At 34.5% G+C, this 71,646-nt stretch overlaps 6 protein-coding genes and 1 non-coding gene across 9 annotated transcripts in view; 5 read left to right on the top strand and 2 right to left on the bottom strand.

Moving 5' to 3' along the window:
- LOC130469537 (protein FAR1-RELATED SEQUENCE 5-like) overlaps positions 1-2,190 on the bottom strand; it is a 3,696-nt gene extending 1,506 nt beyond the window's left edge. The window contains exons 1-3 of the mRNA XM_056838886.1: positions 1,927-2,190; positions 433-716; positions 1-218 (exon numbers count right to left, since the gene is read on the bottom strand). The exon at positions 1-218 is cut by the window's left edge and continues 177 nt beyond it. Coding sequence (XP_056694864.1) covers positions 1-218; positions 433-716; positions 1,927-2,190 — 766 coding nt within the window. The remainder of the gene's footprint in view (positions 219-432; positions 717-1,926) is intronic.
- A 20,310-nt stretch (positions 2,191-22,500) lies between these two features.
- Positions 22,501-24,028, bottom strand: LOC130469536 (early nodule-specific protein 2-like). Its single transcript, XM_056838885.1, has 2 exons — positions 23,440-24,028; positions 22,501-22,682 (listed from the first exon to the last, which is right to left on the bottom strand). Exons 1-2 carry the CDS (start codon positions 24,026-24,028, stop codon positions 22,501-22,503), a joined length of 771 nt encoding a protein of 256 aa, XP_056694863.1.
- Positions 24,029-26,591: 2,563 nt separating this feature from the next.
- On the top strand, positions 26,592-27,458 carry LOC110785400 (uncharacterized). Its single transcript, XM_021989830.2, has one exon. It carries the CDS (start codon positions 26,711-26,713, stop codon positions 27,248-27,250), a length of 540 nt encoding a protein of 179 aa, XP_021845522.2. The 5' UTR covers positions 26,592-26,710; the 3' UTR covers positions 27,251-27,458.
- Positions 27,459-27,815: 357 nt separating this feature from the next.
- TRNAQ-CUG (transfer RNA glutamine (anticodon CUG)) lies at positions 27,816-27,887 on the top strand. Its single transcript has one exon. It is a non-coding gene; the product is annotated as a tRNA-Gln (tRNA).
- A 4,552-nt stretch (positions 27,888-32,439) lies between these two features.
- On the top strand, positions 32,440-38,088 carry LOC110785399 (stearoyl-[acyl-carrier-protein] 9-desaturase, chloroplastic-like). The gene is made up of 3 exons (NM_001426362.1): positions 32,440-32,753; positions 35,969-36,473; positions 37,086-38,088. Exons 1-3 carry the CDS (start codon positions 32,620-32,622, stop codon positions 37,644-37,646), a joined length of 1,200 nt encoding a protein of 399 aa, NP_001413291.1. The 5' UTR covers positions 32,440-32,619; the 3' UTR covers positions 37,647-38,088.
- A 3,604-nt stretch (positions 38,089-41,692) lies between these two features.
- LOC110785401 (stearoyl-[acyl-carrier-protein] 9-desaturase, chloroplastic-like) lies at positions 41,693-48,087 on the top strand. 3 transcript variants are annotated; one of them, XM_021989831.2, is made up of 4 exons: positions 41,693-41,900; positions 44,116-44,232; positions 45,521-46,025; positions 47,407-48,087. In XM_021989831.2, exons 2-4 carry the CDS (start codon positions 44,135-44,137, stop codon positions 47,959-47,961), a joined length of 1,158 nt encoding a protein of 385 aa, XP_021845523.2. In that variant the 5' UTR covers positions 41,693-41,900; positions 44,116-44,134; the 3' UTR covers positions 47,962-48,087. The 3 variants fall into 3 exon arrangements, with proteins under 3 accessions (XP_021845523.2, XP_056695425.1, XP_056695426.1); XM_056839447.1 differs by lacking the exon at positions 44,116-44,232 and having other exon boundaries at positions 41,695-41,900; XM_056839448.1 differs by lacking the exon at positions 41,693-41,900 and having other exon boundaries at positions 44,116-44,237.
- Positions 48,088-65,040: 16,953 nt separating this feature from the next.
- Positions 65,041-70,522, top strand: LOC110785402 (stearoyl-[acyl-carrier-protein] 9-desaturase, chloroplastic). Its single transcript, XM_021989832.2, has 3 exons — positions 65,041-65,198; positions 68,093-68,600; positions 69,700-70,522. The coding sequence occupies exons 1-3, from the start codon at positions 65,143-65,145 to the stop codon at positions 70,258-70,260; spliced, it is 1,125 nt and encodes a 374-aa protein (XP_021845524.1). The 5' UTR covers positions 65,041-65,142; the 3' UTR covers positions 70,261-70,522.
- Positions 70,523-71,646: the final 1,124 nt, after the last annotated feature.

Here is a 71,646-nt window from a genome sequence, read left to right as displayed (position 1 = left end):
AGTCTCTAAACAATGTAAGTGTGTAAACATTTGCTGCATGTTTTATCATTCCGACCATCGGAAAATCAGATTTAGGCAAAGCATTTCCACAATCATATTCATTTTGATCTTCTTGATATCTCCAACGATCCACTGTTGCTCCAAAAATGTGAAAGAATTCTGTTAGTGAAGTTGATTTGTTCCCTTTAAATCCAATTGCATTGTTAGTACTCTCACTCCTGTGTAACAAGATTATTATTCAATTAGTTAAACATTCTATAGAATTAGTTAAGGTAAAGGAATTAGTTAAGTAGATGAAACAATTAGTTAAACACTGTAAAGTATTTAAAGCAATTAGTGAAGTATTCATAGCAATTAGTGAAGTATTCATAGCAATTAGTGAACTATTCTGAGCAATTAGTTTAGCATTAAAAAAATTAGTTTAGCATTTACCTTTGTGAAGACAATATTCCAGCTGAGAAAAAATCTTTGTTCAAAGCCGTACACCATTTTTCTTTTATTGTATAGAGATTTGTAAACCAATCATGATTTTGAAGGTTATACTTAGTAATCATGTCAAACCAAGTGGTTTCAAATTCTTCTTCATTGTAACAACGATATAAGCACTTCTTGAATGTGTCTTTGAAGGTATTATCAGCTTTTAAGTCTCCAAATCTTGACACAGCATTCTTTTGTAAGTGCCATAAGCATAATCTATGTCTGGTATTAGGAAACACCTGCAATTTTTTTGATGAATGTATTAGTTAAGAATTTAAACTATTTGTTAAGTCAGAACAGAATTCTGTATTAGTTAGGTGATCTGAAAATGATGCAAAAAGTTAACTAATTGTTGTAAAAAGTTAACTAATTCATGCAAAAAGTTAACTAATTCATGCAAAAAGTTAACTAATTGTTGTAAAAAGGTAAGTAACTAATATATTATTAAAACAAAAGTTAACTAGTTCATGGAAAAACTTATCTAATTCATTGCAAAAGTTAACTAATTGATTCAAAAAGTTAACTAATTGTTTTAGAAAGTAAGTAATTGAGGCAAAAAGTACACTAATTGATGCAGAAAGTTAACTAATTATTTTATAACTAATGTATGTAATAGGATAACTAATTGATGGAAAAAGTAACTGATCAATGGTTATCAATTTAGTTAAACTTTTCAACTGATTAGTTAAAGACCAGTAGCAAATAGTTAACAATTTTTAGCAATTAGTTAATTATAAAACCCAAATAGTTAATACACTCTTACTTGTTCAATAGCATTTGCCATTGCTTGATCTTGATCTGTAAAGATAGTTATAGGTGCTTTTCCTCCCATAGACTCCAGAAATGTTTCCAATAGCCACACAAAAGTGTGTGTCTTCTCATCGGCAATAAAAGCACAACCAAACATCACATTACTCCAATGGTTGTTGACACCTACAAATGGCGCACAAACTAAATTGTATTTGTTTGTTCTAAAAGTCGTGTCAAAGACTGTAATCCCCCGTAAATTTATAAATTTTATTAATATATTTTAACGTACATTATTTATATTTAAATAGAATTTATGAATTTTAAGTAATAAATATATAATTAACGTATATTTATTTTATTTTAAGTACGTTCTAAATATTTAACGATTTTAGAACTTTATTATATATTTAATGTATATTTAATTTTATTTAAGTATATTCTAAATATTTTAACGGTTTGTGCAATAAAGATTAATTTTAGAATTCTAAGTTAAAAAGAATTTGAATTACGAAAATCGATTGAATTTAGAAAACGATCATATTTCGGTTTTGGATTCGAATCCTAAAATTAAACTCCTAACTCTAGCCCAATTGGTGAAGCCCAAAGTAATAAAACCCAAACTACATACTCCCTTTCTCTTTTCCTAATTCACGTGAAACCAAAGAAGAAAAAAAAAAAAAAAAAACAAGAAAAGCAAACCCTCATTCTCTCATATATGCTATCACGTGAAACCTCCTTCACGTTCCTTACTCTCAGCCGTTTCTCTCTCCTGTCGTTTTTCTCTCCTCCCTTCAGCCGCCGTCGCGCCACCGCCGGACCACCGTCGTCCCTCGCCATCCTCCGGTAATCCTCCCTCTCCCTCTCTCTCTTTCGTTCTCCTAAACTCCTTGGTTTCGGTTGCACGTTAATAGTTGCTCTGTTTCTGTTGTTGCGCAGCCACGCACAACCACCGAGCACCGCCATCCACTCGTCGTTCCCTTCGCTGCGCCGCCCACCTGCAGCGTCGCTGCCGCGCCTGTCCAGCCGGAAATCCTCCTTCCTCGTTGGTTTCGATTTTGCCCTCTCCTTGCGGTTTTTGGTTCGACCAACAACCACCACTGCCTCCCACGGCAGCAACCCATCCCAGCCGCAACCGCTGTCGCGCCGCCGTGGTTCTGACCGTCGCCACCCCCCTCTCTCTCCTCCCTATTTGGTTAACTTTCTTAAACCCTAAGTTATTGAAATGTTTTGATTTAAGTTTATTGATTTTAATTTATGTTTCTTGAATTAAATTATCAATCTTTATAGTTAAATTATAATTTTCAGATTTGATATTGATATTGTAAATCAATTAATTTCAGTTTTGGTTGATTAATATGTGAGTTAGGGTTTTAAATTAGTTTAGTGATTTAATTCATGTTTATTGAATTTAAATTATAATTTATTATGATTAAATTATATTTTCAGATTATATATTATGTTTAAATAATAAATTCAATTTTCAGATTATGCGATTACATTGAAATAATGATTTTTAATTATTAAAGCATGAATTTTTAAGGTTTTAATAGTTTTAAAATCATGGTATGATGTTTATAAGTTATTAAGGTTATTGTTTTTATGATTTTAAGCATATTAATTATGGTTTGGCAAAGTTTTAAACTATTTTATATTGCTGGAATTTTGAAAAGGGATGCTTTATTGGAGTTCATGATAATTGGTGATCATTAGTGTAGTAATCAATATTCTAGGAAGTTAATTAATTAAGTTTCGATATTGGGGAATGTTCTAATTATGTTTAGGATGTGTTTAGAGTACGTTAATGTTGCTGTAAATTATTAGGAATTGATTTGGGTACGTTTCTTGATTTTCTTAGGCGGAGAATTCTTTGAGGGTGACTTTTGAATTCGTTAAAGTGGTCTATCAGTTTGTTTACACAAGGTACGTACATACCTGTGTGCTTGGAATGTGTGTGATTCGTTGAAACCATATTGAAATGATTCATAAACTTCGTTATGTTGAAATGATTAAGGAACTTGGTTATGTTGGAATTGTTGATGAACTAGGTTATGTTGAAAGTGCAAGTTTAATATTGTTGGATGGACATGTTAAGCATATATATATATATATATATATATATATATATATATATATTTCGTTATGAGAATTATAGCATGTTGGTATGGATGATTGATGCGAACATGTTGGTTGGGAACATTAGATTATTATATATGTTGATTCAGATCGATTGTTCATTGTTCCCTTTTTGCTTTTCACTACTTTATAAGGGCCGAGGACCTTGTTTAGTAAGTTGAAACCTTATACCCATATAGAGGGGTTTATCAGTATTAAAGGAAAGGTTGAATTAATTGGAATAAGTCTTGTGTGACGTCTCTGTGATCACTTGTTTAATTCAAAGATAAAAGAAGTTGCGTTTACTTGTTGAATATAATATTTATGTTTGATGAGTCATAACCAAGTATTAAAAGTTAAGTCATGTAAAGTGAAACTGAGTAGCAATAGCTTTAGACAGTGCACGTCTAAAGTGACGGACAATCAGGAGTTGGGGTCATGGGTCGCCTATGGCTTTTTCTGGGGCCGGATTGATCACCGGTTCTATTTTATTCAAAAGTCCCTCGATATCGCAGGTCATTGGGGTTTAAGGAGTCGCGCCCGTACCTCGTCTTCCTTAGTGAAGAAGAAGAAGTTTCTAGTAGACAACTCAGTCCATTGACTATTTCAATTAAAATAATGTTAATGATACAAAGGTCTAGTTCAGTCAAATATAGTCTTCAAGTCAATATAATTTGATTATCCTTGCTTATGTTTTAGTTAGTACCATGTTAGGATTGTTCGTTTAATAGAATCATGTTAGAATTATTATTGATTTAGTATGTAGTACTCAGCTTTGCTGATTACGTGCTTTTGCTTGTGCATGTTGATCATGGCTATGCCTTATTGATCCTGTGATGACCCAATCTTTGGTGAGCAGTCTCTAAGGATCAATAAGCATTGTCCATCTGCAGGTTTGAAGATGTTGCATCATTGGGATCGGGAATAGAGAGCTTGTATTTAGTTTTAATTTGCTAAGTTGACTTGAGTTTGTTTAATTTGACTATAAACTTGCCGTACTATTTATATTTCCTCATTTTCTTTTATTGGTTTTTGGGATTAAACCTGTAATCGATTATTTATAAACTTAAAGTTCGTTTTATGTTTTCCGCTGCAAAATTCTGAATAAGCCGTTACGTTTTCACACGGGCGATAATGCCTTGATAATTCTCTATGTTTTATATTAAAATGTTGTTTTAGAAAAGAGAGAATTGTCGGGGTGTTACAAAGTGGTATCCAGAAGCTAAGGTTTTATTTTAATAAATTTTTAGGCGCCTAACTACCTAGTTATTTAAAATAGATTTCTTAAAAATCGAGCTTCTACGGATTATAGTGTTCAAAAATTGGTACTTTTTTTTGGGGGGCCGATTTCCTTTTATCCTGTTTGAAAGTATATAATATTTCTTATTTAAGTTCGAAATCAAATTATTATTAAAGTTAAAGTGATACTTTCGACATTTTTATTTTTCTTATTATTTATTATTCAAAAAAAAAACAAAAAAAAAATGAGTACATTTTTTTTTAGTTGTTTCAAGAGTTAGAATTCGTTATTAGAAAATATAAAATCTTTTTCGAATTATTAACTTTATTTTCGAATTTATTCGCTACGCATTTCCTTAATTCATTTTACTTTATTTATTTTATATTTTTATTTATGTTATTATATTAGCGTCATCTTACCTTGTTATTTAAATTATTTCAATGCTTTAGCTTATGAGAGATGGGTAGTATAAGAAGGGCATATAAGATAGAATTATATGTGCATTAGTGGCTAGTCAACGCTAGCATTAGAAATTGATTGTTATGTACGTGCGTGTGCTAATTGTTTAAGTGTTACATTTACATGTGCATAAAGAATTGTTTGATTCCACCAAACTTATTGCGTTATTGAACTTTGTTTATGATTTGGTTGGAAAATCGTTAGTGAGACATGGAATTGTTTATTTCAGGAATAAAATGTTTCTTTCCAAGTATACCAACATAGGATCCTTCGAGAAACTTGATATAGAAACCCCTGATATTTACGTGAAGAAAATTGTGTTTGGATGTGAATATTATGCTAAAGTTCAAGGGCAACCTATCTTAATGAGAAAGGATATCATAGCAGCCACTATCATTAATTGCTTACCTAACAAATTTCCATACCTAGAACTCAAGGAAAAGTTTAAAGACATGCATTCTGATAATGGAACTCCAAACTTGACTAAGTATGGGACTTGGGATGGTAGATGAAAATATGATTCAGAAATTCTGACCACCATTATTGAAGCGGCAGAAAGTGGGTTTAGAGACGGTAAAATCGTAGGGAGTCATGTTGGGGATTCAGTTACAGAAGAACCTATGGGAATAAGTGTAAATAATGACCTAGAGGAAAATAATGTAGTTGTGGAGAATGAGAATGTAGGTGTTGAGGCAGAGAATCCTAACCTAGTGGCCCATGAGCCAACCATTGAAATTTCTAGTGATTCAGATGCAGAGCTCGAAAGTGAACAGCAGGCGGCAAATGAGCCTAATCAAGATGAAGACCCTGAGGAAGAATTTGATGATCTTGAGATCTAAATTTCACTCCGCAAGTTTCAGGAGCAATGGATAGGCAAGAGGCCACAAATATTTTGAAGTCATAAATAGTTAATTAGCTCTTTTATGTTTTAAAGAATAAGTAGCAAAGCTACAACTGTTTAAGGTTTAAGTTTACTGAAGTTTGAAATGTTCTTTATTATTTTCAAGGATGTAATAAACCTCTATGGAGTTAGCAATAAAAGTTAAAGTTTCCAAGGAATTTTTCTTTATTCTATTTTGAGGATTCCATAATACTCCAACCTCTAGGTAGTACGTCATGGATTAATTGTTTGCATACTCAATGTGAATTGTGGATCAATTTAATTGCCACAATAATGTTAAATGATTTGAGTACATAAAGGAAGTGAGGGCCAATCTAGACCCTCATGACCAATATAATTCAAAACGTTATGCCTTACGTGCAGTGTGAATGTTGTGAACTATTGAGGATGATTATTTTTTTTTAATGATTATTGCATCTTGTAGACGATCGTTGCACATTTGTAAACGATTGTCGTGCCTTCGTAAATGATGTGTATTAATGTGAACATTGTTGGTTGAGGCGATCTTTATGGCCAATTCAAGTATTAAATTGCATGGGATAACGTATAGGTGATGTTTCAAACCTAAAATAGAGTATACTAATTGCAGGTCGCGTTCTAGAATGGCCAACAACAATGATCTAGCTGCTGCGATTCGCCTCTTAGCGGAAAAACTAACCCAAGAGAGAACTGAGCGCCCCGATTCTGCAGGGGAAATGTTTGAAAGACTTTCTAAGGTTAAGCCACCGTATTTCAAGGGACAAGCAGACCCTACCTTCCTGGAAAACTGGATTAGGGAATTTGAGAAACTATTTGAGGCTGTGAGTTGCCCTGGGAGTATGAGAGTAAGTCAAGCTGTTCTATATCTAAAAGATGAAGCCGACCTTTGGTGGAAGGAAAATGGAACTAGACTAAGTGCTGCTGAGGGATTCAATTGGGATTCATTCATAGTTGCCTTGAGGGGGAAGTTTTATCCTCCTTTTATGAGAAAGCAGAAAGCGCAGGAGTTTATCAACCTTAGGATGGGGAATATGACTATTGCTGAATACTATAGCAAGTTTATAACTTTATCGAGGTTTGCACCTGAGGTGGTAGCTACTGAGGAGCTAAAAGCTCAAAGGTTTGAGCAGGGGCTGACTGATGAAATTCAACTGGGATTAGGTGGAGAAACATTTACATCCTTAGACATAGTGTACGGGAGAGCTGCTCATATTTATGGTCTACAGTCTAGAAGGGAAAAGAAAACTGTGGTAATTGGGGAAAAGAGAAAAGATTTTAATGCTGGGGGAAACCAAGAGAACTTTAAAAGGAATAGAAACGGAAATGGGAATGGAAATGGAAATTTCCAAGGAGGAAACAATCAGGGGCACCACAACAACTCGAACCCGTCTGAGAGAGTGCATCATTGCAAGATGTGTAGTAACAACCACCCTGGTAAGAACTGCAAAGGAGAATTAGTGACCTGCAACAATTGTCAGAAAAGGGGACATAGGGAGTATGAGTGCTTCACTAAACACAGAAAGGAACAAAATTGTAATGGAGGTGGAAACCAAGTGAGGTTTAACCAGTCTGGAGCTCAAAATTCAAAGCCTGGAGGGGCACAAAACAATCAAGAGAACTATAATAAGCCTGCAAATGATAACAACAACCCGAATAAGGCTCCAGGAAAGTTGTACATGATGAATCAGAATGAGGATGAACGGTCTGCCGATATAGATTCTGGTACTTTTTCTATTTACTCCGCGCAAGTTAAGCATTATTTAGTTCGTGGGTGACTTGTTCTATTGTTTCGTCATCTGTTGTGAAAAGTCTAAAGTTAGTAGTTTTAATGAAATAGGAATTTTGAGAATAGAATTCGTCGAAAGAGAATTTTGGTTAGCTATTCCTGAGGTGAGTTACGAGGGCGTAACTCGTTTTCTTTAAGGGGGGTAGAATGCGATAGAAATTCGCGCTTTTCACCTATTTTATGGCATTTTTATGCATTTGTATGCTTATTTTAGCAAATTTTACAAGTTTAGGCAAGACAAATAGACTCTCCGCATAAGAAAAGGTGTTCATGAGTAACACAAACAGCTTTGAGTTGGCAAAAGAGTGCACATAGGTGGCACGAGTACTTCTCTATTAAGAATGAGTTAAAAGCTTTTGGGGGAAAATGTGGGAAATTTCGTGTCAAGTTTCGGGACGAAACTTCTTTTAAGAGGGGTAGATTGTAATCCCCCGTAAATTTATAAATTTTATTAATATATTTTAACGTACATTATTTATATTTAAATAGAATTTATGAATTTTAAGTAATAAATATATAATTAACGTATATTTATTTTATTTTAAGTACGTTCTAAATATTTAACGATGTTAGAACTTTATTATATATTTAATGTATATTTAATTTTATTTAAGTATATTCTAAATATTTTAACGGTTTGTGCAATAAAGAATAATTTTAGAATTCTAAGTTAAAAAGAATTTGAATTACGAAAATCGATTGAATTTAGAAAACGATCATATTTCGGTTTTGGATTCGAATCCTAAAATTAAACTCCTAACTCTAGCCCAATTGGTGAAGCCCAAAGTAATAAAACCCAAACTACATACTCCCTTTCTCTTTTCCTAATTCACGTGAAACCAAAGAAGAAAAAAAAAAAAAACAAGAAAAGCAAACCCTCATTCTCTCATATATGCTATCACGTGAAACCTCCTTCACGTTCCTTACTCTCAGCCGTTTCTCTCTCCTGTCGTTTTTCTCTCCTCCCTTCAGCCGCCGTCGCGCCACCGCCGGACCACCGTCGTCCCTCGCCATCCTCCGGTAATCCTCCCTCTCCCTCTCTCTCTTTCGTTCTCCTAAACTCCTTGGTTTCGGTTGCACGTTAATAGTTGCTCTGTTTCTGTTGTTGCGCAGCCACGCACAACCACCGAGCACCGCCATCCACTCGTCGTTCCCTTCGCTGCGCCGCCCACCTGCAGCGTCGCTGCCGCGCCTCTCCAGCCGGAAATCCTCCTTCCTCGTTGGTTTCGATTTTGCCCTCTCCTTGCGGTTTTTGGTTCGACCAACAACCACCACTGCCTCCCACGGCAGCAACCCATCCCAGCCGCAACCGCTGTCGCGCCGCCGTGGTTCTGACCGTCGCCACCCCCTCTCTCTCCTCCCTATTTGGTTAACTTTCTTAAACCCTAAGTTATTGAAATGTTTTGATTTAAGTTTATTGATTTTAATTTATGTTTCTTGAATTAAATTATCAATCTTTATAGTTAAATTATAATTTTCAGATTTGATATTGATATTGTAAATCAATTAATTTCAGTTTTGGTTGATTAATATGTGAGTTAGGGTTTTAAATTAGTTTAGTGATTTAATTCATGTTTATTGAATTTAAATTATAATTTATTATGATTAAATTATATTTTCAGATTATATATTATGTTTAAATAATAAATTCAATTTTCAGATTATGCGATTACATTGAAATAATGATTTTTAATTATTAAAGCATGAATTTTTAAGGTTTTAATAGTTTTAAAATCATGGTATGATGTTTATAAGTTATTAAGGTTATTGTTTTTATGATTTTAAGCATATTAATTATGGTTTGGCAAAGTTTTAAACTATTTTATATTGCTGGAATTTTGAAAAGGGATGCTTTATTGGAGTTCATGATAATTGGTGATCATTAGTGTAGTAATCAATATTCTAGGAAGTTAATTAATTAAGTTTCGATATTGGGGAATGTTCTAATTATGTTTAGGATGTGTTTAGAGTACGTTAATGTTGCTGTAAATTATTAGGAATTGATTTGGGTACGTTTCTTGATTTTCTTAGGCGGAGAATTCTTTGAGGGTGACTTTTGAATTCGTTAAAGTGGTCTATCAGTTTGTTTACACAAGGTACGTACATACCTGTGTGCTTGGAATGTGTGTGATTCGTTGAAACCATATTGAAATGATTCATAAACTTCGTTATGTTGAAATGATTAAGGAACTTGGTTATGTTGGAATTGTTGATGAACTAGGTTATGTTGTGTTATTCCAGTAGGAACACGCACAAGAGGGAGGGGGGGGTGAATTGTAATTAGAACTTTGATAAAGTTTCTTGCGGAACTTAAGAAACAATCAAGAAACTGAGAATAGAGAAGACAATAACAACAATTGTGAAAACTTCTTGATACTAATCAAGAAGAGAATTCTTTTATTATGGTAATGCCTCGATTACAATAATCTCTCCAACACAAGTTCCTCTCAAACTTGTGTTCCTCACAGTAATCTACTTCGATTACAACTCCTTAACTTCTCTCTCTCAGACTTAAACTCTAAGTCTAAACAGGATAACTCTATCCTTACTAATACAAAATATAATTCGTGTTTGGATAACTCTAGATATTAATAATGCTTTTGTGTGGATATAAGGAACTTAGGAACTTTGAATTAACTAGGACACAAACTGTTTTAGAAAATCTTAGACAAAACGTTTTTAGGAAAGCAAGAACTCTCAGAATGTTTGTGTACTTTAAACCAAAAACGATTTCCCTTTTATAGTGTTTATCCTTAGGGTTAGTTCCCTTCAAAACCTCAACTGCTAACTGCCAGCACTTTGGTCTCCACGTCCCTTGACTTGAGGAACAAGGGGAAGACCACTTCCCACGTTCAGCCATAAAGCAGTTAGTGATTTGACTCAATCAAACCCTAAAATATTTCTTTAAAACAAATTTTATTTATCTACAAAAACTTAGGAGAATTTTTAGGAAAATAAGTTTTGTTTAAATAAAATAAAACGTAAATCTATTTTATATTAAATATGCAAAACTTGTTTTTATTTATGAAAATGTTTTCCATAAAAATCGCTTCCAATAAAATAAATGGCCTAATTAAATCATAAGTTCCTTGAGTACTCTATATACCATTAGCATAATTAATATTTACATAAAATTCTAAGTACAGTGGACTACCTAGACTTCATGTCTTCCCTTTGTCTGGAACTTGCAACTCAGAAGCTTCAGACGTTCCAGCCAAGGAACATTGATGAGTTCCTCTCTAGCTAACACAGGAACTCTTGGCTATGAGTCTGTAATAGTTCTTGTGGATATTCGGAACTCTTGATATGTAACTGTGTTGCTCCTCTTGTGACTTCAAACTGGAACAGATACAACTTCCAGCTCTGAAACTCCATTGACTGTTCCAAGTGTACCTCAGGAACTTCACCAGTTTATTCAAGTTCCTATCCTAATAGAAACTTGGGCATATGCCTGTTCAAAGTCATTTAGCAACCATAATCAGGAAGTTTGCAATATGTGTGTGTCATCAACCAAAACTTAGGAACAACAATATTCCCCCTTTTTGGTGATGACAACACTTGCAAACTTTTTACAAAGAGAGTAAGTACAAACAAACAAGAACTTATACAGACTATTGTGAAACAGAACATAAAAATTGAAAAACAAAAGAGAAAGATTAGAGAGAAGAAAGAGGAGCACCCTTGGCTTACAGAGAGATTCAGAGAGATTGATTCAGGAACTGGATTGAGTGTGCCTTGGAAGTTTGCACCCATGACTTCCCCCTGTTGACATCAACAAAAAGCATAGCACGAAATATAGCCATTCCAAACACAGTGCCCCACGATCAACGTTTGGCAAGTTAAGCTAGCCTCAAAGTATTAAACTAACTCATACAATAAATTGAAAGCAAGCAGTAATGATCAAGACTAGAAAGCATAGATATGTGTAACCAAGCAAGTCAAAATAAGATGGAACAAATACCCAAGTTTAAAAATTATACAAACCGAAAGCAAATTAAAAAGATTGTTCCATGGCAAAAGATAAAAGAAACATGGGATAGGGTGATTTAGGCTTGGGATGGGGAACCAGAACCAGCAGTTTCTTCTATCACAGTCTCCTCAAAAGATTCCAGATTGTTGATCTTGGTGAGGATTGTGGCACGAGTTGCATTGGCTTGTTCTGAGTAGTGGTGAAGATCGTTTTGGAGAGTCTTGACACTTGTAACCAATGCACCTATGTGGGCCTGCATTGAGCTAATCCTGTGATCTGTTCCCTCCTGTAGTTCCACCAGACGAGCAACTGTTGCCTTTAGCTCCAATATCTGATCATCCTTTGTGTTCCAGGCACCCCCATGATCTTGAACATGTTCCTGTTCAGATGGAACACGACGAGCTTTGGACTTTTTGGAGGATCTGGGTGTCCTTTTTCTTGGCCTAACAGTTTCAGGCAGTTCCTCTTGATTCAGTGGAACAGCATCCTCCTCTATGGGCATCTCCTTGACATCCCCTTCCTCATTTATTTCCATGAAGACAGGCCCTCTTTTCTTGTTCTCCTTCATTGCTACCCTCATGCTCTTTCTTTTTCCTACACTCTTCCTGTTCCCTCGAGGTAAAGGGACCTCTATTTGTCCGAGTTCCTCCTCCTCCTCCACTTCTTCTTTAACTGCAATTCCTTCCTGATCTTCCTCATCTTGTTTCTCTTCCTTTCCAGCCCTAATGACTTTACCCTGAACCACTTTAAGATTTAATAGATGGAGCATTTCAAGTTGAAGGATTTGGGTGGATTTTAAGGGAATCACAAAGTATGGGCTAAGGTCAACTGAGAAGCTTTTGAAGATTTCTGTAAGAAGGGAGGAGTATGGAATTTTGAATTTGGGGATACAGGTGGATAAGTGTTTGATCATGATTGCAGGAAAGTTTATGGGAATTTTCCTTTCAAGACAATACATGAGACATGCATCAAACAGACTTGCTATGTTCCTTTTCTGAGTTCGAGGAACTACACCTCTCCACACAATATTAAACAGTAATTTTTGAAGAGGTGAAAAGCAGTTGTGTGAGGTGGAGGTGGATACTTTAGAATCTCCTCCAATGGAACCAACTATATCTTTCTCATCTACATTATCTATGGTCACTGTGATTTGACCTTTGAGCCACATATCAAAACCCCTATTGGGTGTACCAAACAGCTGTTCCAGATAAGAGGCATCAAATTCGATGCGAGTTCCATTCACTTTACTTGAACATACATTATCAACACATGCAAAGTTCTTGCAGAATTCTTTCATAGCTTCAGGAATTAAGGGGGATTTGGCATAGGTACTCAACAGACTTACCCACTTTTGTTGTTCAAGGATTTCCATCAACTCTTTAAATTTCGTGGCTTCACACCATGTTGAGTTGATTGCGAACCCCTCGACCAGATTGTTTTCCTTTGCAGTGAGTTTCTTGGACCCTTTTGCTTCCCCCTGAGTTTGAGCATTCTCCTCTGTTTCCTCGATGTTTTCACCAGAAGCTTCCACTCGTCGTTTTTTGGATTTTCTTGTGGAGGATCTAGGGTTTGAGATTGGGGATTTCATTTCGATGTCAGTGTTGGTTTGTTCCCCCTGAGTGATTGCGAGCATTGGATTGTGGGATCGAAGAGGAATTGGCGATTGAATGGGTGAGGTATCCATGGGAACAGGAGATGAAGGGTTTCTCTTTCGTTTGAGGGATGTGAGATCAGTGTTGTTGCTTGTGAGAACCATGGTTGAGGTTTTTTTATAGGTGGAAGGAGAGGTGATGTCAGTGGAGAAGGCGTGTGAGAGAGAGAAAGGGGGTTGCATGGATTGATTGTGGAAAGTGAAGAGTTTCTCCTATTTATTGCCAATGGAACCGTTCCAAACATTCTTTGAATATGGGTATTCGGTTTTTAATTAAAAAAAATAAATAGATAAAAATAAAAGGAAAATGAAAAAAAAATTGTGTTTGACTTTGACTTGCTTAATTTCGTATCTCTGACTTAACTAGTTTGAAAGGAACTGCTTACCTTGCTCATTTGAAGTGTGAGTGAATTTGCCACGATGGTAAGCTTCAACTATGTTTGCACACAAGATTTTGTGTTTGTAATAGTCTATATGTACCATGATTTTTGCTTTTGCCTTAGAGGAACTCCAATTTGGCAATTACCTTAGCTTGATCATTCCGAGTTCCATTCTCATTTTCTCATGTTTCTCTCTGTTCAAAGGCTTAGTTAAAATATCAGCAATTTGGTGATCAGTTTGGCAAAAATCTAATTTGATCAAACCTTTCTCAACATTATCTTTAAGGAAATGGTGTCTGATGTGGATGTGTTTGACTCGGGAATGATGAACCGGATCTTTTGAAATACAAATAGCACTAGTGTTATCACAATAGATAGGAACACAATCATAGATAATACCAAAATCTCTTAGCTGTTGTTTTATCCATAGAATTTGTGAGCAACAAGCTGCAGCAGCTACATACTCAGCTTCAGCTGTGGATAGAGCAACAGTATTCTGTTTCTTGGAACCCCAAGAAACCATGCATGGACCTAGGAACTGTACCATACCTGATGTGCTTTTTCTATTCACTAAGTCACCTGCATAATCAGCATCTGCATATCCTCTTAGCTCGAAGGATCCACTTCTTGGATAGTAAAGGCATAGGTCATCAGTTCCTTTGAGATATCTTAGTATTCTTTTCACCGCAGTTAGATGGGACTCCTTTGGATTTGATTGAAATCTTGCACATAGTCCTACACTAAAAGAAATGTCAGGTCTACTGGCTGTTAAATATAATAGAGATCCAATCATACCTCTGTATTTTGTTTGATTCACACTTTTCCCATTTGGATCAGTGTCTAATCTGGTAGCAGTTCCCATGGGAGTGTGATTTACTTTGGCTGATTCTAGCCCATATTTCTTTAGGAGTTCCTTCACATACTTTTGTTGGTGTATCATGATTCCCTCCTCGGTTTGCTTGATTTGTAAACCAAGGAAGAAGTTGAGTTCCCCCATCATACTCATTTCAAATTCACTGCTCATCAAGCTTGCAAAATCCTTGCACAAATTTTCATTAGTTGCTCCAAATAATATATCATCAACATAAATTTGAACTACTAACAAGTCAGTTCCTCTAGATTTTAAGAATAAGGTTTTGTCTATTCTACCTCTTTTAAAATCATTTTGAAGGAGGAACTTTGATAATCTCTCGTACCAAGATCTAGGGGCTTGTTTTAGTCCATAGAGAGCCTTATCTAATTTGTAAATGTGATTTGGAAATTCGGGATTTTCAAATCCAGGGGGCTGTTCCACATAAACATCTTCCTCTAAGAAACCGTTTAAGAAAGCACATTTAACATCCATTTGATAAAGTTTAAAACCCATGAAAGCAGCAAAAGCAATTAAGATTCTAATGGCTTCTAATCTAGCAACAGGTGCAAATGTTTCTTCAAAGTCAATGCCTTCCTGTTGATTATAACCTTTGACCACTAACCTTGCTTTGTTCCTTATGATTGTTGCATGTTCATCTTTCTTGTTCCGGAACACCCATTTTAGCCCTATCACCTTCTGGTGCTTTGGTTTGGGTTCCAAGTGCCATACCTTGTTTCTTTTGAATTCATTTAATTCTTCTTGCATGGCAATGATCCAGTCAGCATCTTCCAGAGCCTCAGTGTGATTTCTTGGCTCAAATATGGAGAGGAACGCGTGGAATGCGCAAAAGTTCCTTAGTTGTGACCTTGTCTGAGTTCCTTTTCTGATGTCACTCACAATGAGTTCCATTGGGTGGGACTTTAGATGCTTCCAAGGTTTAGGTTGAAATTGAGCTACTGGTGTTGTGGCATTTTCGTCAGTTCCTTCTATGACCTGAGTTCCCTGTTGGGGTTCCTCTGGTGTTGTTTCTGGATCTTCTTGGTTTTCTGCTTGTTCCTCTAGTACGGGAACTTCTTGATTTTGTTGAGCAGTTCCTCTTGCTGTGTGTTTGCTTATTTGGAACTCCTCATCATTTTCTGCAGCACGAGATAAACCAATCTCGAAAAATTCTTGTTCCTGTACTATGTCAGTTTTGTTAGATTCATCAAATATTATATGTACACTTTCCTCAACACACATAGATCTTTTGTTAAAAACTCTATAAGCCTTGCTATTTAAGGCATATCCTAGGAACACTGCCTCGTCGCTTCTTTCATCAAACTTCCCCAAGTTCCTTTTTCCATTGTTGTGGACAAAACATTTGCTCCCAAAGGCTCTAAAGTAAGAGATGTTGGGTTTTATACCTTTTAGTAGCTCATAGGGGGTTTTGTTTAGGATTGCTCGAATCATAACTCTATTTATAATGTAACAAGCAGTATTGACTGCTTCAGCCCAGAAGTTCCTAGGCAAGGAACTGGCTATTAGCATGGTTCTTGCCATGTCCTCTAGGGTTCTATTTTTCCTCTCAACAACTCCATTTTGTTGTGGAGTTCTGGGAGCTGAGAAATTGTGGTCCATACCTTGTTCCTTGCAGTATTCATCGAATTTGTAGTTTTCAAATTCTGTTCCATGATCTGATCTTATATGGATCAGTTGGTGACCTGTGGTTTTCTGGATTTTCTTTGAAAATGTAACAAACTCATCAAACGTTTCATCCTTGCTTGTTAGAAATATGACCCAAGTAAAGCGAGAGTAATCATCAACAATAACTAATACATATTTTTTCCCACTTCTGCTTTGAATTCTCATTGGTCCACATAAGTCCATATGGATGAGTTCCAATGGTTTTGTGGTGCTTACCAATTTCTTAGATTTAAAGGAACTTCGGACATGCTTGCCTTTTGCACATGCATCACACACTTTATCAGTTAGGAACTTGATTGAGGGGAGTCCTCGAACCAGTTCCTTTGATCTTAGTTTGTCAAGCAGCGAGAAACTAGCATGTCCAAACCTCCTGTGCCATAGTAGGGAATTTTCTTCAAGGGCACTGAGGCAGGTTAGATTGTTCCTGGGAACTGTATTGAGATCCACAGAATATGTGTTCCCTTTACGAGTTCCTTCCAAAATAACCTTCCCAGTGTTATTGTTTATGATTTGACAGTTTTCAGAAGTAAAACTTACAGAGTTTCCTTTGTCACAGAATTGAGAGATGCTTAGTAGACTGTGCATCAAACCCTCGACTAAAAATACATTTTCAATGGCGTAGGAACTTGACGTTCCAACTTTTCCAATTCCAATAATTTCTCCTTTCATGTTGTCTCCAAAGGTCACAGTTCCTCCATTGTAGGCTTCTAGTGAGAGGAATTTAGATTTGTCTCCTGTCATGTGTTTGGAACACCCGCTGTCGAGATACCACGAGCTGTTCCCCTTCACTAGAATCTGTAAAGAGATCAAAGGTTAGTTACAGGAACTCGGGTTTCCTCGAGTTCCTTTTCAACTATAACTTCAGACTTCTTAACCCATTTTTGCTTTACATAATTTATGTTTCTTTGATCCTGTTCCTTCATCTTGGAACACTCAGTACTTATGTGACTTCCACTTCCACATGAGAAGCAGACTTTTACACTAGGAAGATCCACATACTTCTTCTTATGACTATTTTTATGGTTAAAGCCCAATCCTTCTGTTCTCTTAGATTGAGCATTCTCAATCCATTTGGGAGGAACTTTAGGTGGTTGTCTCTGTGCCCTGGCCATGGATAGTTCCCTTTCCAGTTTCTCTTTTTGTTCCTTTGTGGTGATCAGATCTTTGTTTAAATTTTCTAAGTCGATGTTAAAAATTCCCATGTTGATTTCCAAGGATTTTGTAGGATCTAAACTTAAATTAAACATCTTATATTGACTGAGTTGAACTTGTAGAAGGATGTTTTCATTTCTAATTTTTTCGAATGACTCATTAATAGAGGTATTTCTATCTAGTAATTCAAAGAACCTGCCTTGGACATCAGATCTAATATTGTTCAGATAATTTATGTGGTCTTTACTGAGTTCCAAGGCTCTATCACTTTGTGCTTTTAATATACTTAGCTTTTTGTAATCATCTAGAGTTTCTAGCAACAGTTCAATTAGTTTTGACTTTGAGAGACACTGAAGAGTGGAGGAACTTACTTCTTCTGATGGAACTTGATCAGTTCCTTCTGTTCTAGCCATAAGGCAGAGATTTGCAGTTTCTTCATTTGGTTGTTCCTCATCGTCTTCTGAGTCTGTTGCTTCGCCCCATGCAGCTATCATGGCCTTCTTGAAGTTTGGTCTGTTGAAGGTAGACTTGTTAAAGCGATCTTTGACCTGTTCCTTCCCTTTTCCTCTGGTCTTGTCGTTCTCCCACAGAGGGCATTCACGAATTTGATGATCAGTTTCTCCACATTTGAAGCAACCTTGCTCAGTTTTGGAACTAGTGATTTTCTTGGCAAAGTTCCTTCCTTTCTGGTTTCCTGGTTTGAAGTTCCTATAGAGCTTTCTCATTCTTCTGACCAGCATGGCAGCCTCTTCTTCATCTGGTTCAGATTCATCGAGTTCCTCAGCCTTTAGAGCAAGTCCTCGACTTCTTGAGCTCTCGGGAACAGCAGCTCCAAGATGCAGTTCGTGTGTCATCAAGGAACCAGCAAGTTGTTCAATGTTGAACTTGGTGAAGTCCTTGGTCTCAAACAGTGCAGTGACCTTTGTTCTCCAGCGATCATCTTGTGGCATGCTTCTTAGTATTTTTCTTACCTGTTCATCTGTGGGAATGATTCTACCAAGAGAAACTAATTCATTGGTTATGTTAGTAAATCTAGTGAACATTTCTTGAATAGTTTCTTTTGGAAGCATCTCAAATCTTTCATATTTAGACATCAAAAGGTCAATTTTGGAACGCTTAACTTCATTAGTTCCTTCGTGGGTTACTTGAAGTAGTTCCCAAATCTGTTTTGCGTTCTTGCACCCCATGACTCTGTTGTGTTCATGAGGTCCAAGCCCGCAATGCAAGATTTTGACAGCCATGGCATTCATCTCATATTTATCAAAGTCTTCTTTAGAAAATTCAGACATTGGTTTAGGAACTACCTCGTTTTCAGCATTGGTCTTTGTTACCTCGAAGTCTCCAACTTCAATTACACGCCAAACTTGGTAATTTTCAGCTTTGATGAATATCTCCATTCTATTCTTCCAGTATGAGTAGAACTTGCCATTGAACATAGGTGGCCTTTGTGTCGAGTAACCTTCTTCCAGTTTCTCTTGTGAGTTCATACTTTCAGGAACTTGACTCAAACAGGGTTTCCTGTGTTTTGGTGAGTACTGGCTCTGATACCAACTGTTATTCCAGTAGGAACACGCACAAGAGGGGGGGGGGGGTGAATTGTAATTAGAACTTTGATAAAGTTTCTTGCGGAACTTAAGAAACAATCAAGAAACTGAGAATAGAGAAGACAATAACAACAATTGTGAAAACTTCTTGATACTAATCAAGAAGAGAATTCTTTTATTATGGTAATGCCTCGATTACAATAATCTCTCCAACACAAGTTCCTCTCAAACTTGTGTTCCTCACAGTAATCTACTTCGATTACAACTCCTTAACTTCTCTCTCTCAGACTTAAACTCTAAGTCTAAACAGGATAACTCTATCCTTACTAATACAAAATATAATTCGTGTTTGGATAACTCTAGATATTAATAATGCTTTTGTGTGGATATAAGGAACTTAGGAACTTTGAATTAACTAGGACACAAACTGTTTTAGAAAATCTTAGACAAAACGTTTTTAGGAAAGCAAGAACTCTCAGAATGTTTGTGTACTTTAAACCAAAAACGATTTCCCTTTTATAGTGTTTATCCTTAGGGTTAGTTCCCTTCAAAACCTCAACTGCTAACTGCCAGCACTTTGGTCTCCACGTCCCTTGACTTGAGGAACAAGGGGAAGACCACTTCCCACGTTCAGCCATAAAGCAGTTAGTGATTTGACTCAATCAAACCCTAAAATATTTCTTTAAAACAGATTTTATTTATCTACAAAAACTTAGGAGAATTTTTAGGAAAATAAGTTTTGTTTAAATAAAATAAAACGTAAATCTATTTTATATTAAATATGCAAAACTTGTTTTTATTTATGAAAATGTTTTCCATAAAAATCGCTTCCAATAAAATAAATGGCCTAATTAAATCATAAGTTCCTTGAGTACTCTATATACCATTAGCATAATTAATATTTACATAAAATTCTAAGTACAGTGGACTACCTAGACTTCATGTCTTCCCTTTGTCTGGAACTTGCAACTCAGAAGCTTCAGACGTTCCAGCCAAGGAACATTGATGAGTTCCTCTCTAGCTAACACAGGAACTCTTGGCTATGAGTCTGTAATAGTTCTTGTGGATATTCGGAACTCTTGATATGTAACTGTGTTGCTCCTCTTGTGACTTCAAACTGGAACAGATACAACTTCCAGCTCTGAAACTCCATTGACTGTTCCAAGTGTACCTCAGGAACTTCACCAGTTTATTCAAGTTCCTATCCTAATAGAAACTTGGGCATATGCCTGTTCAAAGTCATTTAGCAACCATAATCAGGAAGTTTGCAATATGTGTGTGTCATCAACCAAAACTTAGGAACAACATGTTGAAAGTGCATGTTTAATATTGTTGGATGGACATGTTAAGCATATATATATATATATATATATATATTTCGTTATGAGAATTATAGCATGTTGGTATGGATGATTGATGCGAACATGTTGGTTGGGAACATTAGATTATTATATATGTTGATTCAGATCGATTGTTCATTGTTCCCTTTTTGCTTTTCACTACTTTATAAGGGCCGAGGACCTTGTTTAGTAAGTTGAAACCTTATACCCATATAGAGGGGTTTATCAGTATTAAAGGAAAGGTTGAATTAATTGGAATAAGTCTTGTGTGACGTCTCTGTGATCACTTGTTTAATTCAAAGATAAAAGAAGTTGCGTTTACTTGTTGAATATAATATTTATGTTTGATGAGTCATAACCAAGTATTAAAAGTTAAGTCATGTAAAGTGAAACTGAGTAGCAATAGCTTTAGACAGTGCACGTCTAAAGTGACGGACAATCAGGAGTTGGGGTCATGGGTCGCCTATGGCTTTTTCTGGGGCCGGATTGATCACCGGTTCTATTTTATTCAAAAGTCCCTCGATATCGCAGGTCATTGGGGTTTACGGAGTCGCGCCCGTACCTCGTCTTCCTTAGTGAAGAAGAAGAAGTTTCTAGTAGACAACTCAGTCCATTGACTATTTCAATTAAAATAATGTTAATGATACAAAGGTCTAGTTCAGTCAAATATAGTCTTCAAGTCAATATAATTTGATTATCCTTGCTTATGTTTTAGTTAGTACCATGTTAGGATTGTTCGTTTAATAGAATCATGTTAGAATTATTATTGATTTAGTATGTAGTACTCATCTTTGCTGATTACGTGCTTTTGCTTGTGCATGTTGATCATGGCTATGCCTTATTGATCCTGTGATGACCCAATCTTTGGTGAGCAGTCTCTAAGGATCAATAAGCATTGTCCATCTGCAGGTTTGAAGATGTTGCATCATTGGGATCGGGAATAGAGAGCTTGTATTTAGTTTTAATTTGCTAAGTTGACTTGAGTTTGTTTAATTTGACTATAAACTTGTCGTACTATTTATATTTCCTCATTTTCTTTTATTGGTTTTTGGGATTAAACCTGTAATCGATTATTTATAAACTTAAAGTTCGTTTTATGTTTTCCGCTGCAAAATTCTGAATAAGCCGTTACGTTTTCACACGGGCGATAATGCCTTGATAATTCTCTATGTTTTATATTAAAATGTTGTTTTAGAAAAGAGAGAATTGTCGGGGTGTTACAAAGACACAGACATCACCGTATATGTCATAATCTTCTCTCATCATGCCATCTCTCCAAAACATGCTAATTACTTGGTTTTCTTCGTTAACCTTTACTCGGAAATAAAATGTTGGATCTTCTTCTCCTCTCTTAATTAACATGTTCACAACTGCTTGTGTATCTTTTCCTTCTAGTCTTTTCATTTTCAATCTACTTGTGAAATTCATGTGGTCAACTAATGTGTGTCCAACCACCCTTGCGTCGCCAGCTTCATTACACATATATCTATAGGAATCTGCTGGAGTTATTCCTGATAGTGTGAGTCCTTCAATTACTTTTCCCTTTTCTTCATCAATTTTTCTTTGTGATCTGGAAATGATGCAAAAAGTTAACTAATTGTTGTAAAAAGTTAACTAATATATGCCAAAAGTTAACTAATCTATGCAGTAAAAAGTTAACTAATTGATGGTAAAGTTAACTAATTGATGAATAAAGTTAACTAATTGTTGTAAAAAGTTAACTAATATATGCAAAAAGTTAACTAATATATGCAAAAAGTTAACTATTTGTTGTAAAAGTTACCTAATTCATGAAAAAACGTAACTAATTGATTGAAAAAGTTAACTAATTGATGAAAAAGTTAATTAATGGTTTTAGAAAGTAAGTAATTGAGGCAAAAAGTAAACTGATTGATGCAAAACGTTAACTAAATGTTTTAAAAAGTTAACTAATGCATGGAAAAGGTTAACTAATTTATGAAAAAAGTTAAGTTACCTTTCAAAGTTTTGCAGTGACTCTCTTGTTAAGGCATGATTGTGTTCTATAACATGATGAAAGACTATAAACTTTCCATCGTTTTGTAACTTCAATCGTATAGATGCGTTGCACCCTGTTCTAGTAAGATTTTGCTGCCTTGGGTTCTTTGACTGCCCTTTCTGTTTGCTGTCACTTGATACAGTTGCTTCTTCTTTTTTTGTGTTCTTTGTGTTTTCCTTTCTCTTTCCTTCCTTTGAACAACAAAATTATCTTTCCTTTATCTCTCCCGTTTTTTGATCTCTCCTTAATGTATTTTTTCTTATTGAAAATCCAAGAAGTATTGAATGTTTGTCATAAAGTTCATGTAGTTCATCCATTGTGCCAGTATATCCAGTCAAAGGTCCTCTAATATCATCCTCTGTTAAATCGTTCCAAATATCTTTTGAACCTGTAAAATGAACAAAAGTAATAGTTAACAAAAGAAACTAATTAGTTACATAATTGAGGAAGTTAGTTAACCAATTGAACTACAATGTTTTTTGATTAAAAGTTAACTAATTGATGGTACAAGTTAACTAATTGATGATAAAAGTTAACTAATTGATGATAAAAGTTAACTAATTGGTGGAAAAGGTTAACTAATTGATGGTAAAGGTTAACTTAGTGAAAAATGAAATTTGAAAAGTAGCATTAAAAAAAATTAGTTAACCTTTTTTCAGTTAGTTAACTTTTTACATTAATTAGTTTACCTTTTGCATCCATTAAGCTTTTTACAATAATTAGTTAACTTTTTCCATCTATTAGTTAACTTGTCCCATCAATTAGTTATCTTGTTTCATCAATTAGTTATCGTTTTATAGTTAACTTTTTAACAACTTTTTGCAACCTCAAGTTAATAAATTTTATTTAGTTAACTTTTTACAGCAATTAGTTAACTTTTTACAGAAATTAGTTAACTTTTTACAACAATTAGTTAACTTTTTTTACTAAAAAAAATTAGTTTTGTATTGATATTAATTATCCAATTAGTTAACTATTTTTACCAGTTAGTGATTCTTTCAAAGGAATTAGTTATACTTTGACATTCATTGCTTTATTTTAAACCAATTTGTTTAGTTTTTTAGCCACTTAGTTAATTGCACAATCCAATTAGTTACGATAAGTAATCAATTAGTTAACTATATTCATTAAATTAATTTTAAAACCTGAAAAATAAGCTGAGGTTGTTTCTCCTGTTGTTGCAGAACTTGTTTCAGATGTATTTTCCTTTGTTCCAGAACTTGTTTCAGTAGTTACTTGCTGCATTGTTGTAAAAGCCCTTTGATTAGGGTTATCAAATCGCGCAGGAAGTTGAAATCGAGAAGGAGGATGAAGGTCCCTTTGATTATGGTTATCAAATCGGGCAGTAGGTTGAAATCGAGGAGGAGGATGAAGGTCGCTTTGATTAGGGTTATCAAATCTCGCAGGAGGTTGAAAACGAGGAGGAGGATGACGGTCGCGAGGTTGAAAAATCGGTGGTGGTAGAAATCGAGGATGTTGAAGGTGGCGAGGTTGAAAATTCGGTGGTGTTAGAAATCGAGGAGAATGTTGAAGGTGGCGAGGTTGAAAACTCGGTGGTTGAAATTGTGGCGGAAATATCTGTGTTGGTTGTTGAAATTGTGGTGGAAATAATGGTGGTGGTGGTTGAAAGCCGCCGGCCATGTCTGAAAGTTGGTTGTTGAAAGTTGTCGGCGGCGATTGTGGTGGAAATAATGGTATTGGTGGTTGAAATTGCTCATAGCCGCCGTCTCCCATGTCGGATCTGAAAGTTGTTGGCGGTGATTGCGGCGGAGCAAGCTGAACAATTTCGCGAAATTAGATTAGGGTTTGAAGAATTTCGCTGTTGTCGAAGAAGGAAGGAGGAAGGAGGAAGGAGGAAGGAGAGAGAAAAGTATGGGAACCGCTTTTATATAGCGCGTGAAGCCCACGCGCGCGTGGGGAGTCAGCGGACTGACAGGCGCGTGGCCGTCAGGCCGCCTGACAGGAAACGTGCTGTATTAAAGTACGTAGTAAGTTGCTAACATATGGAGAATATATGTATGTGATTGTCTCATTTTATTCGTGTTTATATTCTATTTATAACACAATTAGATATTTTACACTTGGTAGGTTTCTATGTCTCTCATCATACAGCTAAGATATGTTGTGTACTTTGTTACATAATTCTATCTTATGTGATATTCTGATACTTAGAATAACTATGTTATCGTCGATTAACACCCTCCCGCAACCGTAACGATAGTTTCACGAATGTTGCAATTGGAAACGTATCTTTTATGTTAGCGCGCACCAGATCAATCGGATCAACTGAAACTTTTTCGTTTTTGTTGAAGTCGATATGCACAACTCATTGATGTCGCCTTCAATAAAACAATATCTTCTTGATGATGAGTATTTTAAAACATCGTCATTCGAGCAAGAACGCCATTCTTTTCAATCCTGCAATTTTTTCCTCTGCCAATGAAAATGTTTTTCTTCTCGAACTCACCAAATATCTCAACATAACGGGAACACCATTTCAAACTAGTCATGTGTCGTCTTCTCTTGAGAAAAATCATCTTCAATCCAACCGTTATTGGTTTTTCAGAAAAGAACCAAACTCAAGTCTACACTCGGATTCAACTTGATCCCAAGTACTCTGTATACCTGGAGTTGTCAAAATGGTTACTTGAGTCAGGTCTGGTTATCTCGGATCTCGGGTCATGATCCGTTCGGGTCGTGTGTGGTCACTTTATCACCCGGGTTCAGTCAAGTTCAGGGTCCGGTTCGGTCATGTTGAATTAAGGTCGGGTTATTTTTTCATTTCGAGTATAGGTCGTGTTCGAATCGGGTACAATTTCAGGTCCGGTTCTCATCGAGTCGGATTTGAGTTGGGCTTGTAATAATACAAATTCCCATTATATTAATATAATATATAGTTGATGAATCATGATCACTAATAAGAAATTAATGTAGAGCGTTGAAATTAATGTTCATTTAACCCGTGCTATTGATGGAACATGGTAAGCCTATCTTTCTCCTAGGATAGGGCAGGTTTGGAACCCTACCCTAGACCTGGTTGGTCATCTACGCTCATGATATTTAAAAGAGCCCCTGCCAAGAAATAAGGAAAGAAGTACGAGGTTCAGGTACAGGTTAAGTTCGGATCGGATAATTATCGGATCGGTTAAAATTCAGGTCGAGTTCACTCTGGGACACGGGTTAAGATCTGCTCTGATAACTATCAGGTCTAGTCAAGTTTTTAACCTTATAATTATTTTTTCTTATATTGTACAAATTAATATTTATTTATTTCAAATTTGAGTTTTATTTAAATCAAATCATCAAGTGTTTTTATCAAGTCAATACATATACTCCGTATAAAGTTAATATGGGATTACGAGTAAATAATCGATTTGGTCATCTCAACATTTTAAAGCGTAAATGTATAACTATACTACGGAGTATTAATTAAACATAAACGAAACATGTCTTGTACAATGCTCAAAATAAGGCATCTTGTTTTTACTAATATTAAGGTTATAACAAATTACAAAAAAATAACTCAAAAGCATTGTAGGAACAAAATACGTTGTACTTAGTGTTTGTTTATTTAAATAAATAATATTAAACTTAAGTTAAATTTGGATTAACACTTTTCTCTTGTTTTAGATTAGGTAATTATATAAATAAGTCATATAGCTAAGTTTTATAATGTAATGCAATTTTTAGAATTTACTTCTCAGTACTTTAATTTCTATATATTCCACATTTTCATCTAATTAAGTGGTTGTTTTGTATGGAGTATATTATTATTGCACTGGTATAAATTCCTGTTAGGATTTGATCCAAAACCAGCTGATTTTGACTAATATTAAGTTATTTGAACTTATGTTATATACTTTTTTAGTTTAATAAATTATTTTCTCCTAAACAAGTCAAATAATTCCTTTTTTTTAAAAAAAGTCAAATAATTTAAAATAAGTTGAACAAACAAACCCTTTAATATCACAAAATTTTATTCTACATCCATGATTTTCAGGTCTTTTTAAATCGAGTTTTAACTCAAACGAATTACTTTTTTTAAAAATTATTTTTAAGGAAGAGCTTTGGGTGGGTTGTGTCATGTCACGTGTGTGCGCTATTTTAAACGGGCCTTTTTCATAAAGCCCAGTAACAGAGAAGAAAAAAAGAGTCGGGAGAACTCAGAGAAGACAAGTAGGCCAAGTAGCCGTTACCTTTAAATGTACGTACCCCTTAAACAACGGTCATATTCCCCACAATGATCAATATTCAAATAAGACCGTTGTCACTCTCTTCCTATATACTTGGTATCTCACTCAATCTCAATTCCAACCAAATCACATTCATCTTCCTCTCTTTCTCTCTCCTAATTCACTACAAAATTTCAGTACAAAATCATCAGAAATTGTTAACAACCCAGAAAAATAAAACAAAATGGGTCTCCAATCTCACAACCACACCCACAAAATCTTCCTCCTATGCAATTACATCCTCTTAGGAGCAGCCTCTAGCTGTATCTTCCTCACACTCTCCCTCCGCCTCTTCCCCTCGATCGTCGGCTTCCTCTTCATCCTCCTCCATGTAATAACAATCGGCGGGGCGGTGTCAGGTTGCGCTGCCTCTTCCGCCGGTTCACACAAGTGGTACGCCTTCCACATGGTCGCCACCGTGCTAACCGCCATCTTCCAGGGCTCAGTCGCGGTGTTGATTTTTACAACCACCGGGAATTTCTTACAAGCAATGAAATCTTATGTTAGAGAAGAGGATGCGGGTGTTATACTGAAATTGGCTGGTGGGCTTTGTATTTTGATGTTTTGTTTAGAGTGGGTTGTTATGAGTTTGGCCTTTGTGTTGAGGTATCATGCCTTTGTTGATGGAAGCAGCCGCGGCGGCAATGGGAATGCGAATGCGAATGCGAATGGGAGTGGGAAAGAGGACGATTTGAAGAACTGGCCATGGCCATTCCAAGTTTGAATCGAAGAGGGAATTTGATTCAAAATGTTTAATCTTTTGAGATTTTGGTGGTTCAATTATTGTGTTTGTTCTTTTTGTTGTTTGTCATGTTTACATGTTACATATAGTAGTAATGTAATATGATTATATTAAACTATTTGTTCATTCTTTTGTTAATCCTTGTTTGGATTATTATTATTAATGAAATGAAATTCCATCGTTCTACAAACTATACAAATTATGAAATTAATTCAATGGGGTAATAAATCTATTCGTTTTGTTATAAATAACTTATAAGTTTCAGCCCGGTACAAATGTTACTCACCGTTTCTTAACAAAATTTCTTCTAAATCCTATTTCGTATCTTCCAACACATTGTCCACCTAGCCATTTTCGCCTCTCTGCATTCCCGACTTTTCCATTTAGAGAATATGGAGATAATCGTAATAAGGAATGTGATACTACTAGATTGCACAAGGAATCCAATAACAAACAAGGTGTCAGTCAAGGTCCAGAGGAAGATTAATTTATTTTTCCGACGAATCTTTTAAATATATATTTTATAAAACAAAATATAACAGCAAATGGTCCTATGGTCTAGCGGTTAGGACATTGGACTCTGAATCCAGTAACCCGAGTTCAATTCTCGGTAGGACCTTATTTTTTTGATTTTTATTTATTGTCAATAATCACATCACTGTGTGGTTGCAACAACGGACTACTGTAGTCAAGAATCACATCAACAACGGACTACTACCTAAGATTTTTTGGCCCGACCAGCCATTTGATCAAGTCTAAAATATAGCTTTCTTCTTTCTTCTAGTCCGATACAATTGATCATTTGCAGAGTTGAGTGCTTGGACAAGTAAACTAGAAGCATATGAAAAACCAAGAAAGCAGAAACAGAATGTGAGGGAATGATACAAGGGAGGGTTTATCAAAATCATCATACACTAATTTTTTATTATTAGGATTTTGGTAGCCATTGTAAATATTCAAATTCAGAGGGTTGAAGTGAATTAGCGTTATTACATTCTGTTAAATACGGGTCTGAGCCGTACCCGTCATTAAGAGAGAGAGTCCACCTAACAAGTCCAAAGGAGGTTCCACCTTAAAACCATATGTATTAAGTGTTTAACTCTTTTCTCTTTTATCAATGTGGGACTCTCACACGTGATGTTTCATGGGTCACATCTTAACACATTGACATTCTATATATGATTTTTCTCACAACTTTACAACACACAAAAAATCATTTTCATTACTATCATGATATCATCCATCACTGATTTATCACCTACGGACCATTTAAGGGAAAAAAAGATGTGCAATGGGTTGGAACAATGTGTTCTGTATGTTTGGTGTTATCGGTTGAGTTTGTGGTGCTTATGTGGATTAATTTTCTTAATCATAACATATGAAAAGTAAAAAGTCAACGAAAGTAGTACATATCCTTTCCAATTCTTTCACTAATTGACTCCAAGTCTCCAACCAAAGAATGAGGCACTATAAATAGCTAGTGACCCCATTAACACCCAAGATAGATTGTGACTCAAGCAATAATATATTCTTAAAAAAATAGGAACCAATATTAAAGGAGAGTAGGACACAATATATAAAATCTTCAGTATATTTAAGACATTAATTATTATTATTGTCGTGGAGGCAAGAAATCGACTTGTGTTATGTTAAGGGTATAATTCACATGTAAGTATTGGACCGGTTATTTCACATTAGAGAAGTAGAAAGAGATTGACTAACATATAAGATTGGTGGGCTACTCCACTATTTTAGGATGCAACCCTATCAGGTATCATGTTAATTGATGACAATAATTATTATTAGAAAGGTTCAATGTTTCAGCGTTATATTCATGACGTGACACCTTTCTTTTTTATGTTCTCTTAATGACCTTTTTACGTTTTTGGACTGTTACTGCGGAGTACTCCCTCCGTTTCGAAATAATGGGGACGATTTCCTTAAATGGGTGTTTCAAAATAATAGGGACAATGTGCTTTATTCTAATTTTGGCATATGACTCATCATATTTAATGAATTTACATTAGTCTTTTTTTCCACTTTACTTACAACTTTCCATTCAATCTACTTTTATATTCTCTTTTTACTCATAACTTTTTCACCCAACTTATTTTTTTATTCTTCTTTTCTTACATCACTCCACTCAACCTAATTTTTTATTATTATTTTCTTACAACATTCCACTTTTCCCAGGGAAGTGATACGCATACAATGGGTGTATGTGGTGGACCACATACAAAAACAACCTCGACCGTTAGATTTAGATATGTTGAAAAATTTTGGGCGGGATTTTAGGGGGAGTGGAAAATTTTATCCCGCCAAAGACCATAAATCCTTTTTTTTTAATAAATAATTCGTGTTTTTTTTTTTTAATGTTAACTCCATTTATATGAACTGTTATTTAGTTAATTTCCAAAAAAAAAATAGCTACATCGATTGTTACTCAAAAAATAGCTACAACGATTTTTGTTACCTGGCATCGTGGGAGATTCAATCAAATTCCAATATCCAAACTCTAAGGTACTGCATTATATTGTTTCGATTGCATCATATTGTATTGCATGTTTATAAATTTATAGAATGCATTGATTTTATTATGTTAATTGTTTGATTGAAGCCATTGAAGGTGTTATTTCACTTTAAATTATAAACGTCATTTTAACACAGGAGTGTTGATATGCAATCATTTAAATGTTGTTTTAGGGATTTATATTATGAACACTGGGTCATGAACTCTGTTATTTTTGTTAGATTATCTTCTGATCATTAACCGCGGGCAATAAATTTCAATCTAGATTTGTTAGGGGACTATGCTGGATTGATACAATTGTGTGTCAAAATTAGTATCAAAGTACTTTATTTAGTAACTAACAATTAACGTAGGAATATTAACTTTGTGGGTGATTCAATCAAGGAAATTACTAGGATTATTCCCCTTTGTTATTCATAGACAGAATCACTAGAAATAAATAATCCTTACATTGTTGGTTTAATTTAGTAGAACGTTGCATTACTCCGGTAAGTGACTTGTGGTCTCATTGGCAGTTAAATGGCTATCGGTGAAGGGAATTTTAGAGGTAGTATAGATCTTAATGAAGATGCTGATAATGAAATTGAAGAGGAATACAATAGTGATGTTAATGCGAATGAGGACGTTGGTCACTTAATGAGCATGAGCCAACTATAAGCATGTCTTTCCTTTCAGGAGAAGATTTTTGTAAATTCTGCTATGATTATGCCTTTGGAAAGGGTTTCGTGTATTTTATAAGAACTAGTGTGTTGATGGATGAATTTAAGGGTAAGGGGATTAGCCGAGGTGGGGTGGGTGAAATGGAGGCAAAACCATATATGTACTCCAGCATTACCCTTAAATGTAAGAGGGGTGGTAAACATCAAACAAGTGGGTCTGTTGTCACTGGCTGTGAAGCCTATGTATATGCACGGTTGAAGGATGATTAAATGGAGATAGTCAAGTGTTCATTGGAGCACAACCGTGCCCTTGCCTAGAAGGGTAGCAGGTTCATGGTTAATTATAGGAACATTGACGACGCTGCATGTCAGAAGATGCTTCAGACACAAGAAGGCATATTGACTGACCAGTGTAAAGTGATTCGGAGGGTACTTCAGAATATTTTTCCAGGTGTCCGTCATAGGCTTTGCTTGTGGCACATGATGCAGATTGCGGCAAAGAATTTAGGCATGTATTCAAGTTGGAAAAAAATAGAAGCATGTATTGCAGTAGCCGTTCACGACTTAATCGACCTAGATGAGTTTGATGAGGCTTGGAATCTAATTATTAGTGAATACGAGTTGCGAGAGAACACTTGGATCAATGAAGCATTCTCTTTAAGGGAGCGTTGGGCACCAACTTATTGTCGTAGAACATTTTGGGATGGTGTGTCTTCGACACAACATAGTGAAGGAACTAATCGATTTTTCAAAGGTATTGTTCACCGTCGAACATGACTGCAAAATTTCATTAATAAGTACGAGTTCGCCATGAATATTAAATCTGAAAAAGAGGCGAAGTTAGACTATGAATCAGTCCACGAATGTCTTCCTGTTAACAATAAATTAAGTACTTGCCGAGTATGTATTTCATAAGGCTTACACAACTAAGAAGTTTTCGCGGGTGAAGGAAGAGGTTAACAGCATGATACACACTAATGTCCACAAGAACGGCAACCTAAGAACAATTAATAAGTACTCAGCTGAAGAAAAGTTGGTATCCCCCATATGGAAGAAAAGATAAAATAAAAAAAACGATTTAAATTTCAAATTCAAAATAAGTCTGAAATTTCAAATGAAAATTCAAAATGAGTGAAATATGGGTCCCACAAATTCAGCCAATGAGAGACCATTGTATGTTGGGACCACATACACCCATTGTATGCGTAGACTTTTCCCTTTTCCTATACTTATTTCTTATATTCCAATCACTTATATTGATTGTTGTGAAATGCGTAAGTGTCCCCATTATTTCGAAAGGGAGGTAGTATAAATTTACCAACATCAATTTTTCTTTTAAGAATATGCAAACTTTTCGTACCCTAATTCCATATTTTTTTAAGGAAAGAACGGGACGGGGAAGCTTTATCTATTATCTATACTATATATTAAAAGGCGTTTCTATAAACGTTTACATGCCACGTGGCGCTCTCCCTCAATCCATAAATCAACATTGTTGTCAATCCACTTTCATTTAAAAAATGAGATAAATGGTTTGTATAAGATTCGAACCCGCAACCTTCACTTTCAACACTAAAGTGTTATCCAATTGAGCTATGACTTTTTATATGTTATCTTTGCAAAATCAATATAAATGTTAATACAGAAAAATTAAGGCGTTTCTATAAACGTTTACATGCCACGTGGCGCTCTCCCTCAATCCATAAATCAACATTGTTGTCAATCCACTTTCATTTAAAAAATGAGATAAATGGTTTGTATAAGATTCGAAATCACAACCTTCACTTTTAACACTAAAGTGTTATCCATTTGAGCTATGACTTTTTATATGTTATCTTTGCAAAATCAATATAAATGTTAATACATAAAAATTAACTTGTGAAAAAATTCTTACATAATTTCATTAAATATAATAAATTAATTGTTGTTAACATAATACCTCGGGGCATCGCCCGGGCCAAAATACTACGGAGTAGTTAAATAATCAAATCGAGTTAATTGCGTAGAAGTGTAGAACTATTTAGAGAAACATTTGTAGCTCACTCCTCAACTTACTTTTCTTAATAGAGTAAATTTCCCAGCTTCTCTCTCTACAACTTCCATTCTGTGGCTGTGAGCACGAGAAAAGCAAACCCAACAGCATTCGCAACAAGAATCCAACAATGGCTCTGAATCTCAACCCCGTTTCCACACCATTTCAGTGTCGTCGATTGCCGTCTTTCTCACCTCGTCAAACGCCTTCTCGCAGATCTCCCAAATTCTTCATGGCTTCCACTCTCAGCAGCTCTTCTCCTAAGTCAGTTTACTTCACTTACTTTCATTGATTTAACTCCGCATTTTCTTGTTTATTTGTCGATAAATTGATAGTATGATTCTTGGTTTGTGATTCTTTTTTCATGATTCCGCAGTAATTTTAATTGGCTACTCTGATTTTCTTTGTTATGGCTTTTTACTTGCATTTTTCTTGTTGTTTTCGATTTTTCATTGATTTTCCTCTGCATTTTCTTGTTCCTTTGTCGATAAAACAACTGTTTGAGCCTGGGTTTTCGGAATATTTGATGATTTTGCAATAATTTTAATTGGGGTACTCTTCTTGTTATGGCGTTTTCTTGATATGGTATCTGTCTTTTCCCCCATTTTTGTGGGTTTTTTCTTTCATTTGACCTAATTTGATGCTGGTGATTTTATTGATTGTTCAATTATAATATGATTTTGTGAAGTGGCATCTCTGAAATCCATCGTTTTCGTTCCATGTCACCTGGTGTTTGTTTATTTTACGATTTTCTCAAGTGGGTATCTCTGAGTTTCACTGATTTTTTTTGGATTCTAATGTTTTAATTTATTGCTTTTTTTTTTTGTATTCATGATTTATTTACTTATTCACAAAGTTTTTGAATGATTATTTATTATGATTATGGTTTGGATGGACTAGTTTAATATATTATACTTTACAATAGGTAAGTGGTTGGAGTGGGCTCTGAATTTTCTTCCACAGTACGGAGTATTGGGAAACAGAATATGATGTGTTTTTTTGTGTGGTCAATTTCTGGTAGTTGGGGCTGGAAAAAAGGTTGGAAGTTCTCATTATTTCATCTTTAGTTTTTGCATTCATTGTTTGCTTTAAAAATTTGTTAGCTTTGGTTTGATTTTACCACCAAATGTGTTGTAGTGGTTGATGCATTTTTCCTCTGGTCTATGTTTAAGACTTAGAGAGTAAGGATGTTATGCTTGCGAGTTGTGACAGGAAGGTGTGTTTATTTATATCCTCTGGTCAATCCGAAAAGCTTCTAAGTAATGAGAAATGGGCGTTTAGAATCGTACATCAAGTATAGAGTGATATTTGTTTGTCATATAGTTCTGTGCCCCGGGCTTTTAAATATGATGAGTTTAGCTCTATGATGATGTTTGTGAATATGGTCAGTGAAAGCATGCCCGCTCATTGAAGCTGAGTGTTGTAGTACTAAATACTTTTGAGGATTATAGACAATGATAAAATAAAGAAGCATTCACATGAATCACATGTCTCTGTCTTCAGAAACTTAATCAACACTCTCTACTTGGATCAGAACAAAACATTTCCTTATACTGATCCTTGCTGAAAGTGATAGGAGAATCTCACATAACATCTAATTTCAGTGGGGCATTTCGAGATGGACATACATAAGTGTTTTATATTAGTCAACGGCTCAACATGCCCTGATACCTTTTATGTGACAATGTGAGGCTAAATTTTCGGTATTGATTGAGCTTTTCCTACACCCCTTCTTGAAAGGCCATATAGCTTTTGGAGTTGGAATTTAGATTTAGCAGGCTCATGGATTATGTGATTATATAGGGATCTCTCTATGTCTTTTATTGTTGTGTGCCTTTCAGGCAGGACTCAGGAGTATGGAAAATAAGTGAAGGAAAAAAAAAAAAATTGCAAGACTGAAAATATTTATTGAATTAAAACCGCAGGATGCGGGATACTGGATATTATGGCATACACTGTTGGAAACAATTGTTGAAATTGTTGAAAGTAACTCATAAATCCCTCACAAAAAGAATTGAGAGACTGTTTGTGTACAGAACAAAGAGTAGCTGAAACTGATGAATAAGTACGATTTTGAGGTTTTTAGTCTTGAAATATGTTAGTCCAAAAAAATAGCACAACGTAATTGGAGTCAACTTCCCGCTTTAAGAATAGAGGCACATTTGAATTTTTTATGCCATTGTGCTCATCTATTCAGACGAGAAAGTGATCCATACAGTCAGTTATGTACTTTGTATGTTTAAATTGGGAAGTATTGAATTATTGATGTGGACTATGAAAATTTTGCGAGGGAAAAGACAAAAAAAGAAATAGGTTGTAAAACTATACTGAAATTATGGTTGAATATTAAGTCTGTTCTGATTCCTTCAGTGTCAATAATTATTAATTAGAATGGAGACACATTTTACTTGTTTTCTATCAAAGTTTCTATATCTTAACTCTTAAGGAAGGTGGATATGATCTTTGTTGAAGCATGAAAGTGTACTGCAGTGCACTATAGGCAGTTTTAACCATTTAATGGGTAGTTGCTTCAATTAAAGTCCATGAAACTAAAATTTTATTGGGTTTTTCTTCCTTGGAACGTACGTACATAACCACTGGTTCACACTAGTGTAAAATCTGTTGATTGATGTTCAGCACTCATAAATACCGTGTTAGAAAATTGAACAATGCTTGTTAAGTGTGTAGATCGTAGATGAGTTTCAAGTAGGAAGGACCTCTTGGGGGATTATTACTTTTCCTTATCTTTCTTGGGGAAAATCTGCATATCTGGCCCACAAAAAAGTTGATTGTTGATCAGTTCCGGTAAGTCTCCTTCTGCTTGTCCCAATAAAAGAAAAAGGAGAATGAGGTACAGTCGTTTCAGATCTTGGAACATATGAAGGTGAACAGAAATCGCAGAATCAAATAAAGTCCACTAGCATCAGAAATTGCATGAAAGCATTGTTGAACAGTCATTCTGCTATGATTTGCATGTCCTATGAATAGTTGGACTTTAGGGAGATACTAAATTACGGTCCTTGCAGTGAACTAAGGTCCAAATTTCTGTATCTTCTTAACCTAGTTGCTGTGAGGATCTTGTTGTGTTTCTACTGTCTTTTCAGTTGTGACTGTTTGGTCAGTAAGCAAACTGAGAAATTCATCTGTACTGAGAAATCTTAGCGATTATGATCATATACCATAGTGATAGACATTCTGTGAGAAATCTTGCTGTGAGGATCTTGTTTTCGTCTAATAAAGCCTTTTCATTTAGTTGGGCTTGCTGCTGGTAATTGTAGTACAGAAAAACTAAACATAGTGACAGACTGACAGACATTCTTTAAAGCTGTGTGCAAATCTCCTTCAACTAATTTTGAAAGGCATTCTAGCATGTCAAATCTGACACAAAGTATAATTTTCTGTCTTCTCATTTATAACCAATTGCAATTATGATGTTATAGTCGGTATTCCTTCTAATGAGTTCTTTTTCCTCATTGCAGGGAAGCGGAAAGCCTGAAGAAGCCTTTTAGCCCTCCACGTGAGGTGCATGTGCAAGTAACACATTCCATGCCACAAGAAAAGATAGAGATATTCAAGTCCCTGGAAGGTTGGGCGGAAGAGAATCTCCTGGTCCATTTGAAACCTGTTGAGAAATGTTGGCAGCCTCAAGATTATCTTCCCGATCCAGCTTCAGAGGATTTTCGTGATCAGGTCAAGGAGATTCAAGAGAGGGCCAAGGAGATTCCAGATGATCTGTATGTGGTTTTGGTAGGGGATATGATCACTGAAGAAGCTCTTCCAACCTACCAAACTATGCTTAATACCTTAGATGGAGCCAAGGATGAAACTGGTGCCAGTCCTACTTCATGGGCTGTGTGGACAAGAGCATGGACGGCTGAAGAAAATAGGCATGGTGATCTTTTGAACAAATACCTCTATCTTTCTGGCCGTGTGGACATGAGATCAATCGAGAAAACAATCCAATATTTGATTGGGTCAGGAATGGTGAGTTTGTGTTCCTTTTTTTTCCCTTTTTGCTAGCATCAAGAGTAGAGACTATGGGGAATCATCTAATTACTGTTACTTTTTCAAAAACATATTACAACGGTGTTCTTGACTTGCTTCTCAGTTAGTTTGGATAACCATTAGTAAGCTGTGAAAAGGTTAGGGTTAGTATAGAGAAGTCATTGTGGACTTGTGGTGTTACTATTAATTTTTTGTTTCTGGTATTCCGTCCCAAAATAACATCATGTTCACCATTTAGGGATGTCCCTAAAGATCTTCTCCTCGTACTTCAAAAATTCCCTGTCCCATGTGTGTTCTGTGCTCTACACAGGGACCTCTATCTTTGGGAAATGGATGTTTTATTTCTTGGATAATACGACAATCTATGTTATGCTCAAGTGAAACCCAAGTGTTGTATAGCTTCAGGTTTCTGCTGGGGTTAAGGAATACAATAATACACTAGTCCATCCACACTGACTCTCAGACATACACAACCAGAAAGATGTGTTTATCTTAGCTTGTCATCTTTGTTAATTTGGGGGTGTGAAGCTATGAATTCCAGATCTTTCATTGTTGTTCATGTTAGCTTATATTATAATATGATGTCTGCAGGATCCTAGGACTGAAAACAATCCTTATCTTGGTTTTGTGTACACATCGTTTCAAGAAAGGGCGACCTTTGTTTCCCATGGAAACAGTGCAAGGCTTGCCAAAGAGCATGGGGATCTGAAGATGGCACAGATATGTGGCATAATTGCTTCAGATGAGAAGCGGCATGAAACTGCTTACACTAAAATAGTGGAGAAACTCTTTGAAATAGACCCTGATGCTACGGTTCTTGCTTTTGCTGACATGATGAAGAAGAAGATCTCTATGCCAGCACACCTAATGTACGATGGTCGTGATGACAATTTGTTTGATCATTTTTCTGCTGTTGCTCAACGGCTTGGAGTCTACACCGCAAAGGATTACGCTGACATATTGGAATTTTTGGTGGGCCGTTGGGAGGTTGAGAAGCTTACAGGGCTGTCATCAGAGGGACAAAAAGCTCAGGACTATGTATGCAGTTTACCCCCAAGAATCAGAAGGCTCGAAGAGAGGGCTCGTGAGAGAGCCAAGCAAGCACCTTCTATGCCTTTCAGTTGGATCTTTGATAGACAAGTAAAGCTTTGAGTTCTTACTGTCTCAACTTATCGATTCAAGATTCAAGATTCAAGATTCAAGATTCAAGATTAGCACTCCCCTTATAAACAGAAGAGTGGGTTATTAGAGGTACATTTTCTTTCATGCTGATCCGGTAGGGTGTGCCTCGAAAGTGAAAATTGTTTTGAGGGTAACTGGCTGCTTGTAGATACGTTTCTTTCTTTCTTTCTTTACCTTGAAATCCTTCATATGATTGGGGGTTATTAGACGTCTGTTTTCAACTTCAAATGGAATTATAGGTCTTATTGTATTTGTTCTCTAGTCTTTTGTTTCTTAATAAGTCTAATATACCCAATTTTGAATGTGATTGTTCTATACTTGTGTTGTTAGTGACTGTTATTGTGTACTTGAAACATACTCCATAATATAAACTTATACCATAATCTAAATGTGATGATTCCATTGTGCTTAATTGAAGCATTTTGTAATGCTATGATTTTTATTTAGGCGCAGAAATATTATCACGACAGTTGTGATTAATGTGTCAAGTATATTACCAGAGAGAGCCAGGACCAGTAATAACTCCGAGAGACGGAGAGAGTGGGTCAACTTGGCTTTGCAGGAAATCCACCTGATTTGATTGGTGAGTTGATTTTGTTGGTGTTATGCATAAGATTAACTTCATACCAAATAGTTATACTTTTTAATTAAATTGTTACACTTTCTAATCAAATAGTTACTTAATGTGATCAAATAGTTATATCATGTTACTACTAAATATACTATCTATTCAATTAATTATACTTTCTAATCAAATAATTACAGTTTCCGGTCATAAGAGATGTAGTCATGGAATTTCTAACTTAATTAGCTTGATAAACACGTCATAAATATTGCGAGTATTGGTTAAAGTTTATCTTTTAACGAGAAAGTTTTAATCTATACTAGGTATACCATTGAAATGGTATACTAATATTTTGCATTTTTATTTAGTATCAAACCACATATTTTGGTATAAGAAAAGTAGTTGTATTTTCTCATGTGATACCAAACAACATAGTTTGGTAACGTGATTCATTTTTGTTTGGTTCTAAACAACATGGTTTGGTACTAACAAGTCAAAGATAAATGTTATTTTTCGTGGGCCAGACTCAATTTATTACATGAACTTACCATTTAACCCTTAATATACCAACTGGAATTACTATTTTGCCCTTAGTATACCATTTTAATGGTATGTATAGATTTAGAAAACCTCATCTTTTAGCTATTTCCATATTTATTTTTCAGCACCTTTATGGGTCCTCCCTAGTACCCTAAGTCCATAACCCTTCAAAGTACTACCTCCGCGGAAATTTTATACACCCCAAACGACGTCGTGTGATGGGGTACAACCAGCGCTAGCCGTACCCTTCCCCAAAACGACAATGTTTTTGCATTTTTTCATTCCCTTCCTAACTTACTTCCTTTTTTCTGTTACTCCTTCAAGTGCGTTTTTAACCCAATTTAAAGAGCGAACACAAAATTACTCGGGTGTAACCCAATTATACGAGAAGAACGAAATCAAATTACATGATTCAACTGCAAACAAATACCTAAAAACCCTAGAAATTCAGATTACAAAAACCTAAATAACAAAAGTTGGAAACAGAAAAAAAAAAAAAAGAAAAAAAAGAAACGGAAGATTATTTTACCTTTCACAAGGCCGACAAGGAAGAAGATGATAAATTATTGACATGCCGAACAAGATCTACAAGTTTAGAGAATGACATTTACAAAATTTGGAGAGGCGAGACAGAGAAATACAAGTCCATGAGAAGACAAATGAGGAAGCTACGTTGAAAGAGGCCTACAATTTCAATGAGAGTAGAGTTGATCTGAGATTGTTTAGCAGGAGATGAGAGCGATGGGTGAGAGCTATGAGGTGGTTTTTCTTTTCCAGAAAAATGAGAAGTTGCAGGCAACATGTAGCTAATTTGCCAACATCACGTGGATTGCACGTGTATTCTCGACGCCTAAGGTTGTCTAGATTGTGTTGGACGATAAAAAACGTCGTGAGTAAGCGGAAATTAATTTATTCCCCCAACGCTCATGCTCAAGCGCCGAGCTTCCGACGTCCATAAACCAAGGCTTTTGTAGTAGTGGATATCGCATTTAAATACCGCAATTTCAATATCGCAACTTTATTCTTGCCATTTCAATTCCGCACTCTTTACTCACCTTATTTTAAGGTGATGTGGTTTTGTACACATTTTCAATAATTCCTTTACTTATTGCGGTAACGTTCTACTTGTTTATTGCTTTCATCACCTCACATGCTAAATCCAACAAAATACAAAAGTTACATCACGCTTAACAAAGATAATTCTTGGACAAACCGATCTTAGGTTCCTTTAATTAACTTTAAAGCAAACTGATCACACACAAATAGCAATTCTATGTCCTAAATGCATGTCCAAACCAACATAGTGTCATGACTAGGGTATCCGAAAATGCTTCATGTCATGTATTTGAATACAATTTTAAAAGCTCGCAAAATAAGCACCTCGTTCCCTTGCCCGGATCTCACCCATCCATTTCTAAGATTCAATGCCTTATCCACAAAGATTCAACTTTGGTCTTTCCAAACTGGACCCTTAAAAATTGTTTGGTGGCGACTCCTTCGAAATTCAAAATCCTACAAAATCCGTAGGGGAATTCAAAATCGAAATACTACACTCGCCGGAAAAAAAAAAAAAAACCCTACATAGTTTGTCTGTTCTTCCCCGGTTTAAAGTTTTCCTTTGGAAGCTTCTACACAACACATTGCCTCTTGTTTCTGATCTTCATCTCCGGGGCATGCTTGTAGATCCTGCATGTTTTCTATGCCCAACATCTTTTCCAGGATTATCTTTTGTTGCTTTGTCTCTGGTCGTCTGGCCCTCTTCGGGCATTCTGTCCCCCAGATTCTTCGTCTTCTTTTGTTTCCCAGTGTCTTTGGTTTATGTCCAATCCCTTCTTGATCTGTTCATTTTTAATCTAACTGGATCCTCTGTAACAATATTATAAAAACTCAAAACGTTGCGAGTATTCTGAAATGGAGGAAGTAACCAAAAGGGACAAATAAAATCTAATTTTTCACTTAAAAAAATATATAAATATTGTAGCTCCGACGAAATCTCGGATTTCTAACGGAAGCTCAGGTGTCCGACGTTATTAATGATATGTTTGCGCAATTGCAACCATATTGTTTTGACTATTAGTCAAAAGTTGTGATGTTGGGTGCATTCAAGAGTCTAAGCCATAGGGGTTGTTAAAACCAATTTCGCATTTATAATAAAAACAAGTACGTGCGCTAACTGTGGCCGTTCTCTCTCTCTTCCTCTCCCTCTCTCAAACCCTAGCCTCCATTAGTGAATTTTGAAGGGGCTTCCATCGATTTTATCGGTGGAAAGCCCCGATCTTTTTATTTTATTGTTCTTTTTCTAATTTTGTTTGAGTTTTAGGGTTTTAATAATACTTCCTCCTTGTGCGAGGAATTGTTCTCCCTCGAAAGACAGGGTTTTTCTTCTCCTTTTAGGGAGAATTTTCTTAGGTTAGAGGATCCTAAATTTTTGGTGTACGCGGGAGAATGTTATTTAATTTCGCTGGAGAAATTGATTCAGCAATGAAGATTTGTGCGGTGTCGCAGTAGATGTCTGTTCTACATCTACAATCAATTGAATCTGATTTAATTCAATATCAAAATTACAACAGATCAAAAGACCCCCTCGTTGAAGGTTGTATCAAACAACGATGTGTTAGAGGGTATACAAGATGTCCGATGCGCGATGATCGTAGTTTTGCAGAAAACGAGTTTTATTTGATTCGATTTGTTATGTATTTGATAGATTCAGATTTCTTTTGTAGATGTCGTATGACTTTTTATTAATGAATTAATTTTATTTTTAAAAAAAAGGTACGTGTACTAACTACTATATCAATGTACCATCAATGTTTCGTCCAACCAAACCCACAGTGTTTAAACAATGGTCAATTTTGTAATCTAGCTTGCTCGATCTTTTCATCTGTTGAATGGTCGTTTTCTTTTGCATTAAGCTATAGTACTTCACTACTGTAGTAAAAATAAACACTGCAAATCTTGATTTTAGTTTAAAGGCGCACTACTTTCTCTCCCCATCACAATTTCACAGTTATATATCCAATTATTTTAAATCTACATACAAACTCTCATCTACTGAGTACTGAGTAGAAGAAGATGCATCACTTCCTTTCGTAGTCCAAATCCCGTCCACCATTATTAAGGTGATCCATCTTCATATCTATACGTACTGATTATTTTTTTTTAATTATTTTTACGTACCGAGTATATTATACGTATATGGTATTAACATACATAGTGTTATACTACCTCCGTTCCTAAATGATCTTTACGGTTATTATTTGCACGGTAATTAAAGAATTTTGGTGAACATGTGATGGTGGGGTAACAAATGGAAAATAAGTGGCTATAAATTGTCCAACAATGTGAGTGGGTGGAAACTAATATTAAAGTATTGTGAGTGGGTAAGTTATGGTGGGCCAAATAAGAGTAAAAATGGAATAAAGTAGGAGTGTAAAGAACTTTCAGGAACGGACTAAAACGAAAAGCGTAAATAACTTTTAGGAACGGAGGTAGTACATGCTTAAATCGTTCTCAGCCTGTCCGTCTTCATATACATGTTGAATAAATATTTTAGATTTTGTAGTTTATCTTTTTTTTTTTTTTTTAATATTTGCGTAAGCTCGATTTAAAAAAAAAAAAAAAAAACATAAGCTCGAGCTAGTTGAGCTTAAACATGCATTTTGGCCTTTAATTGAGGTGTTACGCGTGTAATTATTAATTTATGAATTTTTTTTTTTTGCAAAGTTAATTACTCCGTTTAGTTTTTCTTTTTTTTTTTTTAATTTTTTTTTACAAATTTCAACCCACATATCTGAAAAATCATGGAAGATGCAAGCAGAGGCAGTGAACTCATGGATGAAATACAACTATACAAGTACTTCATGCAGCGGGGAGCCATGATTTTTAAATCGGGGTGTTGGGATGTCGATAGTTTTAAACAATGCGTTGACATGGTAGTAAAACAATTATTTAGCCCATATTAATTTACTTTTTCTAATAAATATAAGGTATTAATGTTTTTTTACACAAAATGGGATGGTCGATTGGTCGGTGGCCCACCCTTGACACCCCTGTTTCTGCCACTAACATCATATAATGTTATTAGAAATTTTTATTTACGAGTGGTGTACAATAGATATTATATATCGTAATAAAAGTTAACTAAAAATACTTAAAAGTTACACTTATATATGTAGAAGTTATCATTTTTTTTAGTGATAACATTTTACATTTTACGGAGTAATAAAAAAATATTTATCATAATCACTAATAATGTATAAAATTAATTATTTAACCCTTTAAAATATTTCTCTATCAACTTATTTTTATCATATAAAAGTTAACCGAAACATATTTAAAAGTTACAAATAAGTAGATAAAAGTTATGTAGTAGTACAAAACATTGGATAAAGTTATCATGGTGTACAATAAATTTATTATACATTTTGGAGATGGGCATATAATTCGCTTCATAAGATTCTACTCCCTCCGTCCCGGAATACTCGACCCGGTTTGACCGGCACAGAGTTTAAGGGACTTGAATTGACTTATTTAATTTAATAGGTAGTAGTTGATAGTGGGTATTATTTTAATGTAGTTAGTGGGAGGTGGGTTAAGAGGTGGGGTTGGGGGAGAGTAGAGGTTGAATTTTTAATTATTTTTTGTATGGAGTAGGGGTAAGTGGGTTAATAGGGGTGGAGTGAGAAATAATATAATATTGTTAGAATATTTCCATTTTTAGAAACAAGTCAAGTATTAAGGGACGACCCGATAAGGAAAACAGGTCAAGTATTCCGGGACGGAGGGAGTACTTTGTATAGTTGTTTTTCTACATGGCACAGGGTACCCAGTTCAGAAATGGTTATACCGTTTGCATACCCATCGGGTAAGGGTTCCCAAATCTCAAGAACTAGACCCGGCCCGCTGGTTAAGAACCGGGCCAAAATTTTGGATCCATACGATTTTGGAATTGGGGGGTCCTTAACTAGTGGCGGAGCCACGTGGGTGCAAAGGGTGGTCAGATAAAAAAAAAGTTAAATTTTTTTATTAAAAATATTACTAATTTTAGTAATTGATTGTAATTTGTAGTTACTGACAGTATATTGATTGATGATGATTGTATAGTTTTAGTCGTTGTCCGTATATTCTACGATTGAGTATTAATATGCAATGTTGTTTATTTGTAAGTGGTTGACTGTATATTTATAGGTGTTGCTAATGTATTAAAGATGTTTATTGTAGAATGCTAGTCGTTGACAATATATTACAGAGTTGTTGATGTATTACGAAAATCTAACATGTTCCTTATTACTCCGTGGTATAATTGCATAATTTAACTCCCTGCTTGTCTACAAGGAGGAGCAATTAAACAACAATGGCTCTAAGTTTTCTGTCTCTCCCACCAATGAGCACTCTCAGTTTCAGAGCTCCAAAATTCTGCATGGCTTATTCTCTCAACTTCTCCTCTCCTAAGTAAGGTTTCTCTCTGCCGTTATACTAAACATCAATTTTGGAAAATGATTTTGCCACACTAAAATTTGGTTGACGCACAATGCACGTCCTTAAGAGAATACAATTTATTTCAGTGTTGTACTCACAAGGGCGTGTACACAAATTTGTAAGACATTGACTTTCGTGTCATCAATTTTATCATTGTATGTTTGTTTTTATATGTAAACATTGGTGGTTGATCTTGAGCATAGTTGACAATATATCTAACATGACTAATAGAAGGGGTACACAATACATTTAGAAGGAAAATGTTAGAGAAGTTCAGTTTCGAAATGATTGGCATCGGTGTTTAGCTTGATTTTGTAATATAGATGCACAAGTATCAATATAATCCGGAGGTCGGAGGTTTAAGCTTTAATATTAAAGGGTTTACTTATAATCATGTGTTTATGCTACATCACAACTTAGGGGCATTTTGTTTACCTTAACAAATAAGTTTTAATAAGTTCAGATAAGTTTCAATAAGTTCCAATAATATTATTATTTATATTATTTATTATTATTAATATTATTAGTTTTCTTATTTATTTTATTATTTATTTTATTTTATTATTATTATTATTATTACTTAAATATTTTATTTTATTATTTATACTTATTTATTATTATTATTATTAATTATTAATTATTATTAATTGTTTATTATTTATTATTTATTATGTATTTACTATTTATTTACCATTTATTATTATTATTATTATTATTATTATTATTATTATTATTATTATTATTATTATTATTATTGATAATAAGTTCAGATCAATCCAACACAAATAAGTTGAATAGAACGCACCCTTAGTAACTTACTACATTAGTACATCCGTTTCATAAAGATCTTTACACTTTTCGTATTGGTTCTTTTTAAAATGTTCATTACAGTTTGCTTTATTCTACTTTTCGACACGAAAATTTACTATCTTATCTTTCTTACCCTCACAATATTTATAATTTTTCACTCACTTTCTCTTACTTTATTCATTTTTTTCTTACACCAATCACCTTTTTACACATTTCTCTTACTTTATCCAATTTTTATTATATTCAACCAATTTTCTAATTTTGTCTTAATTTTTATGCAAATAGACAAATAGTAACTGTAAAAATCTTTATAAAACAGAGGTAATACAAGTTAGAAAGAATGTGAGTCATTGATAGCTTAAGAAAGTCACAACTCACAAGGCCGATTGATATGATCAAGAGACAGATATTTAAATAATCAAATTTATGACATATAGTTTCCATATTGTAGAGAAGCGAAAAACCTGAAAAAGGCTTTAAGTCCTCCACATGAGATGCATGCGCAAGTAAAACATTCAATGGCACAAGAAAAGATAGAGATTTTCAAATCCTTGGAAAATTGGGCACAAGAAAATCTCCTAATCCATTTGAAGCCTATTGAAAAAAGTTGGCAACCTCAAGACTTTCTTCCTGATCCAACTTCAGAAGGTTTCTATGACCAAATAAAAGAGATTCAGGAAAGATCCAAGGAGATTCCAGATGAACACTATATTGTTTTGGTAGGACATATGATAACTGAAGAAGTTCTTCCAACTTACCAAACTATGCTTAATACTATGGATGGAGTGAGAGATGAAACAGGCGCAAGTCTGACTCCATGGGCAACTTGGACAAGAGCTTGGACTGCTGAAGAAAACAGACATGGTGATCTTCTTAACAAGTACTTGTATCTTTCTGGTCGTGTTGATATGAGAGCCATCGAGAAGACGATCCAGTATTTGATTGGCTCAGGCATGGTAAGATATTTCATCTCCGGAGATTATAATATTATTATAACTTGTTTACTGTTGTTTTCCTATAGTACCCTTAATAAGTGTAACTCCATGGTAGTATTTTATTAGATTAGATCCCGTGCATGTACGGATTTTGATCATTTTTTTTTCACAAAATATTTAAATGAATATCTCCAAACTACTGCATAGTTATAAGATTTTTAACATACTCGTTTAAATTTATTCATCTAATATGCATATTTAAAATGCTAATGTGGTAATTTGACTAAAATATTGAGTGATATATTTTCCATTATTAATATAGTGATTTGACTGAAATATTACCAATTTAGAATAATTATTATTATGTTGTACTCCATCTGTTCCATAATGTTCCTCATGTTTACTATTCATATGGTCAAACTTTTTAAGTTTAAAAACTTTGACCATAATTAATAGTATGATTAAGAGTATAAATGTTAACTTGTGGGATATCATTAGATTCGTTTCAATATAAATTTTCTAAATATCAATTTTTTTATAATGTTTACTAATACATAATTAAAATTCTTAACGGTCAAAGTAGTGCATTGGAGACCGCGCATAATGGAAAGGTGAGGAACATTATGGAACGGAGGGAGTATCTATTATTGCCATAATCTATAAACTAAATTTTGTTTCCATACATAAATAGTTTATAAAAAAAAGGTAGAGAATAAAAATAAAATAAAACAGATACATTTTTTTTAGGAAAGTGTTTTTTGACGGGAAAAAGTCGCACCAGGAATTGACACGTGTCATTCCTGGTGTCTCTTTTAGTATATAGTAATAGATGCTCGTACATAGTTTCGTAAGAATAATACTACTTGCACTTAATATAGTTATAGTTTGTTTGGTTGACATGAGAATTTAATTCCTATAAAAGTTGTAAATGAAGGGATTAAATTTTTAGGAATTTACTTGCACTTAAACAACTATGTTTTGTTTGATCCAAATTGTTTTGTATTTGTTAGTTTTGATTTCTATTGTAGATGTCGTATGAATATTTTATCAATGAACTAATTTTTACCTTCAAAAAAAAAAAAAACAACAACTATGTTTTGTAGGAATTCCTACTTCCCATTAATTCCAAATTCCTCTATTTTTACTTTTTTTTTATGTCAACCAACAACTATATACGTATCCAATCTATAAACTCCCATGAATTTTCACTTCCCCTATATTTAAATTTAGATGTCAATCAAATAACCCATTAGTTATATGAAATTGAATACTTAATTAGCACCACAAGACTTTAAAATCTAAAAAAAACTTTTTGGAGTCGCCTCTTAACCACCAGAGAGTTGGGAATGGCTGTTTTCAGATATATAACTGTCACTGTTTGCGGATGTATGTGGTATTGCAGGATCCAAAAGCTGAAAACAATCCATATTTGGGATTCATATACACATCATTTCGAGAAAGAGCAACCTTCATTTCACACGGAAACTCAGCAAGACTTGCCAAAGATCATGGTGATATCAATTTAGCTAAGATATGTGGCCTAATTGCTGCAGATGAGAAACGCCACGAAACCGCTTACTCAAAAATAGTGGAGAAACTGTTTGAAATCGACCCTGATACAACCATCCTTGCTTTTGCTGATATGATGAGGAAGAAGGTCTCTATGCCAGCTCATTTCATGTATGATGGCTGCGATTACAATCTGTTTGATCATTTTGCTGCTCGGCTTGGAGTTTACTCTGCTAGGGATTATGCTGATGTTATGCAGCATTTGGTTGGCTATTGGCAAGTTGAGAAGCTCACAGGCCTTTCATCTGAGGGGCGAAAAGCTCAGGAGTATGTATGTGGTTTACCCCAAAGAATCAGAATTATTGAAGAAAGGGCTCGTGGGAGAGCAAAACAAGCTGCACCATCTATTCCATTTAGTTGGATTTATGATAGACAAGTTAAGATTTGAGTTTAACTATTAATCTAAAAGCTTAATTAATTAACGACGAATTAAAGGAAGACCTATGATATGTATTTACTGTAGAACATATAGATGCATAAAGCGGAATTTCAGGAAACAATTTCCTAACATCTATCACAGGATCTCATGCATAACAATAGTATAGATCAGATTAAGTCGAAAGAATAATCACCTTTGAAGCGTGTTCTCCCGTTCGTATGCAAGCTTCGAAGATCTTAGAGCCCCACTTGTTGCTCCTCTACTCAGTCCACAAGCACGAATTGAATCCCACGTATGCTAGTACGGAAGAGAACGATCACAATCTGTCTCTTGCTTTGCTTGGGATGTACGGCGTTTAGAGAATTAGAATTAGGATTTTTTGTGTTTTCCTTTTTGTCAGATATTGAATGAACGTGATTTCTAAATCCCTGACATTATAACTATTATAATGTGAGAGTTTTAGGTTAACACAAAACCAAAGCCCAACATTCTTTCCCTTAATAGGCCGGTTGCCATCGGGCCTTTTGGGCCCATTCCAATTAGTGCTTATATGTGTGACCTTATAGGATTAAATTATTTTAGTTGTAGGTCCAATCAATATTGTCCTACTAATCACATTTATTCCCTAGCAAGCAAATATGATTACTAAAATAATTAACTTATTATCTTCATAATTAATTCCTATTTGTATTTAGTAATTGCCGGAAATGTCTAAGGACATAATTCCTTCAATCTCCCACTTGTCCGAAGACAAGAAAGCAATGCTAAATTCCTTAAGTCTCTTAATGCCAAAATTTGATAACACACTGTTATTCTCAAATTCTAGTTTCTTGATCGCCGAGTTCGAACTGTTCAAATAAAGATTAACATTTTAATCCCATTCCGCATGGCCATGCAATTTTTCAGTTCTCGCTCATCAAGAGGCCCAGACACCATTCCTATCAAATAGGAGGACTTATTCACTCTTGTATGACCATAACTCCCACTCAATTCTTAGCCCACCTGATCACTGCTTTTATAACCTCCTTTTACGGCGCGACGTTTAACAGAGTCAAGGTTAAACTAATTGTCTCATGGTTATTAAGACATACTCATGTCTAAGGAATCCACTAAATATAGAATTTTGATTCTACTTTTAGAATCTAGTTAGGTCAAGTCTCAATGCATCAAGTACACATCCATATAATCAATTAGACATCCCTATGTCTCCATAGCCCATGGAACTGCACTATCAATTAATTACATGCTAGTCTTCTCATAAATCACTTATGTCCAATTTAGTGATTCAGACTAGGGACTTAATAAGTTGTGATTTCAGTTCACTTTATAGGGTTCCATTATCAAAACGTTTTCGATAATCCTATTTGAAAAACACAAGTTATTTGGACATTTTATTTAATACTAAACCAAACAATTAAATAAGAATGAACTTTTATTGATAAACATTCAAAACATAATAAATGTCTTTACAATTGTAAACATAAAGTAAACAAACTAAAGCCATTCTCCCATATGCCTAAGCCCCATAGACCTAGTATGACTCTCATGCTTAGGTTGAGCAAGCGGTTTAGTCAGAGGATCAGCCACGTTATCCTCAGTATGAACCTTGCTTACTTTCACATCCCCTCTTTCAACGATCTCTCGAATAAGATGGAATCTCCTGAGCACATGTTTGGATTTTTGGTGCGATCTGGGTTCCTTGGACTGGGAAATGGCACCATTGTTGTCACAATACAACTCGATGCCATTTTCAATGCTAGGAACTACACCAAGTTCACTAATGAACTTTTTGATCCAAACAGCTTCTTTTGCTGCATCACTTGCTGCAATATACTCAGCCTCTGTTGTAGAATCTGCGATGGTACTCTGCTTAGAACTCTTCCAGCTCACAGCCCCTCCATTTAGACAAAATATGAAACCAGATTGTGATCGAAAATCATCTTTGTCACTTTGGAAGCTTGCATCGGTGTATCCAGTGGCAACCAACTCATTATCTCCACCATAGACCAAGAAATCATCCTTAGTCCTTCTTAAGTACTTAAGGATATTCTTTGCTGCCATCCAGTGCGCCTCTCCTGGGTTTGACTGGTATCTGCTGCACATACTCAAAGCATATGCAACATCCGGTCGAGTGCATACCATGGCATACATAATGGACCCTACTGCAGAGGCATAAGGAACATTACTCATGCGCTTGACCTCATCAGGTGTCGAAGGACACTGAGTCTTGCCAAGTGAAATGCCATGTTGCATGGGAATGAAACCTCTTTTGGAGTTTTCCAGCTTGAACCTTGCAAGAACCTTATCAATATAAGTCTCTTGGCTAAGTCCAATCAGCCTTTTGGATCTATCTCTATGGATCCTTATTCCCAAGATGTATTCAGCTTCTCCTAGGTCTTTCATGGAAAAACAACTTTTAAGCCATTCCTTGACTGACTCAAGCATGGTCTTGTCGTTTCCTATGAGAAGTATGTCATCCACATACAAGACTAGGAAAGCAATACTACTCCCACTCAACTTCTTGTATATACAAGATTCCTCTTCATTTCTGAGGAAGCCAAAAGATTTGACTGCCTCATCAAATCTGAGGTTCCAACTCCGGGATGCTTGCTTAAGCCCATAAATGGACTTCTTAAGCTTGCAAACTTTTCTTGGACTGTTTGGATCTTCAAAACCTTGTGGTTGTGTCATGTACACATCCTCTTTCAAGAACCCATTCAAGAAAGCGGTTTTGACGTCCATCTGCCAGATCTCATAGTCATGAAAGGCAGCAATCGCAAGAATTATCCTAATGGATTTCAGCATGGCTACTGGTGAGAAGGTTTCATCATAGTCAATACCATGAATTTTTCTAAAACCTTTTGCCACTAGTCTTGCCTTAAAGACATCAATGTTTCCATCTTTGTCCTTTTTCAGTTTGAAAATCCATTTGCAACCTATGGGTTTAACCCCATCAGGCAAAGCAACCAAGTCCCATACTTGATTTTCAAACATCGAATCCATTTCGGATCTCATGGCTTCAAGCCATTTCTCGGAGTCTTGACTCGTCAAAGCATTTGTGTAGCTAATAGGTTCCTCATGTTCTAAAATCTCTATTTCAGAACTTTCAGTCAAAAGGAAATCAATATATCTCTTTGACGGAATGACAGTCCTACTAGACCTACGTTGGGGAACAACAGGAGAAGTTTCCACCTCATTAGGTTGAGGGACTTCGCATGGATTATCTCCAAGTGGGACGGTAGAAGGCGCATGAATGGAATGCACCGCCTCCTGAGCATTTTCATGTTGGGTCGTCTCTGACGAGGTGTGAACCTCATCCATTTGTTGCTCATCTCGAATTTCTTCGAGATATACATTACTCCCACTTGTTTTTCTGGAAATAAACTCATTTTCCAGAAAGACACCATCGCGAGCAACAAACACTTTGTTTTCGCTTTGGTTGTAGAAGTAGTATCCCTTAGTCTGTTTTGGGTAATCCACAAAAAGACACTTATCGGACTTGGGTGAAAGCTTATCAGAAAGTAAACGTTTTACATAAACTTCACAACCCCATGTCCTTAGAAAAGACAATTTTGGAACTTTTCCAGTCAACATCTCATATGGCGTCTTTTCTACTGCTTTGGACGGAGCTCTGTTGAGTGTGAATGCCGCTGTTTCAAGCGCAAATCCCCAAAATGAGGCAGGAAGGTTAGCAAGACTCATCATGGACCGAACCATATCTAATAGAGTTCGGTTCCTTCTTTCGGAAACCCCATTCAATTGTGGTGTCCCTGGTGGAGTCAATTGCGAAAGTATTCCACAATCTTTCAAATGATCACCAAACTCTTGAGATAAATATTCACCACCACGATCGGATCGCAATGCTTTAATTTTCTTTCCAAGTTGGTTTTGTACTTCATTTTGGAATTCCTTGAACTTTTCAAAGGATTCCGACTTATGTCGCATGAGGTAAACATATCCAAATCTGCTCACATCATCAGTAAAAGTAATGAAATACCCGTACCCTCCCCTAGCCAAAGTACTCATAGGTCCGCACACATCAGTATGTATGAGGGCTAAAAGATCATTGGCCCTTTCACTTGAGCCTGTGAAAGGAGATTTTGTCATTTTCCCCATTAAGCAAAACTCACATACTTCAAATGATTCAAAATCAAATGATTTGAGAATTCCATCCTTATGAAGTTTCTCTATGCGCTTTGAGCTTATGTGGCCTAATCGACAATGCCATAGGTAAGTAGGGTTCAAATCATTTGGTTTGTGTTTCTTGTTTTCTATGTGATAGATATGGTTTTGTAAGTCTAGTACATACAAACCATTTGATAATTTAGCAGAGACATAGAACATACCATTCAAATATGCTGAACAACAATTATTCATAATTTGAAATGAAAAACCTTCCGAATCCAAAATCGGAATAGAAATTATGTTCTTGGTAATAACTGGAACGTAATAACAATTATAAAGTTCTAATATTAAACCAGAAGGCAAGCGTAAACTATAATCTCCTACAGCTAAAGCAGCAACTCTTGCTCCATTGCCTACTCGGAGATCCACTTCGCCTTTGCTCAAGCTCCTACTTCTTTTTAGTCCCTGCACATTACCAATAATGTGAGATCCACAAGCGGTATCAAATACCCAAGAAGCAGTTGTAGCTAAATTAACTTCTATGACATAGATACCTGAAGTTAAAGCACCAGTCTTCTTATCCTCCAGATATTTGGGGCAGTTCCTCTTCCAATGACCAATCTTGTGGCAGTGGTAGCACTCATGTTGAGCAGCTACCTTAGCCTTGGGAGTGGCCTTTGGCTTGGTTGAAGAGTTCTCATTGGCAACTACCTTGCCCTTGTTCTTCTTCATGGGAGCCCCTTTCTTCTTGAACTGCTTACCTTTACTAACCATTAGAACATCCTTATGTTTAGGTTTACTTGGTAAGTTTCTCTCAGCCTGAATTAGTGAACCATGCAACTCTTGCAGGGTAGCCTCCCCTCCTTGCATGTAGAAGTTCAACTTAAAGTTATGAAAATCTTCAGGCAAGGATCTGATGACTATGTCAGTTGCCAGGTCCTTAGGATAAGGGAAACCCAATTTCTCCATGGTCTGAAAATGTCCAATCAAATCGAACACATGCGGACCAACGGGCTTCCCCTCTTCCAACTTGGAATCCAGAAGTTTGCAGTTTGCTTCAAATCTCTCCAATCTAGCATTTTTCTGAAATAAAGTTTTCAGTTGCTGGATTATGCTGTAGGCATCCAGACCATCAAAACGTTTTTGATACTCTGGTTCCATGCAAGCAAGCATCAAGCATGTTACTTGCAAGGAGTTATCCTCTAGAGTTTGTCTAGCTCGCTTTTGAGCTGCAGTAGCATTTTCTGGCAAGGGTTCAGGGAGAGGATTGTCAAGAACACTTTCTTTTCCTTCCGCTCTGAGAACAATTCTCACAGCCATTTGCCATTGTAGGAAGTTGGTAGCATTCAGTTTGTCTTTTTCAATTAGAGGGCGCAAGTTAAAAGTAGAGTTGTTTGCACCAGACATGATAACTACAATAAAAAGTAAAGCAAGATTCAATATAATGTTTATCAAAAGTAGCAATTAAACAAATTCAATTCACTACTACCCTTTATTCAAAATTAGAAGTCCCCATTGAATAAAGAATTAACCAAGATCCCCTCCCACTACAATTAAACGGACTTTGGCCCTGCTACTTTAATTTATAGTATTCGAGGTAAGTAAACATTTTACTAATTATAACTGATTATAACTCTTGGTAGACAGGTTAACAACTCTTTGTATTTTCCTATCTCTTAGCTTCAAAACCCAAAACTTTGTCTTTTGATAGTTTTGTTGAGTTAAACCAAACATTAACATGTAAGTTTCAAAAAACCTACCCTACTATCCCCGGAATTATAAGCAACACCCTGCTTTGGCAGAACCTATTACTCATGATCTAAGGCTTTATAGGTGTTGTATGGAAAAGCACTTAAACTCAATATTATTTTGGGACCTAAGTTTACTATGTTGGTTAATTAAAAGTGAACACATTGCTTTAAATAACCACATACATAAACTCAATAAGCATTTTAAGGCAATATAAAATGCATAAAAATAAATGTGATCCTAGTATGGCCCCTAAAAAATAAGCTCAAATCTTCTTGGGTTCCTGTTCATCTTTCTTGGATCTCCATCCTTGAATTTTTGATTGAACCTTCTTACTTCATCGAACTTATAATACGAACTTTATAATCTAATTTAAACTTTTAAATTAAATTACAACAATACAGAACGATGCGCAGATCGTATTTCAAAATTTACAAGAATACAAAACGATACGCAGATCGTATTTTCTATCCTATTTTGGGCCATACTAGTCACTTGCCTGTAACAAAATATCATAATATTCCATACACGCATATAATATTAAAATATATTAGACAAAAATTATTTACTTATTAACTATTAATAAGCAAATAACATTTCCAAAATAATACTAAAAAACTTAAACAATTTAAGTTTAACGTTATTTGGGAAACTTTATTATTTTAATTCAATTACTATTTAAATATGGCTAGAATAATCTTATTAATCAAAAATTTGCATTTTAAAGGAAATTTATGGATTTATGCTCAACATTGAAAATATGTTTTTCAAAAAAAAATATTTTCAAGTTACTCAAAATATATTTTGGAAATTATTTTTAATTTAGAAGAACTAAACCCAAGTTAATTTCCAACTCTTCTTATCAATTTCAATTAATAAATGAGAATCGAACCAAAACACCAAATTTCCAAAACCTTCAACCCAGACTATTTCCCAAAACCTTTTGGAAAACAATCTTTAATTTGAGAAAATTTCTAACTTTTCCAAAAAATTAGGAGATCTTATTTCCAATTTTTAATTCACTTTTCCCGCCGGAACGCCGCCCTAATTATCCTCCACCGTGGCTCCACCGTCGCGGGTGGTGGCCACCCCGCCATGGAGGTTGTTATTTTAATTTGGGTAACAATTACCTAAATTAAATTAATCTTTATTCAACTTTTGTTAAAGATTAACAATTTAATTAGGGTTTAATTATCCGAAAATAATGGCAAAAAATTTGAATAAATTAACAATCCTTAAACTGAATTTTAGGGCTGTTAGAAGTTAGATTTCAATTTAAACTCTTTATTAAAATTAAATCTAACAAGAATTCAAAATTTAAGGCATAATTATCTCATTTTATTCAAATAATTCAAGAAAATAACAATTATTGTCCGAAAAATTCGAATTAAATTACCAGGAAGATCTATTGAATTCTCTTAACAAATAAAATCAAAAATTTTAATTGTTATCCTTAAATTTTATGATTAATCGAATTAAACATAAAAATTAACCAAATTCAATAATTAATATACAAAAATTCCGAAAATTAGTTAAAAAATTACCAAAAAATTTCGGCTATTGTATAAAAATTAGGGGATAATCAGTAGATTTATTTAACAAATTAAAAATCAAATCTTTAATTGTTAACAAATTATTTCCATGATTAATCTTATTAACCATTAAATAATTTAAAATCTGACGAATTTAATTTTAAAAAATCTGAAAATTTTTATGTGATATTAACTGTTAATTTCAACCCTGTGATAAAAATTTCGGAATTTTATAAATTTATTTTGAGCAAAAATTAATTAAATCACGATTTAATGATTCCAATCAATTAATATCATATATTAATTGTGCAAATTCAAGCCATAAATAAATCTTCCCTTAATTGAATCAAAATAATAATGTTGCATACAATCATGATCATAAAATATTATGCAAGAGGCTAAAACTGATACCACTGTAGAACATATAGATGCATAAAGCGGAATTTCAGGAAACAATTTCCTAACATCTATCACAGGATCTCATGCATAACAATAGTATAGATCAGATTAAGTCGAAAGAATAATCACCTTTGAAGCGTGTTCTCCCGTTCGTATGCAAGCTTCGAAGATCTTAGAGCCCCACTTGTTGCTCCTCTACTCAGTCCACAAGCACGAATTGAATCCCACGTATGCTAGTACGGAAGAGAACGATCACAATCTGTCTCTTGCTTTGTTTGGGATGTACGGCGTTTAGAGAATTAGAATTAGGGTTTTTTGTGTTTTCCTTTTTGTCAGATATTGAATGAACGTGATTTCTAAATCCCTGACATTATAACTATTATAATGTGAGAGTTTTAGGTTAACACAAAACCAAAGCCCAACATTCTTTCCCTTAATAGACCGGTTGCCATCGGGCCTTTTGGGCCCATTCCAATTAGTGCTTATATGTGTGACCTTATAGGATTAAATTATTTTAGTTGTAGGTCCAATCAATATTGTCCTACTAATCACATTTATTCCCTAGCAAGCAAATATGATTACTAAAATAATTAACTTATTATCTTCATAATTAATTCCTATTTGTATTTAGTAATTGCCGGAAATGTGACATAATTCCTTCATTTACTTGGGATAATTCTGCTGTAAGTGATGTTGATTATTCAAGGTCACATTTATTTTCAATCAATTCTAAAGTCTAGTCCTTTCTTAACAAGTCTAGCCTAATATTTTAATTGGCGAGAGATTACTCTGTTTTTTGAACTCATCGCTTGATGCTTATGGCTTCTGTCGTTGCTATATGTTGATAATCAAAGTATTCTGATACGGAGTATTAGAGAAGAGAAGAAGACAAGAGGAAGAATTAATATCCTTTATTAATTGTTACAATCAATTAGAAAGTAGGTATAAAGCTGTAATTATACTAGCTTGAAATGAAGACCACGTATTTGTGGAATTGTGGGTCTTACTACTTGCTGAGTTGCTGTACAAACTATGGCCCTGTTTGGCAATTGGCTGTTGGCTGTTGGCTGTCGGCTGTTTTACTTGGCTGGTTTGACTGGCTGTTCAAGTTGGCTGCTTTTGTTGGCTGTTTGACTATGAATTGGTTACAAATATGTTTGGTAAAATCAGTTGTTGGCTGTTGGCTGTAGCTATGTAAAATGACATTTAAGGACATTTAATGTATTTTATTCATTTTTCAATACATACTTTGTATTATGTACGGAGTAAAACGTAATTACAAATAAATAAAATATAAATTTAAAAATAAATTACTTTATGCAATAGTATTAATAAATTATTATTTTAATTAATAATTATGGAGTAATAATTAATAACTAATAATTAATAATCAATGATTAATAATTAATAATAATTAAATTAATAATAATTATTAATTATTAATTATTAATTAATCATTAATAATTAATGATTATTTATTAATTAATCATTAATAATTAATGATTAATTATTATTAATATATAATTAATTATTTATTAATTAATCATTAATAATTAATGATTAATTATTATTAATTAATAACTAATTATTTATTAATTATTCACTTTTAGTTATTAGTCATTAATTAATACGGAGTACTCCGTAATTATTAACTTTTAGTTATTAGTTATTAGTTATTAATTATTAATTATTAGTTATTAATTATTAATTATTAATTGTTAATTATTAATTGTTAATTGTTAATTGTTAATTGTTAATTGTTAATTATTAATTATTAATTATTAATTATTAATTATTAATTATTAATTATTAATTATTAATTATTAATTATTAATTATTAATTATTTATTATTAATTATTAATTATTAATTATTAATTATTAATTATTAATTATTAATTATTAATTATTAATTATTAATTATTAATTATTAATTATTAATTATTAATTATTAATTATTAATTATTAATTATTAATTATTAATTATTAATTATTAATTATTAATTATTAATTATTAATTATTAATTATTAATTATTAATTATTAATTATTAATTATTAATTTTTAATTATTAATAATTAATTATTAACTATTAGTTAATTAGTAAAAAATAAGGACAAAAAAGTAATTTAGATAGTGAAAAGCCAAAAGCCAACTCCAAAAAGCTAGTGTTACTAGCTTTTCATTTTTGGCGGAAAAGCTGGCTTTTCAGCAAGATAAAAAGCCAGTTACCAAACATATTTTTTGGCTGTTTGACCAGATTAAAAAGCCAACAGCCAAAAGCCAACCAAAAAGCCATCAAAAAGCCATTTGCCAAACAAGGCCTATATATACTAAAAGAGACATCAAGAATGACACGTGTCAATTCCTGGTGCGATTTTTTCCCGCCAAAAATCTTTTCCTAAAAAAAATATTTACTTAATTCTATTTTTATTTTCTCTCCTATTATATAAATGTTTATAAATAGAAAAAATTATAGGATTATTAAATATGACATTATTAAACAATTTTGGTAATATTTAGTCAGATCTTCATATCAATAATAATATTCTGTTCATATTAAGCATATCAAATATTTAATTCGGTCAAATCATCATATTAAACATATAAAATATATAATACGTAATAGAGCGGAAATTATATATTATATGATATAATGAGTGCGTTCGAGATTTATTAATTACGCAATAGATTTAAGGGATAAATATTTCAGTTAAAAAGATAGTCAATTAATAATTTTCAAATAACCGTGCGTGTACGGGACCTATTCTAGTAAGACAAATATAATTAATTACCTACAATTCCCATACTCCCCTTCAAGCTGGACTGCAAGAGAAGTCCAAGCTTGGATATCAGATTGTAATGTTGAGAGACAGGGAGAGCCTTGGTAAGCAAATCTGCATGTTGTTTAGTGCTAGGAACATGAAATGTGCTAATAAAACCTTCTTCCACCTGTTCCCTGATGTAATGATAATCTCTTTTTATGTGTTTGGTGCGTTCATAAAAAACGGGATTGTGAGCTACGGAGTATGTATTATCGACAACTTTTGTGTAAGACCGCTTTACCGGAAAGACCACTTTGATGGTTTAACTAAATGGTTATATTGGTTAACTAATTGATTCTAGTGCTTAACTAATTATTTTCATTGTTTAACTAATTGATTCCAGTGCTTAACTAAGTAGTTCAAGTGTTTAACTAAATGATTTCATTGCTTACATAGAAACATCAAGGTGGTCTTTTGTGTAAGACCGCCTTATATAAAAGTTTGTAATGTATTATGCTGATCTATTGTCACAATACATCTCAACAGGTTTAGGAAAATCAACTTTGAGATCTTCAAGGATCCCTGCTACCCATATCAGTTCACTTGCTGTACTTGACACTATAGCACAAAACGTCAAAACGACCCATAACAATAACAATTCACAAAAGGTACAAAAATATACGGAGTAGGTCGTATAACGTACTTCCTCCGTTCTTATTTACATGACATAATTGGGTTTTTGACACTATTCACACAAGCTCCTTTAACTTCATTTTATGATTTATACTTAAGAAAAAACATAGTCGTGTGTGGTCTTATTAGATTCGTCTCAATAAATATGTTTTAAATATCAACTTCTTATAATTTTTTCTTATCCATAATGAAATATATTAACGTTTCAAATCGTGTAGTGACAAACGTGCCTAAATAATTGTGTCATTTAAAAAAGAACAGAGGAAATATTATACTTCATAGTTCATATATGACCGTTTGTTCCGGTAAAGAGTATTTATTGATCTTCAGAATAATATCCCATCATTCTTTAAGATACTATCGCAACTAGCTTAGCATGCATATTTTACTCACATGCAGGTTATTATACGAGCTCTTTATAGTTTTCACCGAATTAGGTACCCATGGGTAGGGGTGTTCATTACCGGGTACCCGGCTAAACGGGTACCCGTATTTTCGGATACTCGAAAATGCGGGTAGTTATTTTATCGGCCCATGACCCGACCCGGAAAAATCGGGTACCCGGTTTTTCCGGGTGGGGTCACGGGTACCCGTATTCTTTCATATAAAAAAATTCATCTTTGGTTTCCAAATAATTAATATGTACATTATGTTAAAAATTCATAGTTAGTTTCCAAACAATATGTAAATAATATGGTTGTAAACACTAAACAGTATATACATTATATTAAATAAACACGAAAAAATGTTAGCATACTTAGTTTTCAAATCTTAGCATAATTTTTTAGCATTTTCCAAAGAAAAAATAAACACAAAAAAGCGTAAAAAAAGAGAGAGTAGATCGAGTACCGATATACAATCTAATTAATAGAGGAGATGAAGCTCAAAGATGTCTCCTTCTCTGATCTCACTATCTAAATTGTTGTAAATATTCGCTGCTAAATATGCACGGTTTAGAAACCCCTCCCACAATAAAGTTTCCAAACAAAACACTTGCCCAACTATTTGCATTTTAGTGGCAGTGTTAACTAAATATACTTGCATAGATACCCAGCTTTTATACTTGTATATAAACACCGGAATCATGAGCTTCTTTCTAGTACCCTTCTCATATCACTCTTCTCATCTGCAGATAGCCGGAATCATGAGCTTCTTCCTAGTATCCTTCTCATATCAATTGGTTTCACAATATCTGAGACTTTAATTGTCGAGATTATGAGAGGATATCAAGGAGGTGAGAAAATGAGAGGCGAGCGGCGGAACAGAACCCTAAAGTTTAAGACTCTAAACTACTCTATAGTAAACTGACTAAACTTTCCCTGCAATTTGGATGGTGCAGGCGTGTGCACGTAGCTCTAGGTGCACCGGGATTAAAACGACCAACATTAAACCCAAAACGCGCGTTTTCATTAAATTTCCAGAAAAAAAGAACAATGCCCTTGAACAAAAGAACACCCCTGAACAAAAGAACATTAAAGGCTCTGTTCTTTTCAGTTATGTTTATCGCGTTTTTATTTGATTTTTGTTATTTTTGCGATATATATTCTTCTGGGTTTTATGTTTTGAATTCAAACTGTGAAAAGGAGAGAGAAAGTCTAGGTTTTCTAAAATGGGTTTTAGAGAGAGAAATTAATGAAAATCCCCAAAAATTCGTTGATTTTTCTGCTTCAACATCAAATTAAATTGATTCTTCTTCTTCAAATCTGAATTCTACAGCTGATAATCAGATTTTGGGAGGTAAATTTTCAATTTTGTAATAACAAATGGCATGTTTTGATGATTTTGATTTTGTAATAGTTGTGTTTTTGATGATTTTGACTATTTTGATTTTGTAATAATCGTGTTTTGATGAATTTGATGATTTTAATGAATCAAATTATGTAATAACACGCTGATTTCGTTGAAATCGTTGATTTTGAAGATTTTGATTATGTAATTACGATTTTTTCCAGAAAAGAACAGTTTTACGTATTAAAAGAACATATGCTCGAATGAAAAGAACAGTTACATTATGCTCGTATTAAAAGAACAGTTTCATTATAGTAGAAAAATAGACCATTTGCGTTTCATAATTTGTTCTTTTATTTTATTGTGTTCTTCTTTTTTATTATTTTCAATTTTATTTGCATTTCATAACTTGTTCTTTTTATTTTATTGTGTTATTTTTCTTGTTACTTTTTATTTATCCTTTGTTATTTTGATTGCGTTCTTTTTCTTGTTTTTATACATATTAACCTATTATTTTTTCAGATATTATGAATAATGTGCTTGATAATTCATAACAGAATGATGAAAATGATGATTCCGAATCATATGTTATTGTGGGACAAAGTACTTGACTTGTTCTTTTAGTCTCTATATTTGTTCTTTAAGACTTTTCATTTGTTCTTTTCATAATACTCTGTTAAAAGAACAAAATAAAAACACGTGCGCGGTTCTCATTATGCACTCCTTTAACAATTTTTCTTTTCTCCTTCTCTGTTCTTCAATTCTTTGATTCTACTTCCTATTTGTTCATTTTCTATTTTTCAGCAACTATATATATAATAATTGTACTTATGAGTCATAACCATTAGTCATTTTAGAAATACATTTTAGAGAGAGAGAGAGAGGGGAGAGAATTTATATTCTCTCAACATAAGAGAAATTTTTCGAGAGAGAAAGAGTGAGATGGTAAATGAAAGAGTAAAAAAATACATTTTCTCCTTATTCTCTCTCTAAAATTCCTTCTGAATGTTTCTCGTTTGTTGAAAATGAGTGAATTAAGAAAAACACTAGTTCAATGTTGATGCTCCTGATAAATGTTGATCAAGTGTTTAAGGTACGCTTCCTTGTTTTTTCATCTAATGTTCTTTTCGGATTGTTATGTTTTTTTTCAAAACTTTATTTTTACTGTGTCATCAACATAGTTTGTTCTTTTATATCAACGTACATAGATTGTTAAAAAAGAACATATTATGGTTTGAAAAGAACAAATAACACTTAAAAAATAACATAGTCTGATTCGTGGTAAAAGAACAAATATACTTTTTTTTTAAAAATATAGATTTAGTTTTAAGTGCATCAAAAAATCGTCGTTTTGTCTTTTTAATTAGAACATAAAATCGTTTGAATAGAACAAATAACACTTAATAAAAGAACATAGATCTTATGTGTGGGATAAAAACAAAAATACATTTAAATAAAAATATAGATCTAGTTTTAAGTGCATCAAAGTATCGTCGTTTTCGTCTTTTTAATTAGAACACTAATTGGTTTGAATAGAACAAATACAACTAATAAAAGAACGTAGATTTGTTGTTCTTTTCGTCCCTTTCATTCTGTTCTTTTGTTTGGTAAGGAAAAAGAAAATGATGTTCTTTTTTCATGTGTTCTGTTCTTTTTTCCTTTTTTATTGTGGTTTTTTTTTTTTGAGTTTTTGTTATTTTATTTTTCTTCTAATTTTGTTCTTTGTGTTTTGTAAAAAAGTTGTTGTTCTTTTTTATAATTATTTTGTGTTCTTTTTAATTTTTTTTACAGTTTTTTAATTTTTAATAATATTATCGATAATATGTATTTTTTTTTTGTTTTTCTATTGCATTTTCACACGATGTTCTTTTTGAAAAATAGTTGTTCTTTTTATAGTTATCAGGAGAGAGAATATGTTATTTTTATTTTTGTACATTTTCTTTAGTTTTTTGACATTAGTGTTCTTTTCAGGTTTAGTTAATGTTCTTTTTGTTTACTCTAGTTCTTTCTGTTTAGTTTTTTATGTTCTTTTTCGTTTTTTTGTTTTTTGCGTTTTCTTTTAATGTTTTTGCGTTTTGGTGCAGGTGCACGTAGATCTACGTGCAGGCCCCTGCACCATCCACGCGTTGAACTTTCCCAGGCATAAACAATTAAACACGCATAATTTTTTTTTTTTTTAATATATATTTTTTTAACGGGTATTCGGATACCCATTTAATTAAAAGCGCGGCCCATGCCCCGACCCGGTACCCGGAATATTTACCGGGTCGGGTACCCGGCCCATTTATTTTACAAAAAACAGCAAATTATCCGCTTTATTTGTACCGGGTCACCGGGTCGAATAATACGAATCGGGTATTTTTGAACACCCCTACCCATGGGGCATATATAGGGCCCTACTGGATCGAGATCCAAATCCTATTAGATTAAATCTGAAGGAAGGGAATTAAACTAAAACTTTAGATTTTTTACCGAGTTAGGTGCCCATGGGCCACATCTAGGGTCCTACTGGATCGAAATCTTGTCGGATTAAATCTGAAGGAAGGGAATTAACTTGAGGATGAAGGGGATCCAGGCCCGGCTTTGGTGCGATCCAACCGGATCTATAGCACCGGCTTACAAAATTTTGGGACCCCAAAAGAATTTAGTTGAACCTCATTAATGTTACACAGATATATTTTCAGCTTCTTAGTTAAAATAATAAATGCACGTATCCTAGTTGGTAAGAAGGTATGTATTAGAGCTGGCAATGGGTTGGGTTGGGTCGAAATCAGGTCGACCCATTTATAAACGGGTTGAGATTTTCCCAACCCAACCCGACCTGTTTAATTAAACGGGTTGAGATTTTCAACCCAACCCAACCCAACTATAAACGGGTTGACCTGAAGTTGACCCGTTTAATTTTTTTTTCCCACTTTTAATTGTAAATTGATTTGACTATAGAATTGCGAGGTGATTTTGTTATGGCATATCTCATTGCAAAAAGTAATTTTTCAATATGTATTTGACATGAATCAAAACGTCAAATAATTATTCAATGTTGAAGGGAAAATGAGAAATAAAATCTTTCAAATCACATTATACATATATATATTACATACTTGCTTGCACTTAAACGGGTTAGACGGGTTGTTTTCGGGTTGAAAATTTCAACCTGACCCAACCCATTTAATTAAACGGGTTGGGTTGGGTTGACCCATTTAATTAAACGGGTTGAAAATCTTGACCCAACCCTTTATTATTGGGTTGGGTTCGGGTTGGGTTGGTGGGTTGGGTCAATTTTTGCCAGCTCTAGTATGTATACCTTTGTTATGACACCTGAGTTCAATTCCTGCTTTTATGTCTATCAAACCTTTTAATTCATTTTTTTTAAACCAACCCACATAAAATATTACACAAAAGGTCTTGCGCGCACAAGGTAAACAATAAATTTATTGTACATTAAGATAACTTTTATGCAGTTTTTCGTAACTTTAACCTATTTTTCTGTAACTTTTATATTATAAAATTAAAAAGTTGATAAATAAACATTTTAAAGGATTAAATGATTAATTTATACATTATTAGTGATTTTGAAGAAATATTTTTTATTGAAATGAAAATTTTTATCATTAAAAAATAGATAACTTTTACATATATAAACGTACTCCTGGCTTACACCTTTCTGTAAATTTGTGAATATTACATCATAACATTAATTTGGCTCTATATTTTTTTTTTACGCATACACCTTGCTTATGGTGGGCGACTCTCTCAACTAGAGTACGACGAGGCTCGAACCCGAGACCTCCCTGACTCCCTTGAGCGACATCAAGTTGTTTACCACTTAAACCAACTCTATATTGGTTCATCAACCTCAAGATAGAAAGGTGAAATCATTTCTACACTGTATTAGACCAAGCTAGTGTAACGTGGTTAATTAGAATACTCCCGTTCGTACCACACTTGTCAAAATGACTTAGCTTTCACTTTTTTCCACAACTAACTTAGCTTTCACTTGAACACACAGAATACTAATTCAAAGTGAAATGACAAGTATGACAACTGTTTCTAAAGTAATTACATTTTATACATGGTAGTATATATATACAAGTTGTTCTGGCCCAATATAAAGGAATAGAATCCTATATTAAATTTGTCTCCCCAAAGTTTCTATAGGCCGGTTGTCGACATAAGAGTAGAGAGAGTAAAACAACTTAACAATGGCTTCTCTCTCTCCTAAGTTCTTCATGACTTCTACTATCATCTCCTCTCGTAGGTCAGTAATTTATTTCTTTACATTCTATTCTTGCTTTACTTTACATTACATGTCTTTTTATTAATTATTTCGTAAGTTTGACATTAAGAATTTAAGTACGTACGTATTTGGTAGATTGACAATTTTACATGTACTTCGTGCTAGTATTTAACGAAATTCCGATCACATGTCATGAGCATCGGTTGTACGTACTCCCTCCGGTTTGCTATTATGAATTGAATTTTATGTACTCCGTATTTGGTAAGATTGTCATGTAGTATATTTGTTTCCCATGGGTTGGTTGTAGCCTAGTTGTTTAGATTAGTATGAAGAGAGTCACAAAGGACAAATAATATACGGAATAGATGAGATTCGATCTCATGTCACCCTCCATGACTTAAACCAACTAAGGCCCAAAAAAAAAAAGCTTATGAGCTTCTTTTCGCAAAGGCTACACATACCCCGGGGTATGTGGGCCCTTACATACCCTATTTTTTTATTGGTTTATTATTGGTCTCACCCCTAAATAAAACCCTTTTTTCCTCCAAAATGAAATTTTTTTAAGTTAATTTGGACCAATAAAAGACCAGAGTATGTGAATCCTACATATCCCTAGAGTATCTGTATCATCCCCCGCTTCTTTCATATTTGATCGACATAGTAAAGCCTTGTTTACACCAACTTTATTCTCATGAGTGAGGTGGTTACCCACCATTACTATTGTGTTGTGACTTGTGAGGTTACATTTCTTCTGTCGGATGGTTCATTATAAATGTAGAATCATTACCTTTGGTCCTTATACTTTTCCATTATTACAGTATATTGATATGGTCCATATGGATAGATATTATACTCCAATTTATTTCGTCATCTATAATATAATAATATAAAAATCAAATCTGATACGAAGTAGTTTGAATTGATCGTACAATTCAATCTCATGTATTCTTCTTCCTCTCACTATTCTTTTTCTAGAACATATTAGGTGTATCTAAAGATGGTTGTGGGCCGGGTCGGCCTGAAGTCCGACCCGACCCGGCGCGAAAAAAGCCCCGTCCGGCACGAGCACGAAAAAAGCACGGCCCGGCACGGGCACGAAGTCGTGGACCGTGGGCCGGGCCTGAGCCTTAATTTTTTGGAAAAAGCACGACAAGGCACGACACGACTCGACCCGGCACGACAAAGCACGTTAAATTTAGTCAAATTAGCCTTAGGTACGGCGGGCCGGCCCGGCCCGACACGAAAGCACGTGGGCTTGGGCCGGGCCTGGACCCTGTTTTTAACTTTTCGACCCGGCACGGCACGAAACAACGTGGGTCTGGCGTGGGCCCGGCCCGGTTAGGCCCACGGCCCGGCCACAACCATCTCCGTGTATCCGGATGCACGGTGTACCCACTCATATTATCTTTTTTATATGTGAGTAGAAAATGTGAGAGGGATTACCTATGTGCATAAAAATACCCTTGGGTGAAGGTACATTCGGATACATCTAATAATTTTTATTTTTTTTCTTTTTCGAAATGCTATTTTTTTTTTTTTTTTGAGGGAATGCTATTTTTTTTGTAAAGACTTACTTGTATAAGATCAATTTCTGTCGGAAAAAATATTGTTAAACACCTAAAAAAATCGAAAAATTATTTTTACGATCTAAAAACTAACCTTGTATTTTGCCACCTTAAAAAAAATTAAAACTTATTTTTACCATCTGAAGAAAAATAGATGAAACCATTATGTGTGGGGTCACAATAAAGGTAATACTTCTGATATTTTCTCTTCTTTCATGATTTCATGTATTTCACTCCTTTCTATTCCTCTACTCCTTCTTTCCCATGAATTCACATAATTTTTCCACCATTAATTCACAAAATGGACAAAATTCAATTGCATAAAGAGATGAGGGTGAAGGAGTTAAAGATCAACCCATGTACCTTGGAATCCACCATATTAAGCAGTAGGTGTGTCCGAGATAATGCATCAGCTACAATATTAGCCTTTTCAGCTTTGTATTTAGCAACAAAATTGAAAGATTGTAAGAATTCTACCCATTTAGCATGACGTTGCATAGGGAGTGCAAAAAAATTAGAGGTAAATTGAATTAGTGGGCCCCATGCAACAGTTTCATCTATTTTTTCATTTTCATGTAGTAAAAAGTTTTAATTCATTTTTAGGTGGTAAAATACAAGTTTTAGTTTTTTAGGCGGTAAAAAATAATTTATCCATTTATTTCCAAAATGTTATATTTTTTAATCAAATAGTCTCTCATTTTGATCAGATAGTTATATTCTACTATTATTAGTTATACTTTCTAGTTACACGATCACCCACGGGAAAATTGAAAATCAATAATTGTTACTATTATTATGTAGAGTGCAAGTCCCGTACATAGCAATATCGTAATTAATAGGTAAGAAAATAAAAATGGAGATGAAAAAAAAATGTATAAAATCTGAGTTGAACTGAATAAAATTGGAGCTTAAAAATTGGTTATAAATGAATAATTTAGTCCCACTTGAAATTCAATTTATTTACGATTATACGGCTATGTGATTTGCACTATTTCCAAATAACAGTTATTGATTTTGAAGCTTCTTGTCCCCCCCCCCCCCCAACCCAACACCCCCACCCACTATTTACAAAATTGTTTTAGTTAAAATTTGATGCCCCCCCCCCCCCCAACCCAACACCCCCACCCACTATTTACAAAATTGTTTTAGTTAAAATTTGATGATATGTGAACTACCATCTATGTACAGTATGTACCTTTGATTTAAATTAATGGCCTTGACTTAGTGTTTATGTGAAAGATAGTTTAGAGTACCTTTATTTAATGTTAATGTGATATACTTGGTACATGATTTCATTCATACTTTTACAATTAAGTCACTTACAGTTGTTTACTCTAATTATTTTTGTAGAGAAGATGAAAATGTGAAGAAATCTTTAAGCCCTAGACGAAATACAATCGATCAAATAACACATTCTATGCACCCTGAAAAGATAGAGATATTCAAATCCTTGGAAAATTGGGCAGAACACAACATTTTGACACATTTAAAGCCTGTTGAGAAATGTTGGCAGCCTCAAGATTTTCTTCCTGATCCGAATAATTCAGATGATTTTTATGATCAAATCAAAGAGCTTCGAGCGAGGGCGAAGGAGATTCCAGATGACTATTATGTTGTATTGGTAGGAGATATGATCACTGAAGAAGCTCTTCCAACTTATCAGTCAATGCTTAATAGTTTTGATGGAGTTTCAGATGAGACGGGCGCGAGTCCATCTCCATGGGCTTCTTGGACCAGAGCATGGACTGCTGAAGAAAATAGACATGGTGATCTTCTTAATAAGTACCTTTATCTCTCTGGTCGTGTTGACATGAAAGTCGTCGAGAAAACAATCCAGTATTTGATTGGGGCTGGAATGGTGAGATTATTGATCCTTCTCTTCTTATTCTCTTTATCACATGCGCACATACACATACACATACACATACACATACACATACACATACACAGAAATGGCCAAAGTGGCAGGTTGGGTGGGTTGTGGGTCGAGGATGATTGACACATGACCCGACTCAGTTAAACTAGGTTGGGCCGAGTCGTGGGCAGTGTCGGAAAAAATGGACAAAATATATGATGGGCCATGGGTTACGTGGGTCGTGGGTCGAGGTGGGTTGTGCGGGTCAAGTGGGTCAGATGGGTTTTGTACGTGGGTTACGACTGATGTGATTCCGATGGGTCAGATGGGTTTGGTGGGTTTACATGAATTTTAGGAACTGATTTGGGTCAGGTGGGTTTGGACGATTAATAAAACGTTAAAATGTGGAGTACAAATTTTGTATGAACTTAAATTTTATGCTATTCACTTACTCACATAAATGTGGTTATGTATATTTACACAATAAAATTAGATTTTATTACCAATTTTAACAAACAAAATTGTTTAAATCCGGATTGGGCGGGTTGTGTCATGGTTGTAACATGTTAGTAAATGTTACTACGTAGTAGCTAACTAGCTATACTAGTCCAGTAGCCGTAACATGTTAGTAAATGTTACGTTAAGGGTTGTTCGTTAGTAGTTATACGACTCATATCAGCTGGTAGTTGCTTGTTATTAGTTATCCTAGTTAGTCCAGTAGTCGTAACATTTTAGTAAATGTTACGTTAAGGGTTGTTCGTTAGTAGTTATATGACATATATTAGCTGGTAGTTGTTTCTTAGTAGTTATGTACTAGCTAGCCCGGTAGTTGTAACATGCTAGTAAGTGTTACTGTAAAGGTTGTTCGTTAGTAGTTACTATGTATATATACATCTTATACTAGTCCAATAGGCAATAGTCCTAACATGTTAGTAACTACGTACGTAGTACACTAGTACTATGTTAAGGGTTGTTCGTTAGTAGTTATATACTAGTTCAGTAGTCGTAACATGTTCGTAAAGCTTAGTCGGAACACTAAAATGTAGTCGAAAATATTGAGTAATATGGTGATTTCAATATCTGTTGTAAATTATATATGCAGTATGTTGGGCTTGAAAACAATCCATACATGGGATTCATATACACAACATTTCAAGAAAGGGCGACCTTCATTTCGCATGGCAACACAGCAAGGCTTGCCAAACAGCACGGTGATCTGAAGCTAGCGCAAATCTGTGGCATTATTGCTGCAGATGAGAAACGCCACGAATCAGCGTACGCCAAAATAGTGGAAAAGCTCTTTGAAATCGATCCAGATACAACCATTCTTGCTTTCGCGGACATGATGAGGAAGACGATAACAATGCCAGCTCACCTAATGTATGATGGCCGTGATGACAATCTGTTTGATCATTTTTCTGCTGTTGCTCAACGGCTTCAAATTTATACAACAACTGATTATGTTGATATTATGGAGCTTTTGGTAAGGCGTTGGGCAGTTGAGAAGCTCACTGGGCTCTCGCCAGAGGGGCGAAAAGCTCAGGACTATTTGTGTAATTTACCTTCAAGGTTTAGAAGACTAGAGGAGAGGACTCGAAAGAGGGCTAAAGAAGGGTGTTCTATTTCTTTGAGTTGGATCTTTGATAGGCAAGTCAAGCTTTGACTTCTGAGTTCTTATGGCCCATTTGATAGACCGTAAAAATAAATGCAATAAAGTGCGTTATGGTAATTGTAAATTTGTAATAAAAATAGGTTTATCTCAATGATTATTCATAGTCCTTGTGAGTTGTGAGTTGTGAGTTGTGAGTTGTGAGTTGTGAGTTGTGAGTTGTGAGTTGTGAGTTGTGAGGTTCCCCTGTATGTCCTTTCGGGAAAATTGTCTATTGACTAATAAAATGCATTGATCTTTGCCTTCAAAAGAAAAATCATGTTAGTATAACTCTATATATCCCTAAACATGATTTATTTTTCATAATCCGCCATTTAGAGTGATATGGGATGCTATTTTAGTTTCCTTTTTAAGCAGTTTTAAGCAAATAAGTTGTATTCTGTTTTTGGCGGGAAAAGTTGTTATAACAACTTTTGTTTGTTAGTGGAATCTGTTATTCGTTGTTGCTGTCAGCCAGCTATTTAAGCAGCTAAAACATTGTATTTGTAACACAATTAATCAAATACAAAGATTCCTTCCCTCTCCTACAATTCTCTTCTGACTTCTTCCCCAAACTTCTATTCTTCTTCTTCTCATCTCTCTCTTTTCTGGAAACTTCGACCACCATTGTTGGTGAGTTTGATAGCTCCCACATCATTGGTATCAGAGCCAATCTGCTGCTCTCTGAAATTCTGCAGTAGCTCCATCATATCCTATCTTCATTCTGGCTCCAGCTGCAACCAGAAGGAAAGCTATGGAGGATCAACTCAGAAATTTGGAGAAAAAAATCGAGGAGCAAAATGAAAAACTCGAGGATCAAAACAAGAGGATGGATCAAAAGTTTGAAGAACTTTTGAAGGTGATGCAATCATTCAAGGATGCAAATGATTCACAATCTACTGGCAGTCACAATGACAGAAATGCAAACCACAGAACTCTAGGTATGAACCCTAAGCTATCATTTCCTAAATTTGATGGAAGCAATCCTAGAATTTGGGCCAAAAAATATTGCAAATACTTTGATCTGTGTAAAATTGCTGAGGATCAGAGGGTAGATTTAGCATCATTGAACATGATTGAAAAGGCTGAGGGGTGGGTTATGAACTATTTGTCTGTTAGGAAGCATATGATGGTGGAATGGAATGACTTTGTTGCTGATCTATATGCTAGATTTAGGGACAATTCAGCCTTAAATGTAGTTGAAACTTTCAATAAACTGCAGCAAGTTAGCACTCTAGAGGATTACATAGATGAATTTGAGAACCTGGGATCTATTATGTTGATGAATAATCATGTCTTACCTGATACTTACATGCTGGAAAGCTTCATTGGGGGTTTGAAACCTGCTGTTAAGCCATTTGTAAAAGCCTTCAAACCAGCCACTATTGCTAAAGCTATTGA

This window comes from Spinacia oleracea, chromosome 3 (genome assembly GCF_020520425.1).
Source record: "Spinacia oleracea cultivar Varoflay chromosome 3, BTI_SOV_V1, whole genome shotgun sequence".
Lineage (NCBI taxonomy): Eukaryota > Viridiplantae > Streptophyta > Magnoliopsida > Caryophyllales > Amaranthaceae > Spinacia > Spinacia oleracea.
Note: the sequence above shows the minus strand (reverse complement) of the source record. Positions and strands in the feature narration are given on the sequence as shown.

Excerpts from the sequence above, each read along its gene's own strand:
- LOC130469536 (XM_056838885.1), bottom strand. The coding sequence starts at position 24,028 with ATGGGAGACGGCGGCTATGAGCAATTTCAACCACCAATACCATTATTT. Across the intron at positions 22,683-23,439 it reads AACCTCAGCTTATTTTTCAG|GTTCAAAAGATATTTGGAAC; the intron begins GTTTTAAAATTA and ends TTCATTTTACAG.
- LOC110785400 (XM_021989830.2), top strand. The coding sequence starts at position 26,711 with ATGGGTCTCCAATCTCACAACCACACCCACAAAATCTTCCTCCTATGC.
- LOC110785399 (NM_001426362.1), top strand. The coding sequence starts at position 32,620 with ATGGCTCTGAATCTCAACCCCGTTTCCACACCATTTCAGTGTCGTCGA. Across the intron at positions 32,754-35,968 it reads CTCAGCAGCTCTTCTCCTAA|GGAAGCGGAAAGCCTGAAGA; the intron begins GTCAGTTTACTT and ends TCCTCATTGCAG. Across the intron at positions 36,474-37,085 it reads ATTTGATTGGGTCAGGAATG|GATCCTAGGACTGAAAACAA; the intron begins GTGAGTTTGTGT and ends TGATGTCTGCAG.
- LOC110785401 (XM_021989831.2), top strand. The coding sequence starts at position 44,135 with ATGGCTCTAAGTTTTCTGTCTCTCCCACCAATGAGCACTCTCAGTTTC. Across the intron at positions 44,233-45,520 it reads CTCAACTTCTCCTCTCCTAA|AGAAGCGAAAAACCTGAAAA; the intron begins GTAAGGTTTCTC and ends TCCATATTGTAG. Across the intron at positions 46,026-47,406 it reads ATTTGATTGGCTCAGGCATG|GATCCAAAAGCTGAAAACAA; the intron begins GTAAGATATTTC and ends GTGGTATTGCAG.
- LOC110785402 (XM_021989832.2), top strand. The coding sequence starts at position 65,143 with ATGGCTTCTCTCTCTCCTAAGTTCTTCATGACTTCTACTATCATCTCC. Across the intron at positions 65,199-68,092 it reads ACTATCATCTCCTCTCGTAG|AGAAGATGAAAATGTGAAGA; the intron begins GTCAGTAATTTA and ends TTATTTTTGTAG. Across the intron at positions 68,601-69,699 it reads ATTTGATTGGGGCTGGAATG|TATGTTGGGCTTGAAAACAA; the intron begins GTGAGATTATTG and ends TTATATATGCAG.